General features: G+C 36.5%; 10 protein-coding genes across 17 annotated transcripts in view; 5 read left to right on the forward strand and 5 right to left on the reverse strand.

Annotated features, from left to right (window-relative positions):
- Positions 1–4,896: 4,896 nt before the first annotated feature.
- LOC116206649 (sugar transporter ERD6-like 16) lies at positions 4,897–8,855 on the forward strand. Its single transcript, XM_031539438.1, has 18 exons — positions 4,897–5,207; positions 5,477–5,539; positions 5,637–5,726; positions 5,833–5,892; positions 6,078–6,143; positions 6,247–6,312; positions 6,415–6,490; positions 6,644–6,708; positions 6,814–6,906; positions 7,004–7,084; positions 7,194–7,278; positions 7,360–7,406; positions 7,494–7,556; positions 7,639–7,698; positions 7,810–7,863; positions 7,955–8,014; positions 8,106–8,220; positions 8,309–8,855. The coding sequence occupies exons 1-18, from the start codon at positions 4,998–5,000 to the stop codon at positions 8,458–8,460; spliced, it is 1,506 nt and encodes a 501-aa protein (XP_031395298.1). The 5' UTR covers positions 4,897–4,997; the 3' UTR covers positions 8,461–8,855.
- Positions 8,856–10,318: 1,463 nt separating this feature from the next.
- Positions 10,319–11,601, forward strand: LOC116208551. Of its 7 annotated transcripts, none has more exons than XR_004157092.1 (3): positions 10,319–10,547; positions 10,660–10,857; positions 11,250–11,601. XR_004157092.1 is itself a non-coding variant. In XM_031542047.1 (3 exons), exons 1-2 carry the CDS (start codon positions 10,400–10,402, stop codon positions 10,791–10,793), a joined length of 282 nt encoding a protein of 93 aa, XP_031397907.1. In that variant the 5' UTR covers positions 10,319–10,399; the 3' UTR covers positions 10,794–10,820; positions 11,250–11,579. The 7 variants fall into 7 exon arrangements, 3 of the variants coding, with proteins under 3 accessions (XP_031397907.1, XP_031397908.1, XP_031397906.1); XR_004157093.1 differs by having other exon boundaries at positions 11,253–11,601; XR_004157095.1 differs by having other exon boundaries at positions 11,215–11,579.
- On the reverse strand, positions 11,587–13,372 carry LOC116208550 (large ribosomal RNA subunit accumulation protein YCED homolog 1, chloroplastic). 2 transcript variants are annotated; one of them, XM_031542044.1, is made up of 3 exons: positions 13,216–13,372; positions 12,281–12,918; positions 11,587–12,063 (listed from the first exon to the last, which is right to left on the reverse strand). In XM_031542044.1, exons 2-3 carry the CDS (start codon positions 12,835–12,837, stop codon positions 11,643–11,645), a joined length of 978 nt encoding a protein of 325 aa, XP_031397904.1. In that variant the 5' UTR covers positions 12,838–12,918; positions 13,216–13,372; the 3' UTR covers positions 11,587–11,642. The 2 variants fall into 2 exon arrangements, with proteins under 2 accessions (XP_031397904.1, XP_031397905.1); XM_031542045.1 differs by having other exon boundaries at positions 13,041–13,318.
- Positions 13,373–25,138: 11,766 nt separating this feature from the next.
- LOC116206707 lies at positions 25,139–30,463 on the forward strand. Its single transcript, XM_031539503.1, has 12 exons — positions 25,139–25,930; positions 26,290–26,469; positions 26,619–26,729; positions 26,951–27,286; positions 27,448–27,624; positions 27,728–28,003; positions 28,110–28,232; positions 28,316–28,513; positions 28,602–28,855; positions 28,942–29,146; positions 29,316–29,621; positions 29,868–30,463. Exons 1-12 carry the CDS (start codon positions 25,727–25,729, stop codon positions 30,177–30,179), a joined length of 2,682 nt encoding a protein of 893 aa, XP_031395363.1. The 5' UTR covers positions 25,139–25,726; the 3' UTR covers positions 30,180–30,463.
- A 2,842-nt stretch (positions 30,464–33,305) lies between these two features.
- LOC116207245 (proteinase inhibitor-like) lies at positions 33,306–34,144 on the reverse strand. Its single transcript, XM_031540146.1, has 2 exons — positions 34,005–34,144; positions 33,306–33,707 (listed from the first exon to the last, which is right to left on the reverse strand). The coding sequence occupies exons 1-2, from the start codon at positions 34,024–34,026 to the stop codon at positions 33,499–33,501; spliced, it is 231 nt and encodes a 76-aa protein (XP_031396006.1). The 5' UTR covers positions 34,027–34,144; the 3' UTR covers positions 33,306–33,498.
- Positions 34,145–49,620: 15,476 nt separating this feature from the next.
- Positions 49,621–51,447, reverse strand: LOC116206780 (histidine-containing phosphotransfer protein 1-like). Its single transcript, XM_031539584.1, has 6 exons — positions 51,214–51,447; positions 50,929–51,059; positions 50,751–50,819; positions 50,272–50,343; positions 50,048–50,120; positions 49,621–49,828 (listed from the first exon to the last, which is right to left on the reverse strand). Exons 1-6 carry the CDS (start codon positions 51,271–51,273, stop codon positions 49,775–49,777), a joined length of 459 nt encoding a protein of 152 aa, XP_031395444.1. The 5' UTR covers positions 51,274–51,447; the 3' UTR covers positions 49,621–49,774.
- A 3,672-nt stretch (positions 51,448–55,119) lies between these two features.
- Positions 55,120–56,951, reverse strand: LOC116206779 (histidine-containing phosphotransfer protein 1-like). Its single transcript, XM_031539583.1, has 6 exons — positions 56,771–56,951; positions 56,506–56,636; positions 56,332–56,400; positions 55,872–55,943; positions 55,646–55,718; positions 55,120–55,432 (listed from the first exon to the last, which is right to left on the reverse strand). Exons 1-6 carry the CDS (start codon positions 56,828–56,830, stop codon positions 55,379–55,381), a joined length of 459 nt encoding a protein of 152 aa, XP_031395443.1. The 5' UTR covers positions 56,831–56,951; the 3' UTR covers positions 55,120–55,378.
- Positions 56,952–60,733: 3,782 nt separating this feature from the next.
- LOC116208861 (probable prolyl 4-hydroxylase 4) lies at positions 60,734–64,607 on the forward strand. Its single transcript, XM_031542425.1, has 7 exons — positions 60,734–61,002; positions 61,075–61,132; positions 61,238–61,342; positions 62,330–62,387; positions 63,010–63,185; positions 63,553–63,622; positions 64,078–64,607. Exons 1-7 carry the CDS (start codon positions 60,770–60,772, stop codon positions 64,371–64,373), a joined length of 996 nt encoding a protein of 331 aa, XP_031398285.1. The 5' UTR covers positions 60,734–60,769; the 3' UTR covers positions 64,374–64,607.
- A 780-nt stretch (positions 64,608–65,387) lies between these two features.
- Positions 65,388–66,390, forward strand: LOC116208981 (major allergen Pru ar 1-like). Its single transcript, XM_031542557.1, has 3 exons — positions 65,388–65,421; positions 65,603–65,791; positions 65,928–66,390. Exons 1-3 carry the CDS (start codon positions 65,388–65,390, stop codon positions 66,236–66,238), a joined length of 534 nt encoding a protein of 177 aa, XP_031398417.1. The 3' UTR covers positions 66,239–66,390.
- A 2,465-nt stretch (positions 66,391–68,855) lies between these two features.
- Positions 68,856–69,151, reverse strand: part of LOC116208757 (B3 domain-containing protein At1g05920-like) — a 1,207-nt gene continuing 911 nt past the window's right edge. Inside the window, exon 1 of the mRNA XM_031542308.1 lies at positions 68,856–69,151. This exon is cut by the window's right edge and continues 911 nt beyond it. Within this exon, the coding sequence (XP_031398168.1) occupies positions 69,085–69,151 (67 nt within the window). The 3' untranslated portion in view covers positions 68,856–69,084.

Below are 69,151 nucleotides of genomic sequence, written 5' to 3' on the forward strand. Positions count from 1 at the left end.
TAGTTATTTATTTATTTTTCATGTTGGATTATAATTTCCAAACTTGCTCTCATATGCAACTTGTGATATATTTCTACTTACACGGTGCCCTTAAACATTTGCCCTCAATAACTGACTTTGAGTCGGGCTCATCTTCTGTGCTCAAGCCATGGAGAACTTACATGAGGCGCATTCTTGGCTGCACTTGAATATACTGAGCTTGACGTGGTGTGGGTACGCATGCGCACATGAGCACGCATACGCGTAACATGGGATATGATACCATATCGTATTTCTATTGGGCTCATATAGACTTGCATTCATTTTCACTTAAAAGCTCAAGCTGATAAGTGGTGGTATTCAAGTTTGATATAAACTCATGGTTATTATTTCTTTTCTTTTTTTCCATGTGAGATTATAATTTCTAACAAGATTGATTACCACAACCTACTGGCTCGAGTTTTTGGGTTGTAGATGAGCTTAATAGCTTATAGGCCCAGTGGATCATGTTGTTATTTTTAGTAATTGTTTTTATAAATCTACTAGTCGTGAGGCCTATGCATTGCACGGTTTTATAACGTGATATCTTTTTTTCTTTTTAACAATTTTATCATATATTAAATGCTTATTATAATGTTAGAAATCGTAATTTACAATCAACGAAAATATATTAGATTGAATATATATATATAACTTATGTTAATTTCTTGAGATAATTGGCCGGACAGTGATAGGAAATATTCCAGTCTGCAACAGATATTCTCGATAGACATAAAGGGAGTCGCGGGGAGCTTGGTGGTGCTGGTGAATTGGTTATGGGCTTGGCCAGTTTCCTACACATTCCAACTTCCTCATGAGCTTGAGTTCCTCCGGTACATCAAATAAGCCGAATGTTTCCCCACTTTAAACATGATCGAGGTGGACTCGAACCTAACATCGGTCCATTTGTTTAGGAACGCTGTATCTGTGCTCGGGATTCTCATTGCTGACAACATTGTTCATGGCAAAGGTCGTCCCGGAAACAAAGGGCAAGACGGAAGAGAAAATCCAGGCTTGCATCAATAAGAAATCGGAGAGAAAGCGCTAATGGGGACATTGAAATGAACATTTTTCTTGCTCTTATTCCATCCAAAATTAGAGTTCAAGTCCTTCCAGATTATCAGTCGTATATGTGGAGCATTTTTGTTCTACCTAAATTTAGAGTTAGATTCCTCTCGTCTTCAATGTTATTGGTCATAGAATTAATCCTTGTTCATACAAGGGCATCTCTGGTACAAAATGAGCCACTTCAAACGGGTTCATTGCTCCAGCCCAAAATACAATTAATCCAGCATGGGCTACATGAGCCCCCAAAAGTTTGCAGGATAAATTGATAAGTTGTGCATTCCCTGTCCACCAAGCAAAACTGTTGGTTTCTTGATCACGACCAGCTAATGCTAAAGTTCCATTAAAAGAGCGTTTCCACAGGATAGAACCTCTTCAGGGAATATTAAGGTTTTCATGAGGCTAATCTTGAGCCACCATCCAAGCACGAATACCGTTGTTTAAGAGAAAGTTTGTGTATCTTCTAGTTGTCTTCATTCGCAGATTTTCCAGTAAACATGAACGTTCCTTGCGGTTGGTAGATGTGATTTAGTTTTTTGCTCAGGTAGAATTTGAAAAATTGCAATGCCCGGATGAGTATCATACAATATGCAGCATCAAGCACTAAGCCACACATTTCCGGCTCTCGCATCGTAAATGCTCTATCATCATTTCAGCTGCAGTCACCTTATCGAAATTTTCAGCAAGTAGTATCTGCTAATGAAATGCAAAAGCTGAACTCTTCTGCTAAGGCTGAAAGATCTTCACCAGAGATGCATCAAGGAGATGGATGCATGATTGTGTAGGTTGCATGTGCTACCACTGGCATCACACGAGTTCGATATGTGGTACAAAGAGCCGGAAGTATTTGAGAAAGCCTGTCCCCTGGGCATAGTACCCAGCCGTCAATAATCTGGGCAGCTTATAACAAAAAGCAAGTGCCCTTTTTTATTGTTCGAATTTAAGGTCTGGATTGCCCTGTGAGAGGCTCCAATGCAGAAAGACATTACACTCTTCGCCAAGAGGATCTCAATCTTTATTGGATGTTTCGACAATTCCTTCTTTGTGCGTATGACTTAATCTCAAGATTTTTTTCCTTCTGAAAATTATACACGGCACGGATTTGTTTTTTGGAAAAGGTCGCGGTTAAGCTGTGGAAGGCACAAAAGAAGTGCGAGGATACTAGGCAATTACACCTTCCAAGTTCTCTCGACCATCGATTTTTGTTCCTTACGAAACTATTTCCTTCAGCGGAGACTTGTCTTCGTTTTCCAGAAAACCGTAGACGTATTAATTTTGGGTATATGCCATTTCAGATTGATCAGCACCTCAACAAACGTAGGAAGATTCATTGTTTTGGTTCGTCCAATGATGGTTACGTTTGCCTGCGTTGGTTCTGACTTAGACATTGTCTCATTCTTCAGTTGATACAGAGTCCTTGAACCCCTAATCATTGATGTCCGAATAATTTGAGGGTAGAAAATAAGATTTGGCTTGGCGGTCTTGAAAACACTGGTAGGAGGATCCTAAGTTAGTACCGTGTCATGACATTAGCCATTACATTGATACCGAGAAAGCTATAATCCAATTCGGGAAAAATAAAAATTACGTTATGATTCTTTGCATCCCGTATGATTTCAGAGAGTACCCATAACATATTTGTGCTGAGACTAGCTAGAGAGTTCTTGATTATGACTTCTCGTCCAGGCATCTTCCTCCTTGCTTAGGGTACACAAAGTACTCGTACTTTCGTATATTTTATCGGTCGGATGCCTACGGTGTGCCACAACCATTATTGTGCAGACGGACTGATCATGATAAGGTCTTAGGTTATATTATACGTTAATGAAAGATAACAGCTACTCTCATGAGATTTCTTGCATGATGATTCACGACCTTCGCAAGCAAAAAAAGGCCCAACCTTATATTTAGTGACAGACGCCTTTTTGTAGACGGCAAATCGAAACCGAGGGTAGCATCCAACCGGAACAGTCCGCTTAGGCAGGCACACCGTGTCGCGAATCTTGGTCCCACTGTGGCGAGTTTGTCCCACAACTAATCCCCTAAACAGCTAAGCCGCAAACTGTGGCATATGGGCAAATTACAGAAACAAAACCAAAAACTAAAACCAAAACAAGTTGCGATCATTGACTCTACCAAATCTAGAAAAGGGCAGGGCTGGGCTGAGTCACGCCCAGCTCAAATCGCATTTATTTATTCATTTCTTTTTCTTACACAAGCCAATGTTCTTTGTCCGCATCTTCATTACGTCTTCCTTGCCAATCCCCAGAGATAATATAATTTTTTGGGCACGTGGGATAAAAGACAGAACAAACCAAACGTGCCCGAAAAATTGTCCTGCTGCTTCCCATAGCTATGTCCCGCTATTGGTCTTTTGATTCTTTGGTAACTCTCCAAGGACATGATGGCATCAATCTTTCCCATGCTTTTGGATTAGCCAAAGATCAAGATTGCCCAGAGAAGATATATCACGAGCCAGATCAATGGTTACTCGGATCGAGATTCAATTTTCAATATATAGCAATACAAGAAAGAAATAGTGAGCAAGATCGAGAGATCGTGATAGCAAACAGATCAAGTTTAAACTTTTAGGCTGAGATGAAATCGTGCCCAAGAACAGGAATTGACGGACGGTGGTGATTTTACCAGGAAAAATAAGTGTCAAGAATCATTTAGAGGGATATACATTAATCAGTTGCCTAGCCAGCCGATAATATAAATGTCAATTTGCCATTGACTTAACTGACCCGTTTGGTGGGGCATGTCATGGGAAAGAAAGGACTGGTTTTCTTCCCTTAATGATAATTCAGGTGTAATGTTGATGAACTGTTCTCGAGCATCGGATTGATTTGTCCAGCTTCTAGCGTTTTCGCTCGAACAGACGAATCAAGTGAAGCATTTGTGATGTCTTGTCTATTTCAGCACATTACGGGAACATCGTTGGTTCAGTTGTCTTTTGACTAATTAGTAGCTGTGATCATATGAAAGTTGAAGCTTCTGGTGAATATTTCGATTTTCTTTTGACAGAAAAAGAATCTTAGGACAAAAAAAGGGCAAAGGTAAAAAAAGTATCTGCTTGGAAGATATTTTTCTATGTTGCAGGAAGAGAACTACATCTGTATGGAAGATCATGAGAATGGTTAGCAAATATCCAAAGCTTTCCTCTTTTTCTATGTTCTTGTCTCTAGGATGCTGTTTGCGTCTGTTTACTCTCTCATAAATGCATGTAAGCAGCACAATCAGATACTTATCGAAGTTGGTAACATCTTACAAATCCATGCGCATTTCATCTTCTGAGTTGATTTAGTCGGGACAGCCGTCGAGTGTGGCTAAAAGCCGGGAGACTGCTTATTTTGGCATTAAAAAACTAATTCACAAGTCACTGCCGGCTGCAGTCTGAATAGGACCACATGCACACTTTAATCACTTCCAAAAAAAATCAGCATTCTGTTCTGTTCTGTTATGTTCTTCTTCTTCTTCTCTGTCATTGAATTATTAATGAATCGGGATCCATCCGATAATTTCTGCGTCAGTGACAGCTACATCTCACATGCTAATAAAAAATCCGGTTAACGTAACTCTCACTAATGTACAATCATTACATCAAACTTGATCGAACATACAACAGACCTGACACGTAAGTTGATTCCGAGCCATGGATGGGGTCCAAAAGCCCACCTTATAGTGGGTGATTTCATCTTGTCATTGTTAATTACCTTAATCAATAATATGAGACAAAAATGATAAATAGCTAGCTGCCACTGTTGTGGCATTCTCTCTCCCTTCCCATATATATATACTCATGGAGTTGAACCGTTCCCTTGCTACAAGCCATCTTTAGCTTTCTCTCTTTTGTTTCTTTTTCTTTCTTTCATTATTAGGTTGATTAGGTTGTAGTGAATAAGAAGTAGGAAATGGCCATCGAACAGTACAAAGATCTCGAGAATGGCTGTGTCGGGGGTGAGGATGATCTGCAGAAGCCTCTCCTCGTTCCTCAGCAGGAGGAGGGCAAGAAGGTTGTGAGCGATGAAGACAGTGACGGTGATGAGAACAATGGGAACATTGCAATGGTCCTCCTCAGCACATTCGTCGCGGTCTGTGGCTCGTTCGAGTTCGGCTCATGCGTAAGTCCCCAGGGCCCTGCTATTAATAATTTTCGTTTCGTGATTTTTTTCCACATTATGTCTGAGAAAAGATTGCCCTTCCAATGGCCAGTGGCACTCCTTCATGGTTGGCTGCATTTTTAGTTGGATGACTTACTGGTTTTTCGGTTCATTAAAGTCTAAAATTGTTTTTCTGCCCTTTTTTTTTTGGCATTTGGTTAGGACCCAAAATTGGAATGGGAAAAAAAAAATCGGTTTTTGTTTTAGCTTAGAGTCATTATTTTTGGCAGGTTGGATACTCTGCTCCCACTCAATCTGCAATCAGGGAAGATCTAGGCCTCACTATTGCTCAGGTAAATGTGCTGCAACAATTTCCTATAGATTGATTTTCATTTAGCAGAACCATTTTTTAATGCACTCATTCATGTATTTCTCGGCATATTCATGCAGTACTCGATGTTCGGTTCGATACTGACGATTGGTGCAATGCTTGGTGCTGTCACTAGTGGCCGGATTGCAGATTTTGTTGGTCGAAAAGGGGTATTAAATATGAACCTTTACTTTTAGTCACCTTGTGTACAAATTTATCTTCAAGAATCAGTTATTTTTTAACTTTCACTGGTTTCCAACCTTCGTGTGGATTCAGGCGATGAGGTTATCAGCGACTTTCTGCATTGCTGGGTGGCTAGCAGTCTATTTCGCCAGTGTACGTGCCATTAAAGTTTTCATAAACTTTGAATTCTTTGAATGTTCAGATCAAGTTTGGGTAACTTATTGCAACATTCACTAATTAGAATTAAATACTAGACCATTTTTTGCTTATACCGGAGATTGAAAGCAGAAGCCACCGGGAAAGGAATATGAAACTGAAAGTTCTGTTTTCGTATGCAGGGAGCTCTGTCACTGGACATTGGAAGGTTCTCCACAGGATATGGAATTGGAGTTTTCTCTTACGTGGTAAATTTTTGGCACAATTTTCTCTTGCAGTATCATTTGACAAATCAATTTGCTGGTCCGAATGTCTGGTAAACTTTAGCCGATTGATCTTTGAACAAAACAGGTTCCCATATTTATTGCTGAAATCGCACCGAAAAATCTCCGAGGAGGGCTCACTACATTAAATCAGGTGCCAAAGATTCCGTGAAATATTTACAAATAGTTGAGTCTAGGAGTAGATTAACCACCATACATTTTCTTCTTCTCATATTCTTCTGGTGCTTTTGTGCAGCTCATGATTGTCTGTGGCGCTTCACTTGCATTCTTGATTGGAACCGTCATAAATTGGAGAGCACTGGCCCTTACAGGTAAAATTTAATCAAACTATGGGTCAGGAAAATTTTAATCAAGGTGTACGGTTAATGACCGAATGTTACATCTAAATCCTGTCCGTACCGGTTTAGCTTTGTTGCTTGTGCTTCAAGCAGTCTAACTGTAATAATTATGTCTAATGCGTGAAGGAATCGTTCCCTGCATTGTCCTGCTCGCGGGTTTAATCTTCGTGCCCGAGTCCCCGAGATGGCTCGTAAGCAAACTAACCATACTTCCAAACAAAAGCTTGAATATATATATATATATATATATATATATATACGGATAAGAAGTTTATCGAGAAACTGCTTTGCTTCAGGCGAAAGTCAGTCGAGAGAAAGAGTTCAGATTGGCATTACAGACACTTCGTGGCAAGGATGCTGATATTTCTCATGAAGCCGCTGAAATCGAAGTACAAAATAAATCAAATAACTCCTTTTGGTGATCCTTTAAATAGATTTTGTTTTCTGCTAATATTGATATATACCTTTTCTTTTTCCATCTAACAGGTTTATATCGAGACCCTGCAAAGTCTACCAAAAGCTAGGCTGCTTGATATGTTTCAAAGCAAGCACATCCGATCGGTCACTGTAAGTAAATTATCGTCCTCGGAATCTTTAATTGACGAGCCGATGGTTGTTTGTTTTCTTTTTCCCTTGCTTGTTTCAGATGTTTACGCGCTTGTTCCAAATGTTTCAGATTGGTGTTGGACTGATGGTGTTTCAACAATTTGGAGGAGTTAACGGGATTGGTTTCTATGCGAGCCAAACCTTTGCTTCAGCGGGTAAATTATGCCTCGTTCTAATTGCACAATATCTAGTGTCAGCTTCAACCTCATTAACTGAATTATCTCCATATGTTACAGGTACGTCTGCAGAAAAAATTGGAACGATTGCTTATGCTTGTGTTCAGGTACTTATTTTCTCGAAGATAAGCCTCAATGTTCTCATCTCACATGACACCTAACTCAATAACGGAATCATACCGTCCCATTGACAGGTTCCAATAACAGTTTTGGGAGCAGCTCTGATGGATAAATCGGGGCGAAGGCCCCTCTTAATGGTGCATACTGTTGTTCTTTTACGTTAACTTTGAAAGTATGATTACAGTGTTGCTGATAAAAGAGAGCCATTAATTCATGTAGGTTTCTGCGTTTGGGACATTCTTGGGCTCATTCCTGACTGGATTCTCATTCTTTATGAAGGTAACTACTGAACATGATTAGTCTGCTTCGATATACATCCTTTTCCTTCCAACTTCTGATATTTGCAACTTTTGTTATTGCTATACTCATTTACAACTTCCATTGAATTAGGCCAATGATCTGTTCACCGAATTCGTTCCACTACTCACAGTCGCTGGAGTTCTGGTAATTTACCTATCCGAGGCATTGCATTCACGGAAAGATTCGTTAATTTGTCCATTTCCTGTAATCTTATCTACTCTGCTCACGTGATCAGATCTTTATATCGGCATTTTCGATCGGGATGGGAGCAGTCCCGTGGGTGATAATGTCCGAGGTACATTTACAAAAACAAAACTCCATAACTTTTCCTGGTTCGGCTCCCGAGAAAATTAGTGAGAAGTAACCTAAATATCTTACTGCAACAGATATTCCCGATAGACATAAAGGGAGTCGCCGGGAGCTTGGTGGTGCTGGTGAACTGGTTAGGAGCCTGGGCTGTTTCCTACACATTCAACTTCCTCATGAGCTGGAGTTCCTCCGGTAAATCAAATAAGCTGAAGGTTTCTGCAGGTTAAACATGAATTTGGTGACGTCGAGCCTAATGTCAATCCGGTTGTTTGTCGTGCAGGAACGTTCTTTGTCTACTCAGGAATCTCATTGCTGACAATACTGTTCGTGGTGAAGGTTGTCCCAGAAACGAAGGGCAAGACACTGGAGGAGATTCAGGCTTGCATCAATAATAAGTCGGAGAGGAGAGGGCTAATACCGACATTGAAATGAACATTTTTTTCATTGTTCGAACAAAATTAAGGTTGCCACTTTAGTCTTCCAGATTGTCAGATCATCCATGGGATTGCTTAGAGTCGATCATCTATGGAGCTAAATCACTGAAATGCAACACCCGGCATGCAGATCTTACAGCTACAGTCAGTTGTTTCCGGTCCTAAGCAACCGTTGCAGCCTGAGGACCCCGCAGGAAGAAGTCGGGTTTCGGGAAGTGGATTGTATACGGTACTGTGATGAAGAAGATGCAGAATGTATTGGTCATCGTTGGATTCCAAATTTTCATTAGAATTTATGTAACAGAAATATGTTGTCGTGCAAAATAACATATGAGTCATCATTCGTTTACTGAAAAATTATCCAATTCAAAATAATTATTTCCCTTTTGGCCACTACTCAAAACAATAAATTGAGATAATTGTATTTTGCACCCTGTCCTTTGGGGCGTATTTGGGCTTATCCTATAACCTTCAAAAAGTTGCACGGTGCCCGTCATCAAAACCGGAATCAGGCACCTTTTCTGGCCAATAAAAGGGGTAAAAAGACATTTTAATGGACTACTTCTCCATTCTCTATCCAGAGGACTAATTTCGGGAACATCGTTCTCATTAGAGTCAAGTCGGACCTTCAATTAGGATGTTGTTAGTGTTTTTGGAAAACTTGTACACGGTACTAAATTTTAAAAATAACCGGAAGTTCAAAAGGATAAGGAATGATTGTAAAGACATGTCGAAATTCAAATTGTCATAAAATCGGAAACTTTACAATGAATTAACACTTAAAATAGTTCTAAGAAATCGAGTGCAAAATCACCCTTTTGTGATGGAGCTCAGTCTTCCAATCAAGGGGCTAGTATCCAACTATTGGCCGATTTTGAACATGGAGGTTTATGACAAATATATCTCAAATTACCCTACCAACCATCGACACCGAAACTTAAGAGATCTAAATCGAAGAAAGTTCGCTTTATTTAGCATGTGTTTGATGACTACTTAATCAAATAAGTGCTTAAAAATTAGTTATAACTTAATTATAATTGAAAAATGAATGAGAGAAAAGAGGAAAAGTGAAAAGATGACGGTTCAATTTACTTAATGATTGAGTCAAAAGTCACTTAACGATTAAGCCAATTTTTATTACTTACTCATTAAGTAGATTTTGACTCAGCAGATTAGACCCTCATCTTTCCTATTTTCCTCTTCTTTCCATTCATTTTCTATTATAGCTAACTTGTAATTAACTTTTAAGCACTTATCGATTAAGTAGTTATCAAACACACGTTTATACTTCAATCACAAGCCACGGTGGTTCTTTACGACTATTTTTTTTCTCAACTCATCTTCATAGTTTATTAAAATTATTGCTCAATATGTTATATTTTTATTTCAAGGTAATAATTTTAGTGTGCAGACTGATATCACAATATCCAACAAGATTTTATTAATCTAGTTCGAATTAAGTCATCCAACTAAGGAAGTAAAATTCTTTTAATATGGATTTTCTTTTCTTCATTCATAAAACTTCAATTCAATATCTTATTTAAGAAGAGTAAACGTTGAACTATTTAATGCCATCCATCTCAATTTTTTTGACATTGATGATCTTCATATATGACGTGGCGTTTGCAAGAACTCCGCGAGCAAGATCCAATGCTTCACGGCTCACCGCCACTGCTCGCTCACTCTTGCACGTACGCACGTCCTAATTGGACCTCATTCCATGAACCAGGCGCATCTGAGCCCACCGACAAACTCCTTCCCCATGTTGGCCCGCCTCTTCTAGTCATATATACGCCTGGTCCATCGAAGACCACGTGTTCCCTCGCGTCTATTACTCTCTTTATCATCCGTCCCGGTCACCAATAAATCGCACCGGAGAGCAGAAGTGGAAAAAGAAGGGGAAGGAGGAAATCCATCGCTCGCTCAAGCTCTCGACAATGGCGTCCCAAGCTGCTAGGGTTTCGTTCCGCGTAGTGGTGGCGCTCCTCGTGGTCCTCGTCCTCTTCTACGTCGGCCGCCCCCTCTACTGGAAGATCTCCGCCACCGTCCACGACATCCGCCACAACAAACAGACCGTCAAGCAAGGTAAGTGCTGCATTTCTCCACCGATCCCCGCAACATAATGCTCCAATAGCTAGCATTTCCTCCAAGCGGACTGGCAATTCCTGACGCATTTGGTGATCTCGTGGCGTTTCAGGCCTGTCGCAGATCGTTTACGAGGCGCAGAAATCCGTCGGCTGGTTCCACGACGAGTCGGACTCTGGCGTCATTGAAGACCGTAAAACTCGTGGTGCGGCCGCGGCGGCTCGGAGGCTCCTCCGCGATGGTTAATCCTTGTGGAAAAGTGCATCGATGATGGTTGGTATCTCGGCGTATGCTGCGAATAGCTGTAGAGGTAACTACATTGGTATTAGTTGAATGTGAATGGATGTTTAATAATCCGTATTAGAAGCTCTCTGTATGATCAGGAAATTCAATGCTAGGGTTTTGTTTGCTAGATCAGAACGATACATCTGGGGTTACAGTGTGGATGTGAATGGATGTTCCGATTATCTGAATACGAAGCCGTCTTCTGTATGATCAGGAAATTCAATGCTAGGGTTTTGTTGGTTAGATCAGAACGATACGTTCGGGGTTGTAGTGTGGCTGTTGTGGTGAAATGGATCAAATAAGATGCGGCGTATTTGGTTCTTGGTGTAATATCTGCATTTCTTTTTATTGATTAAATGCTACATTTCTGATGTCCTCCAAGTTAGATGATGATCCGAGAATTTCCTTTGGCTACAGAAGGAATCAGAAAGGGAACGAGCTGAAATCACTATGTTATTTGTGGAGGGGATCAATCGATGTTCAGCGGATAGCATTTTGATGATGGGACCATACCGTGGTCCGCGATTGTTGCTCATTCGAGAAAAGAACACCGGTTTTCTGCAATGGTAGGGTTTGCAATATGAAACTCAGGTTCCACCTTGGAATCGCAGTCGTGAGTTCCAAATAAAGATTCGACTCTCTTTATCGACAGAGTAGTTGGATTTTGGCATGATTGATTAGCCAAGAGATGTCCGGTACAGTTTTTGCCATGTTCATAGTGAATGTGATGTGAAATCTCTAATCAAATTTGACGTGATCATGCCAGCAACATAGTTTCTACTCGGATGATAACATGTTTGAGTTACATATTTACAGTTGTTGCATTTGCTTTTTCAAATTCCCGAGAGGGCCGAAACTTTTCTTCCTCGCATCTGACTTGCTACAACTGCACATACTCGTGTTCAAATTCGTCCCGCACTTCAGGCACAAGCCCTTACAACTGGGATCGCACACGGCATTTAGGGTGATCTCCAGGTGCACCAGGTCCCTTATGTTTTTTGATAAATCGATCTGTTTCTCTTCTGGAGGGAAGTAAAGCCAATCATCCATGTCGATTTCAGTCTCATCGGCATCTCCTTCCTCTACCTTGTCTATGAACCCAGGTGATGACTTAGACTTATCTTCCCCAGAGATTGTACCCAAGCTAAGTATCTTAGGTTCCTCGATGGGCTCGTTGGTCAATAAAATGGAGAAGTTGGAGAATACAGATTCAGCTGCCGGCTCTCCGCACCTAAGAACAAATATTTAGAGCCTAAAGCAGATTTGATAAGGAAAACAAGATTCGGTAAACAAAGCAATAATAGTGATGATCAGTGACAAGTCATTCCAATTTTATACTAACCGAATTTCAAAATAAGTAAAGATGAACTGAAGGTAATTTGAAGTGTAACAAAGCAAGCTCGGGACGATAAATTGTCACGAATTGAGAAAGCTGAGAAGGGAAATACCTGTTGCATCCAAGAGTGATGACAGTCCTAATAATACCATCGAGCCTCAACTTGTTTTTCCTCCTAGTCACGTCGACAGAGATCAGAACAGGCGTCCCGAGTGGGTAATCCTTCACAGATTTCGTGACACGCAAACCCAATGCAGAAGCCCTCAACTTGGATGTATCGGTCGAGAGCTTTTCTAGACCGAGTCTCTCCAGCGTCGTGCAGTACTCCACATGTGACACCGAAGAGTTTCTCCGGTAAATAATGGCTCCTCCCCATGGCGAGTCCAACTCTTCAGTTCCATCTAATTCCTGCTCCCCCCAGTCGATAGATAGTGCATTATCGGTATCTGGTTGAGAGCCGCTGGCTACTGCACTAGACTTGGATGCTGTCAAGCGTGTCGGTCTGAACACTCTGTGGGTTGTGTCTTTAACTAAACAGGGGGCACCGCTGCGGGTGGAAACGAAAAAGGTCCTCCCTGGTGATGCAAGTCTATGAGATTTCGATGTCGATGTTCCCAAATGATCAGAATGACATGGAGCCATGAAGGTTGGCGAGATCAGAAGTGACATTTCGACTAGAAGTGCAAACCGCAATGAGGAAAACCCCCCAAAAAAGAGCAGATTTTCCCAATACGACCTCCGAATCTATACCTGAAAACAGAAGGCCAAACAGGGATTCTAGCTGAGTCATCAACATGAAACATAGAAAGGACACAATCGAACGACGCTTCGACGAGAACAATTAGCTTCAAGCCGGATACGAAAAACTTAACCGAAGTAACGGCGAGTATGATAGAACTAAGCCCGGGAGAAGAAGAGAACGCAATGGTTATCAGTGCGGCGTTTTCACAAACATCTCACGTGCAGAATAAGCAGAACCCAGGAAAGACAAGTCTGAAGTAGTGCTGATGAAGAAGCAAGAAGCAGTGGTGAAGGGATAACTGAAACCTGTCGCAGAACGGGACGGCGTGCTTGGAGGAATGATGCGTGATGGAATGGTCGATGTTGTTCGCGCGAAGGCAGAACCACAGCTCATCCAAAGAACTGAGGAAAAACGGAGGGGGGGAGAGAGAGAGAGAGAGGTGATAAAACGACCGACCGAGTTGCCGCATGGGGGCTGGACTGGGCCGGTTGAGACCAAGGCCCATGGGCCGAACCACAATCTACCCGATGATTTATCCTCCTAACGAGGGAAGTGTGGTGTGCGGAGACTGGAGCCATGACTCGATAGGAAAAACCGATCGGGTCCCGGAAACAAAAGTTTCCATGAAGGAAATATTACGAGACACGACTTGCGAATATAACTCGGTTAGAGATTTAGGGTACTATATAGCTCGTGGATTTCGGGGAATAAAATGGAAACATCCATTATGAATTAAGAGAAAGCTAGGCTGGGTTATCGTGACTTACCGTTCAACTTCTTTCTCGTATAAGGCCATCACAAAGGTATGTACCGCATGAACAGGAAGCCCTGATCACATTATCGTTGAGCGGGTGCCGAATTTATCTAAAAATTTCTAATTTTCCTTTGGTTTTTTCCCCCCTTAATTGCTTTATGGAAATAGAAAAGGTTTTAGGTTCGTTGTGGTCGTGTCCTTGTATCAGTTATTACTATTAGGCGTGATGGTCTTAATGGCTATTAAAAAAAGAAAAAGGGTGTTCCACACACGAAGGACAGGACCACAATGAACAACTCATCTTCAAGAACCATCAGTGATCAATAACCTACATACATTCTAATAGTAAGTGGAATACAGAGATCTTACGAAACAGTATAGTTGATATTGAAAATTTGAAGTTAAAAAAAATGCATATTCACGTCAAATGATAAACATACTTTTTGAGAGCTCGCATCTACTGATAGCATAATTTTTTATAGCCGATCATAATTCATGTGGTAAGTCCTATTTATAACCTATCGTGTGGAATATCAATAAGCAAATATGAACATATTTTTATTTTAAAAGAAAATATGATTCATATTTATAAAAATATGATCAAATTTATTTATTTTAAATAAATCTGATTCATATCTATATAAAAAATTACGATATTTAATTTTAGAAAAGTAAATATAAGATTTTATGTAATTTACTTCTATTCGTATAGATGATAGATCTTTTGAAATCTTTTGAGATCAACTGGTGTTCGAATCAGTTTAGGATCGTACTTTGATTAATCCATAATCTGAGATGAGTCAAGGATAGGTTCCAGCCTCGATCGGCCGAAAGGATATTCACATGAATAAATTCCTAATGCTTGCAAGGACTCATGAAAGATTTGAAATAACTTTCGTGAATAATTATCCACTCAGCCAACAAAATGGAACCCCTCTTCAAGCTACTTCTAAAAAACTAAAACCACCCTAGATTCTCATCTGAATTTTATATATCCAACTATTATACGTTATTCTTCTTGCATTATCAGACAATTTCGGCCCGTCCAATTATCTATGGACTACATAATTTTGGGTACGAGAATGCAAGAATTATATTGGTCTTTGGAGATAATATTACAACAATGACTAGGATTATAATACGATGTGATTCATAACTAGCATTGATCACTAATTTGACATATATACATATACATATATAAATATATATAAATATATATATATATATATATATATATATCTTCATCAATATATTCAAAGTCTCAAATGGTGACTCTGTAAAATTAGGACCCTCTCCGACTTCTCTGATTGTCAAAACCTAAGCTTATCGGGTTCCAGCGAAGAGCACCACCCACACATTAACTAATTCGACATCTAGAAAAGTATATAGCCATACAATATTTTTCAACAAACCCTAAATAATCTGCACTTATATGCACGTTGTGGCTTATGCATATATAATTGTTCTATGAAGGGATCATTAGAAGAAAAGGCATTCACTTTAACCCATATTATCCTTTCAACAATTTTGAAAATATATACAAACGAGAATTTCCTTCGAAAGTGCAAGTGATGATAATGCAACTGATTTTCGTTGGGATTATATTCTTTTTTCCATAAATTAGGTTATAAGATATTAATTAATTATATTATCTTGTCATTTTCCTTCAAGAATTAGTGACGCACCTTCATATCTCTCGTGGTTGCTTACCGGGAAAAGTACTCCCCCTTTGCAATGAAATGAATGCAATCTTCTTCCCCGGGGATTTGGTCAAAGGAAAAATAGATCAAGAGTGGTCCACAAGCTTATAATGAGATAAATCATAATTGAAATAAAAGAACGCAAGAAGTTTCATAGATAAAAAAATGTCGAAATTCTAACTAGAGAATGATAGTCCGGACCCATTTATTTAGTATATCGTTTCCTTGTACTAATAATATCATCATTAATTCACAATACTCTTCCAATTCCGATTCTCGTTAGTGGACAACCGGTGCTTGTTTATCTCGTATATCTTTTCCTTTCAATATATGCTTGTGGAATGTGTTATATTAACTGACTGACCAGCTAAAATCCCGGCTTAGGTTATCAGTTCTACATGCATATGTATAAATAGAAAATTAAAACATCTTTCATAACCAATGCTTACGTGCTTCTGATTATCCAACCAAGTACAAAAAGAGGCCACTCTGTGCATGTTCCCATATGAACGATACAACCCTAAAGAGGATTTATTTATACCTATATATATAGTTCTATATATATATATATATCATGGTGTATATATCTTATATATACCCTCAGTGAGAAATGGCGCTATAGAACAATTTTGCCAGTACTTCAACTAAAGTAGAGAGAGGAAGATCAGCTAAAAAGGCAAAAGGGCAATAAAATATATATATATATATTTATTTATTTATTTATTTCACCCAAAAGAATATAATTATTATATTATTAATGCTTATTATATTAATTACTTTCATTTTGTCGGTGTACAGCCGTTTATTTTGTTACTAAAAGTTCTTTCTAAGCCTTTTCTTTCAAAATTTTTTATTAGGTGTTAAATTGTACGAAAATTTTCTATTCAAACTTTTGAATTCAGACATCCATTAAAAAAATTGGAGATTCTACCACAATTGGTAGGTAATTGTTACAGTTGTTTTATTTTTAACTATTATATCCTCTTATATAAAATATGGACGGTACATGTGTTTAATATTTTTTTACATTAGGTTTCACCCTTCTTACTTAAATTATCGATATTTTCGACTCCGCATCTTCTCGTCGAAGGTCGGTCTTACTCGTGAACTGATCCGATTCGATATTAAACCGAACCAAAACGCACCGGTGCAATCAAATTAAAAACAATTTAATTACTTAAAAAAATACGCATTTGTTCGGTCTCATACACCCAAATTGACGGAATGATTATCAATGGAACCCGGGTACCAGGTCGACCACTTAGCTCCTAACAATCCCTGCTCGAGTTTCTATAATTAATTAATAATAGAGGATCCATGAGTTTGCTCATCAAAATGCAACTGCATAACTCGTCATTTTAACAAACACAGTTCGCGAAAGATAACAATAGAAAAAAATCTAACACGCTGGGTGGACTAAACTCATCGTAGTGTTGGCTTCACATTTGAAATAAGAAATTTATAATGGAGTGATGTGGTTGCGAACATGTTCTTCATGGTGGGCATCGAATGAAGGGGGGGTTGGAAGGCTCGGGCAACGCAGCTGATGGTCGGGGTGAGGAATCGGCGATGGTGGCAGAGAGGTCAATTGTTGCAACATGTGAGGAATCGGTGATGGACCGAGTTGGAGCCAGGCAGGGAGGCAAACACCACGATCGTCAGAACTAGAGGGAAGGGGGAGGAGTCTGTGTCGAAGCGGGCTGGCGGCAGAGTGGGGAAGTGCGAACAATCGAAGGCGGTGTCGAGCGTTGACGAAATTAGGAACTCGACGATTGATTTGTGATGTTAATTTGGGGGATTTGTTCTTGTAAGAGGTCGAACAGATTTAGGGATTTTACGATTGAATTTTTCATTCGATTTGGGGGTTGGGGATTTGTCCTTTTATGAGGCCAAATAGATTAGATGGATTGATAAGAGGGATGAATCTTAATATAAAAAAAATATAAGACGCGTATACGGTCCAGATTTCATGTAGGGGATCTATTGACTGACAACCATAATTGTTATTTTTACTACCAACCCTGATAGTATCATCCATAAAAAATAGTTTGAATTGAGACTATATTTACTTGAGAATCATTTCAATTTCAAGTCATGATTTGATCACTTTCTCGGTTGGGTCAAAATAACAATAGATTGACGCATAATAGCCAACCACTTTAAGGCGATATATAAGCTCCTCGATATTTTACGTGAGTTTGTACATGCTCTTTTTTATTATTATTATTATTATTATTATTATTATTATATTATAGAGAGGTTTATGAATCTAGTCAAATAATAGGAAAAGAAATTCTAAGTGAGTACATAAATCCTTAATATAACCAGAGCCGTATTCAAAATGACCTCTTTTTTTTTTTTAGCTTGTGAAGTCATTATATTGAACCCAAAATGCCACAATAAACTCAACGGACGACTTTTAAGACCATCCCATCCCCAAGAGTCAAGAGAGAAGTAATTATATCGCCTCATCTACAGAAAATTAGAAGTGGAAATTTTGGAAAGTTGTTGGTATCATTACTCATTTATTTTGAGATATTGAATACAGTTTGACTTTATAATTAATTTATAAGGTAAGTGCACCACCCTATAAGTCCCCATTTGGGACGTGATTGGGCGTACTCGGGACCTGGCTACCATATAGATGTGGGCGCAGGCTCAATCCAATTAATAGTACAACGCAATTATATAAATATATATTTATATGCATAAACTAGTGAAGCGCCCTAGAGCAACCGAACCATCGTGTTTGATGAGCTAAATTTTTATTTGGATTACCCGGAGTATTGTACTTCTTTTATAAATAATAATGGGTTTTCAAAATGAAATATTGTATATGTTTAATTCATTAATAAATGAAGTGCAACTGATTCATGATATGGGGGAAAAAAAAAGACTAACTAGGCAGTGACAAAAGAGGGGGGGAACAAACGAATGTCAAGAGTTCGGATCGATAGGTTGGATTCGGATCTATTGTAGATATAATTAAGAATTTTTTAGAAATTACAAAGAATTTGAAAAATTAAAATGCAAGAATGATTTTTTTTTAAAGAGCATAGGTGGCGATGAATATTTCTTAATAATTAATATCTACTCCGGAAATTCACCAAAAAAAATTCACCCAAAAAGATATCTACTCCGGAAGAAAGAAAATTATAATATAGAGTATAGAATCATAGATTACCTATCTTTTTCTTTTTTGGGGTAAAAATAGATTACCTTAGTTTTATTGAGATAACCCCAATACCACGTATTATACAACCTAAGTGGTCTTCAGTAAACCTTAAAAAGTAAAAATATATCCATATATATTATGGTTAATTTTGTCCCCATATATATTTTTTTCTCTTTAACTAGAATGACTTATCCAAGGACAATATTATGAATAATGAAAAATAAAACCAGGACTTATATAGCTTTGTAATAATAGATATGCTATTGAATTTGAAGATCTCTCTAGCGTGACAATCTTACATATTAAATGAAGGGCTTCAATCTACCTGCAATATATGCCCATCTACTATCATAATTTGAAGGAACAGCACTCTCTCTAAGTCAGTTTTTGTGAACTTTCCCTCAACAGAACAAACCGATGCTATTCAGATGGTAACAGGAGAAGATCCATTCTGGGGGCAGTTTCCTCAGGAGCAGGTTGAAGAAACTTCAAAGGAGATTCCAAAGAACTTCCTAAAGTCAAGGCCTGATGCGAAAGATCAAGCAGTCCATTCGAGGCTATCAACAGTGGTTACAACTCGGGTCCGGCCGCATCGTCCTTTCCGTGACTCATTTATCACTGCGTCTAACCAAGGACCTATGGAAGTTGGGGCCTGTCCCCAGTCAATATTGGATCAAACAATAGGGGGCCGTAATACGGATCTCGATCCATACTGTAAGATCACAAATAATATTTCGAGTTATCATTTTCATTTTTGGTCAGAATAATGGAGATTTTTTTCATTTAAATTGAATCTTCCTCGGTCATCACAAGGCAGGCTGTATCTGATTGGCATGGGGATGGACCCAAATCACAGGAGTGGATATTCTCGAATCCATGATATTGCAGCTTTGTCGATTAATGGCCAATAGGTTGTCATAATCAGTGGGTCAGTTCTGCGGGGCGTTTGGTAGCAAGCTCTTGTCAGCGATGGCGCAGATTCCTAATTAACTATGTCCTAAAGAGAATCATATTATGTGTCCAAACGCCCCCAGTCATCAAGCTCTTAAAGTTCAACTTTGACCCAACTGCCACTAGAACAATAATCCCCTTTCTCTTTTCGGTATACACCACTTAATATCATTTAAAAGTTCAATAACTTCCGACTAATTCGAATTCGAATTAAATCGACTCATTAAAGAGTAAAACCTTTTCAATCGTGAATTTTTTCTAACCACAAAATTCAAATTCGAAACTTTATTTAAAAGAAAGAGATGTCGAATTATCTAAATCAACCCATATTGATTAATCCCCTATATACTATTTCGATGGTCCAGATTTGGTTAAATGCAATTTAATTCTTCTGCAGAATCCGTTGACATAAGCTAACTACAGTGGAGTCAAGCACGATCATGAAAAACACTTTTCACCGATTTAAATAAGATTATATGTGTATTGAAATCTTAAATAAAAGACGAAAATTCGTTATCATCTAAACCAACTTCTTGTTTCTGAACGCTTTCGTAAGTGCTTAGGGAATTATTAAATATTGCCAAAACCAGGAACAAAAAATAAATGCGACCTCCTTTTGCTTTGACCTTTGGCAGAAAAATGTACAAAAAGTTTTAAAAAATATCACGATTGATACAAAAAAATTTCACCAACAATATAAAAAGTTAAAAAAGCGTAACAATTCACTACATTCCGTCAATTTTGGCTTAACATTGTCAGTTTTTATCTACGTGCCGGATGATATGTCTCACCGCTTCCGATGTAACAACAAAAAATAATAAGGGTAAGTAACTTCGGTCTTCTCTAATACTCGCCATTTTACTGCATCATTCCTTTTCCTCAAGAATCCTTGACGTAATGCAACAACATAATTTTGAAAGGATCTTCTTTCAATTGGGTGAGACTTGTGAATAACTTTACAATATATAGTTTCCAGCTTGTGCAATTCTAATGAGCCGAGTATTAGTATCGATTTCAAGAAATAGTCTCGTGTTCTGTTGAGAATTCATTAGTAATTGATTCCAAGTTGATGATTGTTGTAAGTGGTTTTTATTTGATCTATACATGTTCTAATTAAGTTTGTTATGTTCTTTAGGGGTGTTTGTAAAAGTGCTTGAAAGACATGGATTGATCTGAAATTATATATTTCAAGCGAGAAATCTACTTTGGGAAATATTTGATGGGTGAGTTTAGATTAAGAATCAATATAAATATATAAAAGTCGAGACGCTCTTATGATAAAGTGCCATTACTCTACTTTTCTTAAGCCCTTAGCTCGTGGTTTATCGACTTTTGAACTACAACGATAATCTAACTCATGACAAGGAGATTCGTGTATTCGTCTTTTGATTTGCTCAAACAATTTAATTCTCAATCAGAAATTCATGAGTTGCATGCAAACTTAGGCAACGTATACATGCATATCTCATCATTTCTTGTGCTTATTAATTCTCGCATCTACAACTTTGTAAAGTGCATATATGTATAATGTGTATGTACCCACACATAATTCTAAGTTTTTGCTTTAGAAAGAGAATTAGGATTTTCATGGAAATGTAAGTCTAGATATATTCAAATTAGAGAAGAGATCTCGTCAATGCGTTAATAGATGGCATAAATGGGACATATTTGAAGGACAAAATCATCATCACAAGATCATGCAATCGGGGCCACAAACGCAGAAGAGGTGAAGTGAAGATTATCAATAATGGAATAGTAGAAGAAGAAGAAGAAGAAGGAGAAGAAAAAGAAGTAGCCAGAAAGAGAAGATCATATGCACTGTAAAAGCAATCCCTACAAGATACACTGTTGGTTGGATAAGTGACTTCTCCTTTGCAATCTGATTACCCCGAGCTCTCGGCTCCGTCCCCAGCATCGTCGCCACTTCACTCGACTCATGATTTACACACATCATATAATTTGAGAAACCGATGGAAAGGAAAATCTTTAAAAAAAAAAACTCTCAATGATTTTAAAAAGCTCCATAAACTTAGAATAAATTAAAATTTATTAATTTCTTCATATATTTGTGCGCAGGAATGCACCTAATATATATATATATATATATATATATATATAGTTGTAACCAATGCATTAAATAGGGGTAGAACAAAAAAGGTCAAAATAATATAGGGGTAAAGAGGTAAAAATTTTATTAATTCATATATTAATATACTATATATATTATAAAGAAAAATACTCAAAAGTATATGAAAAATATTTGAATCACTTATTATCATATCGTTAACAAATAAAAATAAGTTCATCATTTTAAGAAAATAACCAATGCATTAAATATAGGTAGAAAAAAGTCAAAATAATATAGGAGTAAAATAGTAAAACCCTTATTAATTCGTATTTTAATATACTATATATATATATATTATAAAGAGTATATTAAAAAATATACGAAAATATTTTAATTACTTATTATCATATCGTTAACAAATAAATTTATTCATAATTTTAAGAAAATAAGTAATCATTTATACTTATATAATCTTAAAATTAATTTTAAAAAATTTAAGCATTATAGCTACTATTATAAAAGCTTAATTGAATAAAACTTTCATCCAAGTGACTAGGTCATTTTATCTTTAAAAGTGTTAAAACTTATAAAACTTAATATATGGAATATCAATTATAATAAAGGTGCACAAGCAAATTATGAAATTTAAAAGTTTTGATAGACTCTAAGGTTTTTATTTTTCGTAAAATAAAACTAATGAAGTTATCTACAAGTATTCAAATTTTAGCTTAATTTTTCTTGAGAATTAATTTCATAATTGCAATGATGTATATATTACATGAAATCTTTATTTAAGAATTTTTTATTTATAATTAATATATATTCTTCTATTACAAGTTTGAATTTATTGCATAACTTTTTATATGCTAATATGAATTATAAATTGAAACTATTAAATTTTTATAATAAAATTTTCTTTATAAAATTCGGATAATACACGGGTCTAATAAATTAGTTATTTTTATAAGTAAGACTACATTGGGCAAAATCTCGAGGAAGAGTACAGCCAAACGGCCAAAACTGAAAACCGCAATGCAACTAGATATACTATGATATCACATGCTGATTTGCAAATGAGACAACAATAATAAAAGAAAAAAAGTGACCGAGAAAGGAAAATGAAAAGGATGAAGGCAGTGTTGCTGGTGAAGATTTCCACGTGGAAAGAGCATTATAATTGCAAAACTAGAGATTAGATAATGGGAAGGGGAACTGGTCCAATGACATCGTCTTGAATTTAGAATTAAGTGGTTTCGATTTTAATTCTCATATGTGGAACTATATATGCGCTTTTATTTTCTATTCTCTAATTTTTTTGGGTGAATAAAAAAAAAACTTGTTAGGTGATACTGGGGTCTCCGCGGCAAAGCAAAAACCTTTAATTCAGACAATGTTTAGCCTTTAATTATTTTTGGAAAAATCGAGCATGTTTAGCCTCTTTTTTTTTGGAAAAAGTAGAAAAACTCTTCTTGTAATTTATGATAGGGACAAAGTGCACCTTATATTTTTGTGATGGACAATTAGCCTCCTCGTAGTATACTTTATTAGCCATAGGAGGTTACGATGTTAGTTTTTTTCATTTTTAATCATCAATTTTTAACATTTTAATCATTTTGATTTTAAATCTTTTTTCTTTTATCATTCATATCCTCAACTTTTTATTTTTTTTCATTTAGTCTTAAAAAGAAAATCGACAGAGAAGGAGGGGTCGGGGCCTCCAATCAATGACCCGGACCACTCCACTGAGGTCACTGGCGTTTTTCGTGGGTACCGACAATCTCAATAGAGGGATTAGGGTCGCTGATTGGCGGCCCTAGCTCGCAAATTGATCGAAAACTCCGACTATGTTATCAGATTTTCATCGTTAACAAAAAAAACAAAAACAAAATTTCGAAATGTAAGAATATATTATCAAATTGTTGGGTTCAAGTTGGCCAAAAAAAATTGTTTGGTTAAGCCAAAAAAATGGTCAAATTGTCGTTGGCATGATCGAGACCATCCAAGTGTTAGTATTTTGATCCCACGGTCACCCCTTAGCAAGAAAGGCACAAGCAGAGTTCCATCAGCAGATCCCCAAGCAAAGATCTTGTCATCCAAGGGGTTAATCAAAAAATGCAACAACTATGCACCCAAAAAAAAAAAAAAGACAGTGCAACAACTTGCCCTATTCTTGGATTCTGTGCAATTTTCTGGTCTCTCACTTGTGCATCAAGTGTATCTCAATGGGGTCCTCTTGTCATGCTTTTGTAATTCGAATACTTTGCATCCCCTTTCCACGTGGTTAATGACGATGCTAATAACATACTGCTAATCATAGCGTAATTAACTAACTAGCTACGAGAAGCGGCTCGACAATGGAATTAGGATGTCTGCACTTCTACAAGAGTAGTTACATGCATATACAAGATGTAATGTGGGAAATATTACTGAAAATGCAAATTTAAAATTTATCAGGTCCGTACAGAGGGAGTCTCTGAAATTATGTTTTTAGAAGAAGAAAATTTAAATGGAATGATTATGTAATCACAAAGGGCATTTTGATAGTGCTATCCCCGATCCACATGAGTCGAACCTGAATAAAAAGTAGAGATCCTTTAGTAATATAAAATTATTGTGGGAATTATAGTGGCAAGTCAAAGCACACATATTGAATAAATAAGGAAAAAGGCCGAAAAAGGGGTCCAATTTCACACCTTTCACTAGTCTCCCAATGGGTATCCCATCCCAATATGAAATAATGGGGAAATTCTCGCAAGCCTTTATGGCTACATTAAGTCAATTCCATCAATTAAATTCCACGTGTCCCCAATCACAATGTTGGTTTACAATTTGACTATTAGTATATTTTTTGTTCCATGCCAATCTTTCAATGAAGACTTTTTTTTTTCAATTACAAAATAGATCGGTGAATATAATATAATGAAATAAAAAGTCTAATAACTAATAAATGTGTATAGATCGTTCCATAAACGAGTATTGGACCTGAAATCTATTGATTACCATGCGAAAACGTGCACCGCTGCATTACAGTCTTTTTGATTCAACGAAAATATATTTAAGCAAGCCTAACGTGTTCATAGCTAAACCTTACGTGTGGATGATTACGCATGAACTTTATTTGCAGTTTGGGACTCAAAATTCAATCGAAATACTTTTTGTGAACATGATAAAGTTAAGTCCGAATAAAACTATCTCAGTTAATAAGCTGAGTCACATTGTGATGTCCTTGAGAAAAGATAATTCGGTAGCTACCGGGCCTCAAAAATGGAAAAAAATGAAGAAACGGGTAAGTTCAATTTTCAAGCATGTCCACCTCTATCACGACACAAAGGAAGCAATACGATGTTCATATGCGAAACACAGACCTCGCAACGGTGATGCATTCAACCGTAATATCATCTTCGTATGTTGATCTCTTCGAACAATCATCGGACTCTGATATCACTGAGGAAAGCATTCTCATAACTCTATTTAGATGAGCAGAAACAGAAACTTCGTGCGGATTAGTTCACCCCAAATTCAAAGGCACGTATGATAGAATTTTTCATGGTCGAGTGAGCGGTGGTATGTAAGTTTTTTATCGGTACACGTCCCGAACATCATAGATTTCCGTGACGGACCAATCCTCCTCTCGTTAGGGACACAAGTAATCGTAGAAGACACACGCTTCCATACTCCATTGAGTCCGAGGATTCAAGAGATTGGAGGAGAGCAGAGCGGAGGGTGTTGATGGAATCGAACTGAATCTTCCTTCCTTTTGTCCACTTCCTGACGCAGTTAACACGCGGCAGGCAAAGGCCGCAGGGACAGCCTCTCTCCCGCCTCCGCCTCCTCCCCCCACCCCTTCTGCGAAATTTAAGAAGTCAGCCAGCCCCCACACTTTCACCTCATCACCATCACCACCACCACCACCACCACCACCACCACCTTTTCTTTTGTTTCCTCTCTCTCTCTCTCTCTCCGAGAGTCAAATCAGCATAATTGGTCCATTCCCTGAATCATCATGCTCCTTTCCAGCAGAGCATGCTCTGTTTTTCCGTTACAGGGACAAGGAACTTGGTCTCGTTCTCGGCCTGCCTGTTAGTTGATGAAACAGTCCTGAGTTTGCTGTGCCCGTCTCCGAGTCTTGATCGACGGCGAAAACACTTTCCGGGTTGTCAAGAAAAAAATGTTGCTTTGGAGGGAAATCAGGGCGGCCAATACAGCCGCTGTCGTGCTGCTTCTGTTGTCCGTTGGAGGTCTCGGACAGGGGCGGGACAGCTCTGTTGAGGCAAAGCCCCGGCGGATTCTCTTGGATACAGACGTCGACACCGATGATTTCTTCGCTCTTCTTTATCTCCTGAAGCTTAACAGATCAGAATTTGAACTGGAGGTAGTAGGAACATGTAACATCTGCTCTTCTTTCATGTGTTTGTTTTTCTTCCTTCTTCTTTTTTTTTTTTTTTCTTCCTCTGGTGGAACTTGTTTTCTTTCTTTTGTTTCCCTCCCTATTTTCCAAGTTCGACAGGCGATTTCATCCACCGAGTTCCCAACTCTTTTATTTCCGGTATTGTCGATTTCATCCGCGCTCTCGAACGATGATGAGTATCCAGTGACTTAGGATAATGGTGTTCCTTTGTTTCTCATATCATTTTTCTGTCGAGAACAGAGCAGCTGATTAGTCGTACTGTTCCGTTATCGATTCAAACATGGTGTTCTCTATGACTTACCTGTTTTGGAATGATGGTGCAGGCGGTAACTATTAACACGAATGCCTGGACAACTGCGGGCCACGCTGTGAACCAGATCTACGACATTCTCTTCATGATGGGTCGGGACGATGTTGCTGTCGGGGTCGGAGGCGACGGTGGAATAATGGAAGATGGCACCATCCTACCTAATGTCGGGGGCTACCTCCCTATTATTGAGCAGGTCCAGATAACTAGCCGAATTGAAATATATTTGTTTCGATCAGTTCTTCCTATGAGCGATCCTATCGATGGGAAAGTTACTGGACCAAGTATTGAGAATCTGGATTGAAGTATATTTTCCGTGCTTGTGAATGATTTTTTCTATTTTAGGGAATGACAACAGCAGGGTATTGCCGGTACAGGCAGGCGATCCCAGTCGGCCTTGGAGGGAGATTGGACATTGATTCCAACTATGGCCTCCGAAAATCATTTCTTCCCCAGGTAAAAGGGAAAAGAAAGATTCCATTCAATACTGCTTTCTATTGATAATAACCCTTACTCAATTCTTGGATCGGTTTGAGTTCAAGCAAATAGCAATTTCCGTATTCGTGTAATTCTGGAGAACTGCAGAAAGTGAGGATATCTATAAAGTGCATTTCCTAATCATCCTGAAACGATACAAACAGCACGCTCAAAGACTGATTGGTTGTTAATATATCCAGGGAAAGAGGAGATATTCTCCCCTCCGACAGCCCACGACTCAACAGGTGATGATCGAGAAAGTATCGGCAGGGCCCATCACCGTGATCGTCACTGGAGCTCACACGAACTTTGCCATTTTCCTGATGAGCCATCCTCATCTGAAGAAGAACATCGAGCATATTTATGTGATGGGGGGAGGAGTGAGATCGAAGAATCCAACCGGGTGCTGCCCTGCAAATGCCAGCTCGTCGTGCAAGCCTCAACAGTGTGGAGACCGTGGAAATGTTCACACGGATTACACCAGTAACCCGTATGCGGAGTTCAACATATTTGGAGACCCCTTTGCTGCATATCAGGTAAATAATTTGTAACTCAAAAGCTCTTAGCATGTCTTTGGATGACAGTATTTGGAGAAAGGGCAGGAGCTCTTCTGTTCGGTCTCAGTTTTCTGTTCTACATGTGAATAATTGAAAATGCTATGACTGGACAGTGAAAAAGTGTGGACCTGAACCTGCAGGTGATTCATTCGGGCATTCCGGTCACTCTAGTCCCACTCGATGCAACTAACACTATCCCCATTACCAAGCAGTTCTTCGATACCTTTGAACAAAGTCAGAGCACTTACGAGGCACAATATTGCTTCAAGTCCCTGAAGATCACGCGAGATACATGGTTTGATGACCAGTTCTACACGGTAATTAATCCGTTTAACTCAGAAATGACTATATACTGAGTCGATACCTTGTCATCAGCAGCAGCAATTGCGCGTAGTTTAAATTGAGCCTTGATTTTTGTAGAGCTACTTTATGTGGGATTCATTCACATCGGGTGTCGCAGTCTCAATGATGCGGAATGAGAAGATTGAGAATGAGTTTGCAGAAATGGAATACATGAATATAACTGTGATCACCTCGAACGAACCATACGGGGTCTCTGATGGGTCCAACCCATTTTTTGACGGGCGTAAAGTCCCCAAGTTCAACTTGACTAGAGGGTGGGTCCACAGCGGTCATGTCCAAATGGGTCTTCGGGACCCATTTTGCATTGTGGCGAATGGAAAAGGAAAATGCAAGGTAGTTATTGGAACTTAAGCTGAAACTCAATCATGGTCAGGATTGAACTTTTGGTTTCTTGTTATTAAACTTTTTGCAGTCTAATTCTCGTGACGAAATTGAATAGGATGGATATACAGCTGAGGTCACTGGCCCGGAGGCAGTACGTGTCCTCGTTGCCACAAAGGCAAAACCGAATCTGAAACCTGGTAGTCCTCTTAGCAGGGAGTTCCACAAGAGCTTCTTGAATGTAAGTCGACATTATTTAAGCTTACTTCATCTTTCTGAAAGTCTTCACTGGAAAACGTGACATTTCAATCGCTGCTATCACAGGCTTTGAACGATCCCGAACATTCTGCGAGATTTAGTCTTACGACACAATTTCCTTACTACAGAGAAGTCTTATATAAACCCGAATTAAGAGGCAAGAAACTCGGAAAGCCTGTAATATTTGACATGGACATGAGTGCTGGAGATTTTCTCACGCTGTTCTATCTCCTCAAAGTACCCACAGAAGAGATCAATCTTAAGGTAGATCAACAATGTCCTGACAGTTTCGCGAATTTTTTAGCGATTGCATGTTTTGAAGATTTCTTTTTCCTGCTAATTCGTTGAGCAGGCAATATTAGTGACTCCGACAGGATGGGCCAGTGCTGCAACCATTGATGTGATCTACGATCTGCTTCACATGATGGGCAGGGACGATATTCCAGTGGGCCTGGGCGACATGTTTGCGATGAATCAGTCCGACCCGATAATGCCTACCGTGGGAGACTGCAAGTATGCAAAGGCGATCCCCCACGGGAGCGGCGGTGTTTTGGATTCGGACACTCTTTATGGGTTGGCCCGTGATTTACCTCGGAGCCCGAGAAGGTAAGGTATTAAGAAGGGAACTGTATTAGAACCGAGTAAACGTACTTGGAGTTATTTTTTAATAAGAGTTCGGGTTTTCATGGCAGGTATACAGCAGAAAATTCTGTCAAGTATGGAGCTCCTAGAGATACCGATCACCCAGAACTTAGGCAGCCACTAGCTCTGGAAATTTGGGAGTCTACAGTGAACACGCTGGAGATGGGATCGAAGATCACTATATTGACCAACGGGCCATTGACTAACTTAGCAAAGATCATTCAGTCGAGCAAGAACGCAACCTCTGTGATTCAGGTTCAGTCTTTATGTTTGTTTTGGAGAACTGGGAAAAATTATTCCAGTTTCTGGTTTTCTATTCTCGAAAATACAAATAAGTTCAATCTGGTTTACAACACGTTTCATGGTCCACCAGAATCCTTTTGTTAAACTTGCTTCAATAATTCATTTGAGATATTTCCTTTAGGATGTCTACATTGTCGGAGGACACATACATCGAACTGCTATGGATGAAGGAAACGTGTTCACTATTCCCTCCAATAAATACGCCGAGTTTAATATGTTCCTTGATCCATTGGCTGCAAAGACGGTTCTGAGCTCCGAGCTTAACGTCACCCTCATTCCCCTCAGCATCCAACGCAGAGTAAGCTCATTTACAGAAATCCTGAAAGGACTTAACGGGGTGAGGAAGACTCCTGAGTTTAGGTTTGCCTACCGTTTGCTGTTGAGGCTCAATCGACTAATGCAGATTCACAAGAGATATCTGCACATGGTAAAGCTCACATAATCTTTCCACAACAAAAGAAATTGGATTGATGATTAAATGATTTTTTTCCCCAATGTCATTGAATCAGCATATAGGTTCTACATTCGGGTCCTGCCTGCGTATTTATTTGTCTCCGTTAAGCAATGGGTTCATATAGATCATCCGTGCACTTCCTCTTTGCTTAGCTTTTCAAGTGAATCGTTTTGGAACACTAAATGAAAACATTACCTAACAAGTGGTCTCTCTGTGCAGGACATCTTCTTGGGGGAAATCCTCGGCGCTATGGTCTTAGCGGCAGGCAACAAGTCCTCTCTGAAACCGACCTTCTCCTTCAAACCCATTAGAGTCATCGCCGAAGGTGTTGAATCAGAGGATGGATACACTTATATTGACAACAAGAATGGGAAACTCGTAACCATGTTGGAGTATTTAGATCCGAAATCTTCTTACCTCGCATTTTGGGGTCAACTGAGCTATGAAAAGCAGTCCGCAGTGATTGGGAGTTTTAAGGATCAGAAGAGGATGTGGAGTTTGCCTCCAAATCAAACGGAAACTTCATCTTAACTCATCAGTTTCCTACATTATTCAAGAGCCGGGATCATTATGTTTCATACCGAAGAATAATACTCTTCATAAATACATATCAGTGATACACATTGTGCAGACAGGAAATACGAGTTGAAGAAACAGGAACGATAGTCAAATTCTTCGAAGTAATTCTTTCTTTAGCCTAGGGAGATCAATGTGTACATAACTTTTGTAATGAACAGCGATGTCCCAAACAAGCTGTATCTATTCTCTTACAACCCTCTACTCATACCGAATTATCACCGCGACTGTTTTCATTCCATTATCTGCAATTATTGATGCCATATCGACTGCATATAAAAATTCGATTTTTGTTTCGGTAATCTCTCATTCTCTTTCAGGCCTTTCCTGTCAGCAAAACATACACTTTTCATTACTGCTGAAGAGACGAGACTGTTCTCTTAGTTACTTCTTCCTTTTCCAGTTGGTGACCTAAGAAAAGGATCAATTAAAAAAGAAAAAAAAAGAAGAAGAAGACTGAAAAAAGATAAGATTAGTGGACTGTCTGTTCACTTTTATAGTAAGATTCCCATCTCAAAACTACCATTATGAGTAGGATTCACTCTCTCAAGAAAATTTCTTACGAAGTAACACAATCGACATTTCTGATTGATCATCTACAAAGTCATTCTTGATAAAGAAACTCGAGGAACAACTTGAATTCAACGAATCTGGCCATCCTTCAAGAATCAAATCCTTTGGAATGGCGTCATGTCCCTTAAATCTCCTCCACAATCTGATAACAATAAACATCTGTTTTGACTCCCCCATTACTAAAATTTTAAAAAATTATTTTTTAAATAATTCACTGAGGGGAACATCCCTCGGTAAAATTAAACAAAAATTATTTTTTAAAATAATGTACCTAGAAAAAAATCCTTCGGCAATATTACCGAGGGATTTTCCCATCGGTAAATTAAAAAGTATAAATTTTTCTAATAAAAATTTTAAAAAATAAAATATCAAATGAGAAAATTAATATTTATTTTACAATAATAATTGTAGAGATATATCACATATAAATTATATTTCTTGAAGTGAATATTGTATAGTAAGTTAAATATAAAATTAATTGAATTTAGGATTGAAAGTGTTAAATATTTATAGCAAATATGAAATTAATGAATTTGAATGTTTGAAATTTTGAGATTTTGAAAAAATATATATAGATATTAGTTTATAAATATAATGTTTACGCTTGGAGCGTGTAAACAATATAATTAAGATTATGTTTAATTTCAGAGTGCAAGTCATAAATAGATGCATTTTATAGTTATTTACCATTTTAATGTTGTACATGAAAATTAAAAAAAAATGAATGAAATAAATAGCATTATAAATATAACTTCAAAATAAATAGTAGTGGAAAGCATGTTTGAACTCGTACGGGAGAGTGATAAAATTCTCGATTATGTCATATTAAAATCTAATTAAATCGGTCAAATAAACTATGTGGTTATTTTCGATTAAATATCATATGCATTATATAGATAAATAATGTTGAATTTATTATTAAATGTATATATTATCAATGCGAATTTGTTAATATTACAAGTTTTTTTATTTTCTAAAAATGAAAATATAAACACAAGTAATACAAATATAATTAAGTGTAGAGAATTGACAAGAATAATGCTTGTAACTCAATGGTTAAGGAGATGGCATGAGGGGCGAGCTGATGAGGGGTGGGAGGCCTGGGGTTAGAGAGTATGCAAGAAAAATATGAGAGAGGCGGAAGAGGGATAGCAGGCGTAATTTTTATCGAGGGATTACTGAGAGATTCGACTCTCGGTAATCCCTTAATTTTTGGTAGTGTGAGGTCGCCAGCAAACTATGAAGTTGCCACGGCCCACGGGATGGGGTTGAGCATTGCTCTAGTTATTATTATAGAAATTCGATTTTGTTGGATATGTCAAAAAAATTTGCTTCTCAATTTTATATAATTCCATTTTCACCCTTCCATTTTTATTTTATATTCTCGATTTCTTTATGCAAATTGGTCATTAACGGCACGGATGGATCTGCGATGAGAGGCCAACGTGGAAGTTGATGTGTCCCACAGAGACATGAAAAATCCATAAACGCGTGATCTGTGTCCAAAAATATTATTTTTATTCAGAGTTTAGCGCAATAGAGCATATTTAAGCTAGGGAGCCAAACTCCAACTCAATAGTATTTGGCTCTATAAGCCAGCTGGCCTAATCGAGCTTTACTATTTTTTTACGGTAGATAATTGTACTTTGTTATTGTACACATACACGGGCGCTCGCGCGCACACGCACACACACATATATATATATATATATATGTATATGTACACATATGCGCTGTGTGAGTCTACAAGTTTATAGTTATTAGTTTTTTCTCGAGCCCTAAATGACATCATTTTCATCGAGCTTGTACAAGCTCGAGCTCATCTAAGCTTATATACGAGCTCGAGCTCAAGAAGAGTTGAGTCAAAGCTCTTTTGCTTCACATGGCCGAGCCTTGTCGAATTCAAGCTCAAGCCTCCAATTTGTATAACGAGCCGAGCTCGAGCTCAATTGTTTAGGCTTGACTGAGCTTGACACATGATAAAATGATCAAGCTGATGAGCTTGATCCTTCCAAATTTTGGGCTCGGCTAGGCTCGTTTATACCTTTACCTACCAAGGGAATGTAAGTGAAAAAGATCGAGAAGAAAAATCATCTTTGAAAGCAAATCATTTGGGATCCTAATTCACCAAATTTTACTTAATTAGAATGATGACATCTTGGAGATATGTAAAATATTTTCCTTCAACAGTTTCCTTGTATTTCTCTCATTGTACACACTATACGTTCTCTTCAATCCTCATTCATTCTGAAAACATTAAAGTGGAAACAATACGAAAATTGCTCTTGCCACTTATCTCGAACGTGCCGGTGGGGAGGCCATTGCCCCTCTCCCTTACTCGTTATTTTTTTATTTTATTTTATTGGAAATTTTTTTACACAAGTCACTCGTTGGTTTTCAAGATTGGCCGAAAATTCCTTCAAGGCCAAATTGACAATTTACTTATTTATTTTTTATTTTGAATTATATTTATATTTATTTGTATAATAATAAGATATGCTTCACATGTAAGGCAAATCATTCTTCTTTTAGTATACTTGAAATATATGAAGAGGAGACGTAAACAAAATATTATAACTAGATTAAGACAGATCCAGAAGTTAAACAACCTTTATTTCATCACATTCAAGAGCGTTGGGCTCCCCTAATTAACGTACTGAGGAGCTCTCATTTATATTATTTAATTTAGTAGGACGATTGTTTATCCAATAGTAGGGACACTGGTGACAATGCAGTGGTCATCGACGGAGACACGGACACGACTGCCGACGTAGTCGGCAGTACCGACGACGACGTGGCCGGTGACAGACGGGGGGATTATCACCACAAACACATTTGGATTCTCACTGATTATTGTTGTCGCTGCGTCCCCCCCATTTTTCCCTACCAGCTCCGGCCACGAGCTCTTCCCTGTCAAAATTTCATTAATGATCCTGTTATTGTGATCAAATAAAGTAGCAAAGAAACAAGCTTTTCACCTGATGGTCAAGCACAATAACAAAGTTGTATATCCCATTTTCAACTTTTTAGTTACAATTTGGAAACCCGGGGCAAGAAGTTGTTCAATAAAATATAATCTACATAAGGCCAAGTGACGTCTCGATACGTACTTTGTTAATGATATGTGAAACTCTTAAGTTGTCTAACAATATAAAACAAGATATCAGTTCATATTTCCAAGTAATTATACCCTGCAAAACAACTCACCAGGAACGTTGATGCTTGCCATAATTCAAACTCTAAAATGTGTGCTGCTGCTCTCTCTCCTTTCTCTATGTGTCTTATAAATGGGATGGATGTGTTGAGCATCTCTTGGTATGAACGTCTGGTATTTATAGGTGGGGGCTCAGGGAGGAGAGGGTTCAATAATTGAAAATGAAGAAAAGTCACCCCGCAGATTAATTCAAACGGTTCGGCACTTTTTCCTTAATTAAAGTCTCGAATTCGAATATCCTGAATGGAAAAAAATCTAGTGGGGAGAGTTTTACCTTTTGAGGGCTAATGTAACTCGAACTGGATTAGTTGGGGTTTATTAGTTTCTAGATACCAAAATGCACATCAAGAAATGAAAAAAAAATCGGAGATTGCGGACGCAAAAACATATTTTTCATGTTCCCATAAAAAAAAAATTTCATGGCCACGAGATATTTTCGTCGCTAAGAGCTAGAGCAATATCTAAAACACCCAATCGAGAATTCGAACACTTGTGACCTCCACTTTACAAACTGCATGCACGTTGCAAAATTGAAAAGATCTTTTGCAATGACTTATAAGACTAGCTAATTAGATGTTGGTTTCTCCTTCGTTTCTAAGCCTTATCATCATGCCTTTTTTTGGGTAAACTAACATCATGTCGTATAATTTACAATGTTCCACGTTATTCCAATTTTTATAGAATAAAATCAATTAATTATTAGAACCCTTCCACCACCACATAGGCAGCCTTCCTCCTAAGTCCCTTAACATTCTTCTTCTTCTATTTGAAAAGTTAATAAAGTTTCTCATGATCTACTGTCACTCCCAACAGGACGAAACGTTAGAGGCATTATATATTAAATCAATCGTATCTAGCACCATTACTATGTACATGTTTATATACGGGTGATGTATATCTTGATATACGAATATCTTCTACATGCTATATACATGGCTGAATAACTAATTAACTTTGGTAGTGATTGTGGAAATAAATCAATGAGAAGGGTTTGGTGCAATCACTGATTGTGCTAGTTAGAACTAATAATATAAAAGAGAAGCCCAAGTTGTAACCGTTTATGAAGTCAACTAAGGTTTACCTTATTGCAAAAGAAATAAAAAATCAAGCTTATACAATTTTAATTTATTAATTTCACGCAGGGTGCGGGCTCCATGTCTAGTGTACTCGAAATAGAGGAAGAACAATTGCAAACGGAACATAATATATAACCAGATTAATTTATATCGAAATGGAAGTGACATTTATTTTCATCACATGCAGGAGAGAGCTCCTATACCTATAGTATCTTAATTAGTAACACGATTCATTAGCAATCATAGGGACCCTGGTGATGATGCCATAGTCACCGACAAAGACACAGACACGGCCCCGTCGGATGTCCATGGTGATACGGCTGCCCTCCTTGATGTGAACGCCTCCATATTTGGGTTCTCACTCGTCATTGTAGCCGATGCAGCCTCCCTGCTGGCCGTTTTTCCCTACTTGCTCTGGCCACGAGCTCTTCTCTGCATGCTAAAATTTTGATGAATCATTACTAGCTAATACAAGTCAATTGAAAGAGTAAAGAAATTAGCCCATCTTATTACTACTTAGAGACAAGATAATTTACAAAATGGGGCCAAAAAATTGTTCGAACCACTATGGTACTTACTTTTTTGGTGGGAAAGAATTTTTTATACACAGCAATAATATAAGATGAGAAACCAGATCAGTTGTAAATGGTTATGACTAGAGGTGCTAATGAGAACTAGAACTTACAATCAAGATGGAAGTACAGTGATTACAAGCTTATTCTCATGTGATTTGGTAATCTCAAGGTTTTGGGTTTCAATCCTCTCTACCCATTTATGTCAAAACATTTGCTAGAAGCGTACTACTCGCTTGGACTTGAGGAACACCGACTTTTGTAAACTATGCTAGGCCTTTAGTGGTGCTACGCTGATGCGACCAGTGCTTACACTAGTTGTTTAGTTCGTCTGATATGTTCCGTTGAGCACGAAAGTCTGAATATTGCGTAGAGAGGACAAAAAAAAATGCCACCATTATTACCCACCATTTTATTAAGCAAAAATGAGAATTAGAACTTGGGAGTTTAACGTTTACAAACTCAAATTGACTATTTCCAAGTGGAAGTTGTGGGACTTGAATGACAATCATGTTTACTAAGTTAACATGTGTTATTATTTTCCTTATTCTTGATACAGAAAAAATAAAAGTGTTTCAAACGAACGGTTATATAGTGAAACATATATTTAATTATTATAAAATTAAGTAATTCAACAAAGAACTTTTCAGTTTGTCAAAATTCCCGTTTTATCCTTTAAATGTATCTAGACTCTTTTTCTTGATGAATAAATGCATGTGCACTCATTGCTTGTTTACACTTGCACACTTTCAACATGTGACTTGAGCTCTGATTAGTATGCTGCTGTCAGACGATACATATATCTCGCACCGTATTTATTTTGTGCGCTGTAGCCATTTATATAGTGGTCCAACCCTGTCCTCTTTTCCAATTTAATAAAATTAAAGGCACTGAGAATGACATTATGCTTGATCCGGACTAAGAGATCCTTATTTCTATTCTTACTGATGGGACTTTCTGTATTCCTACATCGTTCTGTCTATCTATCTCACTCTTGAGTCCTGAAACCAAAAAAAGTTAAAAAATAATAATAAAAGCAGTAGGAAATATGAAAGTAAAAAACAAAAACAAAGTAGATACTAAATAATAGGAGTCCGTGATCACCATGCGTGGTCCCATTTGACAAAAAACAAAGTACACAATAATGAAAACGGGAGCCAAGTGATCATCTGCATCCGTGGTCCCGTTTTGATATTTCAAACTTGTCCGACTATTTGATATGTGAAACTGATAAAACGCAATTTTCCATGTGCACGATTTTGGCTTCGTACAGGATTTTGCTGAACATTGTATATACTCTTTGAGCCATCCTCAAATTGTTATTATAGCTATCTCATAATGTTACGGAATCATCCCCACTAAATATGAAAAATATATATATATATATATATATATACAATCTATAACTATTATAAAATGAAGAATCTCAATAACTTGTTTGTCAATATTTCTCGTGATTCTATTTTACTGTTTTGATTTATTTTAATAGATATTAATTTCCATCGCCAGTCTTGCGATGCATCTAGACCATTTCTTTCATCATACCTAGATAAATTTTACTTCACGTGTTTAGAACGGTACCATTTATCCCTTAAAATAATATATGTTCGGAGTTAAATTTTTGTGCTTCTTACCACAAAATTGAAATTGGTCCAAGTATAACGAACTTGTATAATACTTTGAACGAACAAAAGTGTATTTGGTACAGATATGCCCTTTAAAATGAGAACATATATTGAAACAGATTTTCTATAGTATATCTTAATAGTGCATTTTGACATTCAATATAGCTAATACCTCATATGCCAGAAATCATTATTTTAAAATAATCCCAAAAGTTCAAGCACTAGGTTATTCGATATTGCTTATTTCATGACTGAAAAATATTTTATTGTATTCCAGGAGAGGCATTGTCTAGACTCAATAGTAAATTATGTCGGGTCCAATAACTCTAAAGAACGTGTTCTTTTGCGCCAAGAAAATTCCTAGGTTTTGTTCCATCTCCCATACACATCTAGCCTCCACATATTTATGTTGGTACTTTATTTGCTCTATATTTTCCTCTCCATTTTTCAACATATATTCATTTACGATATTTGAATGAAGTATTAATTAATAAATAAAACGGTCTGAATTTTTTATTTATAAAAAGGTATTTCCGAACTACGATTAAATAATCTACACGGTCTACTTGAACGCACTGCAAGTTTACAGGACAGGTCAGTTCTTCCACATAGGTTGTGCAACTGTATCAACAGGGAATACTCTCTTACATGATCTTGTGGTGACTTGAACTTGGGTCTTCAACAAGGATGTCTTGCCCTTTAATTATCAGACCAATCCTATTTAGTTAATGGTATGAAATTCATATTCAAAAAATAAAACTGAGACATGGGAGGGAATATACAATATTTTGCCGTTGAAATCTAGGCATTATATATAACAAGAGCTTTCACTCACGCTATACATGGCCCATAAATTAAGCAACATTATATTATACTTTTTCAAGTAAATAAAATTATATTAAAATGCAATGAAAAAGAAAACTAAAATTGAATGGGAGGTGAGGTGGAAGAAACGGAAGAGGAAAGGAGAGGGAAAGAGGCTGAGGGACATGTGGCGCGAAGAGATGAGAGGAGAAAGTTGTGGGGAGTAATGGGTATAACATTTAACATTTATTTTTCTTCTTTTTAATATGATTACAGTTGTTGAGAGAAATTTGGTAATATCACAGCTAAAATACTTACCAAGGAAAACCAAAAGTTTTCATTTTTTATTTTTGGTGAATGATTCTATATGATTTTTTTTTTGCTCATTTAATTTTTTGAGTTATAAAATACTCATAATGTGCAAATAAGATTATATTTCATCTGTAAAGTATTTTGATTTATACTAGTACTAGAGAGCAATTCACACTATGAGCGGTGCTAAACGCAATTTCAATTCGTAAAACTGTATAGGTATATATTGCTGCATAAATTACATTTCATCTCTTAAATATGAATATATTGTTTAATATATATATAGATTTTGTATAATTCATAAACCCATATATGCACCATATATTATGTGTGAAAATTTATGAAATTTAATCACGAATAAAATATAACTAAGTATATTCAAAATTAAAAAGAAAAATAAGAGGCTGGGGTGAGTGAACGTTATTAGATTGAGTAAGAGAGGGAAGAGGAAGAGATATTATAGGAGAACTAGTCAATCCGCCTACGGTTTGTGGGGAATTGTTACTTATGACAGATTCTAATATATTCTGTCATTTAATTTGATTGTATTAATTAAATTATAATTATATGGAATTTACTTCAATTGATATCTCTCAAGTTAACATTGAATATACAATATTTAATAAATACAATGTATTGAATTATCTTTATTAAAATACTTAAGTAACTAAAATTTATATATTTTCTAAATATTTTTCATATAATCTAATTACTAACTTTACTTTCATTAATATTAAGATAAATAACTAAATTTCTAATTTATAAAAAAAATTGAATTTTTAACATCAAATTGTAAAAGTCACATTGATTTCTAGATCTCACATAGTCTAAATAATGAAAAATTACTTATATAATTTTAATTTATGAACTTAAATAATATTTATCCACTTAGAATTTAAATTTAAATTATTTAATTTTTAAATAATGACACTTTTAATTTCAAGATGAATGTTATTAACTATTTTAAAACTCTTTTTACATTTTGGAGCAAGTAATTAATTCTGACAAAATTATTTTGAGATTTAACTTAAAGCTGTAAATTATTTCACTACAAGATACTAAGTTAAAGTTTGATATATTTTTACATATATAAGTTAGCAACGTATATGACTTTAAATAATTCCAAAATTCGTGATTTTTCAATAGTTAGTCTCTTTTTAATTATAATATGAATATTTTTTATTTTAAACTTAAATTTATTATTATTTTGCTCTAATACACTCATCTAAAACCCATGATTTTTGAATGCTTAGTTTCTTTTTTTATTGTAGTATTGAACATTCATGTTTATTTTGAGTTTTAACTTTAATTTGCAAATCATTTTACTATAGTATACTAAGTTAAAATTGAATATATATTTACATACATAAGATAGCAAAGTATATAGCGTTAAATTATTTTGAAATCATGATTTTCAATTAATTAGTTTCTTTTTAATTATAATATAAAATATATTTTGTTTATTTTGAGTTTCAACTTAAATTTATAAATTACTTCACTGTAATATACTAAATTAAAATATGATATAATTTTACATACATAAGATAATAAAATATATAATGTTAAGTTATTTCAAAATCACAAGTTTTAATTAATTAGTTTCCTTTTAATTATAATATTAAATTTTTTTTATTTATTCTCAGTTTTATCTTAAAATTTTAAATTATTTCACTCTAATAAACTCAATTAAAATTCAATATATCATTTACCAACATAAGATTGTAATTATTTTAGATTTACTCTAATATACTAAGAAAAATTTGATGTATTTTTACATACATAAGATGGTAAAGTATATTATTTTAAATTATTTCAGAATTCATGATTTTTTAATAATTGGTATCTTTTTAATTATAATATTCAACATTTATGCCAAAATTATATCATTCACAAGTTTTTAGTTTAGAGCTCCCCCCTTCTGTGTAGCTCAGCGATCTCACGGCACATTCACCCATATGTACCACTGTCCTTAATGGCTAGTCTTTTTTACCTATGCGTTGCACAACTAATTTTTCTACGGAGATTTTTGGATTTTTTCGCAAGTGGAGAATTTTTTTTAAAATTAATTATTGTTTCATTTTCAATAATGTACTTTCCATAAACTATGCAAGATTTCAAAGTGCAGATAATTATATCATCATTTTATGCACATTAATTTATTTGTTATATATAATATAAATTTTATTTGCTAAAATAAAATTTTCAACATAAATTTAAAATCATAGGAGATTTGTATTGCAATAGTCTAATAATATATATATATAACTTTGTTCTTAGAAATTTTAGTTCCTTCAGAGTTTGTGCAGTTAACATATCACTTGGAACTTAATTTTTTATAAATAAAATTTTTCAGATTGAGGGAAAATATACTTAAATAAATTAATTCAAGTACAGTTTCTTTTCTAATTTAGTTATTTTTAAATAAATTTAATATAAATTAGATGTAGAAGTATATATTATTTAGGTATTGACCTTTCTAACCCTATATCATTGAATATCATTTCTATTCCTATTTATTTCATAGATATTGACCTTTTACAATCCTATGTCAATAAATATTTATCTCTCTAACATTATTTATTCCATGGGATACAACTTTATAAATATATATACATATATATATATATATAGATTGTGAGCATATCACAATTTGGTGAGTTCCACAAGTGTGAGAAGCAAATGTTGACATTTGGTCCGCCCATGAGGAACCCTACCCAACACATTCGACTCTCTCTTATGGATTAGTGTTGAATTGATCGCCAGTTACTTGCCGATTACAAGAGAATTGATCTCCTTGTAACTCCCGCAATTATCTCTTGTAATTAATCACAATTACTTAGGTTAATGGTTGCACGTATTATGTCAGCCCAAGTCTGATATATACAAGGATACTAGTTTTTTATCCCGTCCATTGCACGAGTTCGTTCCCATATATTCCTATACCATTGCTTATTGTAATTATTCACAATTTGAAACACAAATTTTATGATTCAAAATAATAAAATTTTTAATTATAAATAATCATTTCAAATATTTATTTTAACAGTTTTTTATTGAAGAAAAGATTGAGTTATAATTATTATTATGTTTGCCACAGAGCAAGTTAATTATTATAATAACTGAAACTATTTATTTATACATAAAAAAAATTGAAACTATTTAATTCAATGGATATGCATCATCATATTTATATTAATTATCAATATAGATTAACATATATTACGTTTACTAATAAAAATAAAACTTCATCTCACTGGTTCATTAAACAATATATATCAGATTCTTATTTTATATATTTTTTATTTTATTTATGAGTTTAAACTCATAGCACTATATCATATATAATATTTTTTTCATTTATAAGACCATAACTTTTTTGAAAATTATATTTTTATTTATGAGCTTAAACCATTTATATATCATTTTTATAACAATTATTCTGAATTTTGGAAAACAAATTAGCTTCTTAAAACTATAAAATACTTTCAGACGATATTTGGATAATATATATTTTGCAACAAACAATCCCAATTAGTAAGTATTATATTATATATTAACTTAATAGTAAGTATATTAGATATATTTGTTGTAGATGATATCCTCATGATAAGTTCATACATATAGACTTCATACCCATTTTAAGTAGCTAAATTTTGTGACATCCTTGTTTAATTTTTATATTGTCATAAGTTCATAAATGATAAGAACAATTTTAATTTTATAATAGAAACTAGGTTAAAATCCAATTAAATAAATGAAATTCGCATGATTAAATCAACTCTCTTAATTTTTAAAATTTTGTTCACTATTGAGATATCATTTATTAATATAGAAGTCAATTTCAATTATATGACCATAAATTTGAAGAATTAGTGATTTGTTATCATCTCTGAGAAAATTAAGACTAATTATTTTTTACTGTTCTATCATTGTATTATAGGTAGATTCATCTTTCACACACTTATTTAATTTATATAATAATTATATATATATATTAAAGATAATTTGCTTTCTAAGAATCATAAAAAAAAAAAATAGGTCCATAGAATTAATGAGTTGTTATCATTTTTTGGGAAATTTTATGTGAAAAATTAATCATGCATTAATGTTCTATCTTTGTATTATACACGGATTCATCTTTTCATATATTTATTCCATTTATATACTAATTATATATTTTAAAAATAATTTGCATCTAAAGAATCATAAAATTATAAAAAAAAATAGATAAAAATTTCACTCATAGCTTTTGATGAAGTTGGACTAATTAATTTATTCAACATTTTTTTATTTTTCTATTAAGAATTTGATTTATACATTTTTATACTCAATTTCATATATATATATATATATATTTTTTTTTTTCACATGCCAATAGTTTATGGTATATTCCTACATATAATCAATTGATTATTTTTCAATATAAGTCATATAACAATATCATATTAAATATTTTATCGTATATAATTATAGATTGACCATTTTAAATCTGCTTACCATGACCCTAAAGGTGGAGTGAATGAGAAAAGCTTGTTCCTCCGGAAAAGTGATCCTCCGACTCCTTCGAATGTCTCTGCTGCAAGAAATGCCCATGTTGTTTATGATAATTACAAATTTGCCATTGCTCTCTGCTTTCGCAGGCTCCGAATCGGAGAATTTGGCATCCCTCTTTTACTGTATATTATATATGTATAAATGGATATGGATTTATGCATGTACAAACGTATGTATTGTGTACTGTGCTTCACAAGAGAACGAGAAAGAGAATCATTCGAGTGTGTGCTCCCATTAGAGATCGTCTGAGAGAGGTTCTTGTGCTGGAGAACGTATTTGGTTCTCGCTCCTTAAGCAGAGACAATCCACCGCTGATGCCGTTTGGGTTTATTCTTGGAAGAGACTTGGTACGTGATCAACTCCGCTAGAGATTTCTTGGAGAACCGGGCTCAAAAGCTTCAAAAGTTATTAGAATTTACCCTTGGCTTATTTTATGTCGGAGATTTATATGCGGGTCATGTTTCCTGACACATTTTTTTTTTTTTTTTACAGTCTCACTCACTTGGTGGTTTTCAAGGTTCTGTGAGCCACATTAGCCTCCTGTCAACCTTCCATTACAATTCCTAACAGAGTCCACTTGGACCATTTTGAATCACAGAATTGGAAATGTTACTTCGATTGATGGCAAAAGAATTACCTGGGAACAATGTAATCACTCAAAAATCATTTAGGAACGAAATTGATAATTTATTTATATATTTTCTACTTCGAAAATATTCATATTTGTAAAATATTGAGATGTGCTCCCCCTGCAGAGTACGTGATTCGTAGTATATTTACAATACTCGAAGAGCTAACGTAAACAAAACGTATAAGACAGATTTGCAGTAAACAGCATTTATTTCATTTCATAACATTCAGAGAGATGGGCTTCCCTAATTAACATATTGAGGAATGAGGAGTTCATTCATATTATTCAACACGATTGTTTACCCAATATTTGGGACTCTGGTGACAATGCAGGAGTCATCAACGAAGACAAGGACACAACTGCTTATGTAGTTGCTGGTGATGGCGGTGACAGACCGGGGGATTGTCTCGACATACTCATTTGGATTCTCACTGATTATTGTTGTCACCGCAGCCCCCCATTTTTCCCTACCAGCTTCGGCCACGAGCTCTTCCCTGTCAAAATTTCATCAATGGATCATTGTTATTGTAATCAAATAAAGGACCAAAGAGAGAAACTTCTCACCTGATGGTCAAGCACAACAACAAAGTAGTACAACCCATTTACAACTTCAGGGACCAGATAATTTAGAAATCCGTGGGGCCGGAAGTTGTTCAACACAGTATAATCTTACATCCCACAAATTATGGCCTTGATAAGGCCGAGCAATGTCGTGATACCATTACGGTATGTACTGTGTTGATGTCAAATTTTTAAATCGTAATATGAGACGTGATATTAGATCACATTTCCGGATAAATATACCTAGCTAAAGAACTCACCGGGAACGTTGATACTTGCATAATTCAAACTCGGTCTGACGCTCTCTCTCTCTCTCTCTCTCTTATTTTTTTTCTATGCCTCTTTGATGCGGCAAAAAAAATGAGAAATCGGTACTTCAAAAAAAATAGGTTCTGACGATCCTGTCTCAAGGAAAACGGCCTCCAGAACACAACTCACGGCTTAGGCAGTGAAAAGACAAGATTTAAGCTGAATTCCTTCGTTTATGGTCTCAAACAGACAATTTTATGTATTTTGGGCGTTTTTATAATTTTTAGGGAATAGTTTATTTTAGAAAATATTTTATTTCCTTCGTTATAATTTTTTTTTATTTTTTTATTTAAGCGATGCAAGTCTAGGGCTAAAGACAGTTTTTTTTTTATCAATAAAGTTTTGGACCTACCATACTCTTTCACCCATTCTTGGATTTGATTCGAGTTTGATGCCGGTTTCCTAGGAATTCGAATAATCAATAGGAGATTGAAGGTCGTAGTTCCGGTATTCTGCGTAATTAACGAATCTGTGACAGTTGCTCGCGTGTACGCTGCGTCAATCTTTTAAATGGAGTGGATGTGTTAAGCAACTCTTGGCATGAATGGGGGCTTGGGAGGAGAGGGTTCAATAATTGAAAATGAAGAAAAGTCACTATTGTCAATTACTTCAAATGGTTCGGCGCCTTAATCCTCTTAAGCAAGGTCTTCGATTCAAATCTTGTTCGAATGAAGAAAATTTACGTTGCGAGAGCTAACTTTATCTCTTAATAAGCCGACACGATTCGAATTATATTTGTTGACGTATATTGGACTTATGGATACCACGATGCACTTCCAAATCCGGCCACAGATCCGGCCACGAGCTCTTCCCTGCTAAAATTTTAACGGATCATTTCTAGCTAATACAATCAATTAAAAGAGGAAAGAAATTATTACAACTCAATACAACTCAGACCTTTGATGGTGAAACTTATATAACACATTTTCCATGTGCTCCATTTTGCCTTCGTGCACAATTTTGCTGGAGATTGTACATACTTCTACGAGCCATCCTCGACTTGTTGTGTTAAAGCTACCTCGTGATGTTACGGAATTATCCCTACTAAATATAAAAAAATTCTATATATTTACCATCTGTAACTATTATGAAATTACGAATCTCAAAAACGTGTTTGTCAATATTTCTTGTAATTGCATTTTACTCTTTTGATTTATTTTAATAAATTTTAATTTTCATCCCCAGTCTAGCTTGCAATGCATCTAGACCATTTTTCTCATAATACGTAACAAGATAAATTTTATTTCACATATTTAAAACATTTATTCCTTAAAATGGTATATATTCGGAGTTAAATTTTGTGCTTCTTACCTCAAAATTGAAATTGGTCATTATAAATTTTTTAGTCCTTTGAATGAACGTAAAAGTGTATTTGGTATATAGATATGACCTGTACGAACATAATTTTGATCGACACATCTCTTAGTAGTGCATTTTAACATTCAATAGATACATTAACTCATATGTCAAAAATCATTATTTCAAAATAATCACAAAAGTTCAAGCAATAAGTTAGTCGATATTGCTTACTTCATGACCCATTAAGATTTTATTGTATTCTGGGAACAGGCGTTGACTAGACTCAATACTAAATTTCATGTTGGGTCAAATAACTCTAAAGAATGTGTTTTTTGGCGCCACAGAAAATTCCTAGGTTTGGTTCTATGTCCCATATACATCTAGCCTAGACCTATTTATGTCGATATATTTTTTCTATATTCTCTTCCTCAATTTTTCACATGTGTTCATTTATGATAATTGAATTAAGTATTAATTAATAAATAAAATGGTATGAAATTACTTTTATTTTTATAACAATGTGTTCGGGTTTCGGTTGAATAATCTCCAATGCCCACATAAACAACACCCCCCCCAACGGAACATATCAGTCCGTTCACACAGGTCGTGCAAGTGGCCTAATAGAGAGTATTCTCCTTTATAATTTTGGGGTGACTCGAATTTGGGCATCAAGGAAGTCTTATTTCTGCACTACTAGACCAACTCTATTGGGTTAATAGGATAAAATTAATGTTCAAAACAAATAAAACTAAGATATGTAAGGGGAAATCTAGTAGTTTGCCATTGAAAAGCTATACATTCTATATAACTAGAGCTTTCGTGCGCGCTACGCAGAGTCGATAAATTAAGCAAAAATATATAATTATATAATTATACTTTTTCAAGTAAAACAAATTATATTACAATTGTGCGCACCTGAATTTCGTCTAGTCGGGGCACGCATGCGTGCGCCTAAATGCAACGCGACTTGGGAGTGTCCACCTTCCTGGGGACGCGCGACGGACGCAAGTGAGAAGGAGTCGCCACTACCTGTTTACGACCCGAAGGTCGAGGGCCGGTGAGTCGCCCGGGTTTAGGGGTATGGATACACCTAGTATGCTAAGACAATGGTCTTGTACGGAATCGGAAATTCCGAATTCGGGGGTTTTATTACGTGTGGGCCTATATCCCACACGCCCTTTCGATACTCTAGCTTGCTAGGCTTGCCATTTTATTTATTTACCGCATGATTTAGGCTTGCACTCGACTCGCCCGTTTCGACACCGTAAATTTGAAGAGACACTTGAACCGTCCACTCTCTGATTGGAATTATTACACGAATAAATATACATCATAAACCCTTACATTGTTCTCTCAAATGAATAAAAAACAAGCTACAATGACTAAATCCCGGTCGGTTCGCATTCGGCCACTATTTCACTCATGCTCACCGTATGGTTTTGGAAAAGACTGAAAATTAAATTAAATACGCACTCGGTGTATGAGGGCATTGGACCCCGTGATCGAAGGTTATTGGCATTGGACCCAGTGTGAACCGAGTCCTAAAGGATCGGGCTCGATCCGCATAACAAACAAGTGCAAAAATGTAACAAGCAAGCTCAAATAAACAAACAATGGGGTTTCTTGTTATCGCCGAATTTACGTGAATTAACTGATTATTAACTGGGGTATATTGGCATACAAATCCTACCTTAAAACAAACAAAAGAGATGATGTATAGGGTATGTAGCATTCGGCATTATTTTAACGGACCCGACAGACATGATGTCTGTAGTCAAGTCCTGAATGTGTGGGTTATTTTTAAATTATTTTGTATCGTGACAATATGGCTTTTACATATTAAGAATATTTTCACCTAAAACCCAAAACCTGACCCTCTACTTGACTATTTGCCCATGTTTGATTAAGCTGAGTTTGTGATTAATTTGTTTTATCATATTTTGACCAATTCTATGCACAAACCTACGTTAAGATTACGGTAGGACAAGAACCGATAGTCACGCCTTTGAATCGGTAAATATGTGTGTATGAAAATCCAGATTACGTTGCACGTATCTCGGTGCTTTTGAAATTGTGAATTTGAAAAGGGCGTGACTAACAGTTCTTGAACTGTTGACGTAATTACAGATTGTTAATCGGTTCGTACAATTTATTAAAGGAGTCAAGTGATTTAATTTAGCCAAATTTTAAGTCCCGATTATCCCGTATGTAGAATTTTATGTTAATTAAAAAAATTTGCCGAATACTTTAATCTACGGATTTCGAGTCGTCGAAAATAGCCATTAGCTGACCGCCCCGGTAAACTCTAATTTCCAACCGTCTTGAAATTTAAAATTTTGATTTTAGGCCGAGTTTGCATGATTAAACCAATTCATGTGAGGTTTCGGTTAATCAAGGAAATAAAGCACTTAAACACGAATCAAGAGCATGTTATCACGTCAAGCACAACAAACGTGCATATTTCACGCAATCGGTGCCGCCATGATCATGATAAACACATATAAACATACACAAACATAATATTAATGGAATCGATAAAACGGCGCCGATTCATGGAAGCGGGAAAACGTAAAAGAACACACATTATCATGTTGTATACATATAATTACAGGAATAATATATTTAAATGGGGAACATACGTTGTCGGTCGGTGATTCAAGTAGGAAAGGGTTGGATATTTTTAGAAAATGTTCAGGGGGCTGAATTGAACGATTTTAAAAGAGCAGGGACTAATTTGCAAATTCGGATAAAGTCTCGGGGACCGATTTTAAAATTCTGAAAAAATTGGGGACTGTATAAAATTACTGAAAATGTCCCAGGACTTGTTTGAAACGAATTTGAAAATATGGACTGATCTGAAAACAAAATAAATGGCCCCAGGACTAAACTGAAACAACTTGGAAAGTTCCTTGGGATGCTTGAAAAATTCTGGGAATTCAAGGACTGATTGGAAAGCGGTGAAATGACTGGGACTTGATTGAAAATAATTTTGAAATTCGGGGCAGATATGAAAGGAGTGAAAAATGGCCCCGGGACTAAACTGAAACAACTTGGAAAGTTCCTTGGGATGCTTAAAAAATTCTGGGAATTCAAGGACAGATCGGAAAGCAGCCAAATGACCGGGACTTGATTGAAACGAAATTTTGAAATTCGGGGCAGATCTGAAAAGGGTGAAAAATGGCACCGGGACTAAACTGAAACAACTTGAAAAGTTCTTCCGGATACTTTAAAAAGTTCTGTAAATTCAAGGACTGATTGGCAAGCAGTAAAATGACTGGGACTTGATTGAAAAGAAATTTTGAAATTCGGGTAGATCTGAAAAGAGTGAAAAATGGCCCCGGGACTAAACTGAAACAACGTGCAAAGTTCTTCGGGATTCTTTAAAAAATTCTGAAAAATTCAAGGACCGGTTGGAAAATGGTAAAAATGGCTGGCCTTGACGGAGAAGAATTTTAGAGTTCAGGGAAGATCTAAAAATAAAAAAAATAAAAATAAAATACGTCCTCTGGACTGAAATGCGACAAAACTAAAAGTTCGTAAAATCGAGTTCGGGACAAATCAGATCACCCACACAACCCAAGAACGCTCATTGCACATCATATCCATCAAGAAAGCATTAATATTCAGGAATGGATCCCTAATCATGCCACTAAGTCGAGAATTTACCTTGTTTGAAAAGAATGAGGGCAGTTATGTAAATAGAGGAAATTTCAGACGAATTGGGCTGCTGATAGATTGGCCGAATTGGGCCGTACTGGGCCGATGGGCTAGACTGGGCCGATGTGGACGGACTGGGCCGAAATGGGCTGTTGACTGGACTCCTTTTGTTGTACGGATTCAAAAACAGTTGCAGAGATTATACGATAAAAGACAACACTGCTTCAACGGCATTTTGCGAGATCAGAAAACTTGGAAGTAGATCAAACTACTAACTATTCTAAAGTACGAAACTGTAAAAGGACAATCCTAGACAAAGTATTGCAAAACAGTCTGGTCTATTTTGCTCAATTAATGCTGCTTTTACAAATCCATGATTGGGATTGACCCGCCAGCTGCCACAATTTGCTTCTCTATCTGCAATGATCATGAATTTCGGAAAAGAAGTTGAATCAACCATAAAGAAAAAGATCACACGAATGTTATCGAATATAAACAAAAGTGCTATTGATGGTCAGGATTGAATCCCGTCCGGACCATAGCTAAGTGTTCCTACTTGAATGTAAACGGAAGAACTGAAAGTGGAAGTCGATGAATTGGGAAAGATTCTGAGAAGGTTTCCAATTAAACACACACCTGGAGAAGGCCATTGAGTTTGCTCCTCACCAGATTGAACTCCTCTCGCATTTGTTCCAGGCACTTCAGGCATCTGCAACCCAAAATCGAGACCACCCCTAATCAGAAACACATAAAAGTCTATGAACTAAAACCCACATTGCTTTTTCCAATAGTATCTCTTCTTTTGGTCGGAAACAGTGTTGCATTGACTGAAATAGAGAAAGATTTGCACTTATACTTACGCTTGACGGTTCTTTTCATTGCAGAATCTGCTGAAGTCGATGCAAGTCTTCTTTAATCTCTGTGCACCAATACTGTCCAACGGATTTTCTGATATATAAAAAGCTAAGCAAGACGCACAAAAAAGAACTTTTGTAACCTCGAAATAAATTTCACATTCTCTCGGAGAAATTATAAATTTCTCTTCGACGGTCTCCCTGCCTTCACTTTATAATCCAAAGACTGCAACTTTATAAATATTGAAATTTCACCCCAAAAAGAAGGCCATGCCTATCTAGTCAAAACTGAAGAGACAAGAATCACACAGACGATGTTTTCCTAGAAAAGTAACCAAAAAGCATGTATCTTTTCACTGGTTTGCATATAACATCCTTAATTTCCCATAATGTGAACTGAAGAAGGTAATGTTTTTAGCAAGGATAAGCTGATTTTTCAGGAGGGAACAAGGGAAAAGGAGAGAGAAAATAGCCAAAAACCTTACCTTGCGCTGCTGCCCTTCAACTGGTGAACACAGGAGTCTACTTCCTTAAAATCCACATTCTGCTGGTTACTGCCGAAACCGACCACAGTGCAACCACCAAAACAAAGGGCAAACATGTCAGAGAAAAAGCTCGATGGCGAAGGGAACAGAGAAGAAGGGGAAAGACGGGATTTTGTACAGAGCCTCGGAGAGTTCCTTGATGAGATCCTTGGAATCAGTGAAGAAGAGAGTGAGCACTTCGGCCACGAAGTTGGGGCTGCTCTCATCTTGCAGCCGTTGAAGCTGTCCGAACTGAGAATCCAGAATCTCCTGGAGATAATAAACCCAAAATCCAAGAAGAACAGGAGTTGCCCCCAATACAAAGCATGAGAAGAGGATGATCAGCACGGCCAACACGAGTTCAAACGCAGGAAAGCAACGAAACCCAAGTGAAATTCAAGGCTCCTGCGGGCGTGGAATCTACCTGACTGCGCAATGAGTTCATGTAATCCATCAGACTCTGCTGCAACTCACCCACCTCCATTGTTGTTGTTTGTCTCTGTGTATGTGCGTGTCTGTTTCCCTAGGGCGGTGAGACAAACAGACAGACGAGAGCCGCAAAAAAGTGTTGGGCTTTCGGGTGTGGCAGTCTCAATGATGCGGAACGGAACAGAACAGAACAGAGAGGAAGATGGAGAACGAGTTTGCATAAATAGGAACGCGGGAAGCCCATCCGATCTGTACGGGGGAGGAGAGAGAAACTTGGGGACCGGTTTTATCGTTTCCCAACCTGTAAAACCTCTTTTTTTTTCTTTTCCTTTTTCTCTTTTACTAATAACTAGGCGCGACCTGATCTTACATAAAATTGAAGAATTAAAAAATTTTACAAAAGCTTTTGTGTGAAAAAAAAAAACAAAACAAAACAAAAAGTCGAAGGACTCAAATTCATGCAGTAAATGAAGAACGCGTGTCTAGTAGTAGCAATATAATCTCAAAGCCGGATTGGTCACAATTTATGTGACTGCATCTTCTATATAGTGCATTATAACATATGAACAAAATATAATATAGATATAGGTAACACATCATGTCTACATCTATAAAAAAAAAATCTGTAATCAAGGATTTTTTATAGAAATAAAATAAATAAAAAAAATTAACATAAAAAAAAAAGTTCGAGGCCAAAAATGGAGAAAGATTGCCCCCGCCGATCATTTACCCTCGATCAATTAAACACCCCCGCCCCCAAAACCCAAAAAAAAAAAAAAAAAAAAAAAAACCACCCCGATTTGAGAGACTTCGCGCGGGGAAAAGGGGAAGCAGGCGATCCCTTTAGCGATCCTCGCCTTAATTTTCTTTTCTTTTTTTTTAGTTCTATATTATTTTTATTTTGTTTAATTTGTTTGAAGTCCCTGAAAATGCAATTCTTGCAAAACTGCCACAAAAAAGTCGTCATGTCAACATTTCATCCATTTTTTGACGAAGTGTTGTCTGGTGCAAGAAAAACAAATTTTTGTGACATATAAAGAAATTATTTCAATTTGTATTGCAGCGTGAAAAAGATTAAAAAAATTGTGTTATAAATTATTGAAAAAATGACAGGATGTTATTAAATATATAATACTAATGGTAACTTAATTTCATGAATAAGATAAGGGAAAAACCTATTACATAAGTTATAAAGAGGCAAAAATATTGAGAAATTCATGCTCATCAATTCAAAAGGAGATTATGCATCAGAAATCAAAAAGAAAAATTTCAACCAAGTTACATTGTGGTGTTATATAGTGTCTTATGTTAACCACATGTATGAACTTGAGAACTAAAGAATTTTATCCCTTCCTTTTTGCTCGGTAAAATTTTACAAAATATTATGTGTGAGAAAAATAAAAAGTTGAAGAACTCACATTCAAATCTAATGATAGACGTATTAAAATAAGCTCGTGTGCGCACGAAAAACTGAAGAAACTTGCCTCTAGTTGTGGCGATATTTTTTAGAGTCAAATCTATCACATTTTATGTGTGGTACATCTACTATTTATATATAGATAAATAGAATTAAGGGACCTGCAAGACAAGGGGAGCAATTACCTATGATTTCATCAAAATTACAAGGAGTTGTTGCGTCATATACTCACCACCAATACATTGCAAATTTTTCATTCCCATAAAAGAGCAATCGAATGTTAACTGACTGATCATAGATACGAATTTTACTTAAGACGTTCTTAAGTAATATCATCTTGACTCTTGACTCTCAAAGTCATTCGCAGTGGCAAAGAACGAGCTCCTGAGAGGGCTTTGTAGGAGTGGTTTTTGTGCTTTTATTCTATAATAACTCTCACTATGCCCTGAATTTGAAAAGAATATTCTTTTTTTAAAAGACACTAATATGAATTATTCAAGGACTAAAAGTAATTTTTTGAACTTATTCGAAAATTATTATGATTACTTTTGCTGCTTATGAATAAAGTTATGTTAAATTAGAAATTATGCACACCTTTCTCATTTCGTGATCCTTTGTGAAATAAGTATTATGGAAGTATAAAATTATCTATTTTATAATTAAAAAACTATTTAAAATCAAATAATTTTGAACATTATATAATTATCTCTCCTTTTTTGACAATTTTCTCCCTCTCCACGCATATTTTGTCCTCATACATGTACATCTCTCTTTATTCTCTCTCACACACAGTTGTTGTTATCAGAACAGGACCCAACGTTGAACTAGTTAGAGCATGGGTTCATGGGTTTAACCGGTTCAATAAATCAAACCACACGTTTAATTAAAAGTTAAATAAATAATTTTATTTATTTATTCCTCTCTCTCTCCAACCCACACATTCTCTCCTCACATATCTCTCCTTGTCTCTCTTATCAGATGACTGTTTTCCCCCCTAATTTTTCATCGTTTGCTAAGAAATTGATATATTAAACTTCTCTTTGGCAAGTAAAATTGACTTATTTAGAGCATGTTATGAATATATTAATATGTAGATATAAATATATGTTTAAAAATAAAAATAAAAAAATGTACACACTAACAAATTGAAAATCTCCTTAGTTTGTGAGAAACATTGTATAAAACAATAATTTCTAATCCATCCTTTCGTTGGGGAGAGTAGGGTGGTTTTCTATACTTGCAGGGATCCACCCTTCTCTTTCTGATGTGCGCCACCTTATATCTGGAAGTCGAATGAATTTGATTAAATCTAGATTGTAGTGGAGTCAGTCCACTAAAAGAATTAGATTAAACCTTGATTGACACGAAATTAGTCCACTAAATGATAAATCTCATCCGATTGTGAATTTCTCCTAATCACAAGACTCACATCTAAAATTTTGCTTAAGTGAAACGAGTGCCGAATTACCTAACATCAAATCATATTAGTAAAGAGTCTATTCAATTTGCCATTAATTTAAGTAATTTCTTTTTTATCTGTGGCATTAGAAATGTTCTTATCATTTTCGATGAAAAACAAAATTATATTAGCCTATTGAGTAAGATTAATTTTCGTTTGGGTATGACTATGACCACTAGATGGTTTTAATGAAATTCAAAATTGAAATTTAAGTAAATTTCATCCATTTAAAATTAGTGGGCAGTTAAGTCCTATTATATAGTGATAATGATTTTCCAATGAGATACTCTATATTTGTTACTACACGAACTACTTTGATAAACCAAAAAATGGAAGAGAAATTTTTCCACCCATCACATCGCGCGGGTAGATTCCTATTATAGATAAAATTATGCTTTCAAGTTGTATAATGCAATACAACATCCTAATAATTGTCTTAAATAATAATTAACCCCGCATGATGCGTATATGTAACGGCTGCTTAGTATAGTGTTTAGCATCAGTAGAAAGAAACTGCAGGAACAACATGAATTGGACGAATATGGCCATTGGCAGCCTTTCAAGAATCAATTCCTTTGGAATGACTTCAGGTCCTTTAAGTTTCCTCCAAAAACTGAGAACAACAAGCATATGTTCTGACTCCCTCCCATCACCAAAATCAACCTTAGCTTTAGTATGAATCCTATAAAAGTAACTTGATCGCGGGGAAGCATGGATGCATTACACCGAGTTATGCTATAACTCTGCATTTGAATTCTAACCCGAACAGGAAAACACAGTAAACTTCAATGAGCAAGTCATGTATGGACTGAACCCCGGGAGCCGTAACTGAAACGAGCGACGGAGATATCGAGCTTGAAGCAAGAGTTCATCTTCACCAGGACAGAGTCTTTTGGGAATTGAAACATTTTGCAGCGGGTTATGTCACTCCTGAATAATGGAAGAGACGCGATGCAGTTGCCTTTTTGCTGTATGAGTTCCCAAGTTTTAAAACCGTGGCAGAGAATAAATGATAAAATGACAACTACAGCAACGGGCCATCCCGAGTAGAGAAAATATGGAAGATCAAATCATCTAATAACTCTCAAGCACGAACAAGTAAATCATCTAGTAACTCTCAAGCATGCAAACCGTGAAAAGCACAATCCTGGTACACGATACCATCATAACTGAAATTAAACATTAGACATAAAGATTGAACCCCTAGATGGTTGACAAAAATTCTCAACAGAGATTTTCTTAACAGTCGGTCCCTTTTTGGTTGCTGCACAATTAATGCTTCTTCTAAAACTCCATGATTGGGATTGACCCACCAGCTGCCACAATTTGCTTCTCCACCTGCAATCATCAACAATTTTAGAAAAGAAGTTGAATCAACCATAGAGGCAATGATCACAAGAATGATACCGAATGTAAACAAAAGCGTTATCGATGGTCTGGATTAAATGTCATCCGGTCCAACAGCTATTCCTATTCGAAGAGAAAGAATTGAAAATGAAAGACGATGAATCGGGGCTAAGATTCTGAGACGGTTTCCAATTGGACACCCACCTGGAGAAGGACATCGAGCTTGCTCCTCAGCAGCAAGTACTCCTGTTGCATTTCTTGCAGACACATCAGGCATCTGCGAGCAGAAAATCAAGACCTCTTCACCATCAGAAAAATATAAGAATCCATGAACTGACACCAACACTTCTTTTTATGGTATCGCTTCTTCTGGCTGGAAAAGCTTGATCCATTGATTGAAATTGAGTAAGGCTTCGTATGCAAAACTTACGCTTGAAGGTTCTGTTCATCACAGAATTTGCGGAAGCTGATGCAGGTATTCTTTAATCTCTGTGCACCGATGCTGTCAAACCAGCAGTTATCAAATTTTGAGATATACAAGAAGCTAAGCAAGACCCAGCAAAAACAATGCAACCTTGAAATAATTTCGCATACTTTCATGGCAATTACTAACTTCTATTCACAATGAAAGAGGAAAATCTGTCCTATTTGATGGACTCACTATCTTCTCTTTTTCAAATCCAAACGCTGAAACTTTACAGACATTAAACTGAACAGACAAGAGTCTTACAAGACAAATCCAATGTTTTTTCTTAAAAAAAAACACACACACACACACACACACACAAAGGATTCGACTTTCACTGGTTTCCAAGTAAAAGCCTAAATTTCCTAAATCTGGACTGACAAAGGGAATATTTTTAGTAATGATCAGCTGTAAAAAGCCTTACCTTGCACTGCTGCCCTTCAACTGGTGAACACAGGAGTCCACTTTTTTGAAGTCCACATTCTGCTGACCACTACACATATTAAGCATAAAGCTAAAAAGTCAGACAAGAACAAAAAGAACGCTACTGAGGACGGTAAAGGGGAACGGGAAAGAAGAGAAAGATGGGATTTTGTACAGAGCGTTGGAGAGATCGTTGATGAGATTCTCGGAATCCGTGAAGAAGAGATTAACCACTTCGGCCACGAAATCGGGGTTGCTCTCATCTTGCAACTGCTGAAGCTGCGCAAACTGAGAATCCAAAATCCCCTGAAGATGACAAAACCCAATCCAACAAGACCAAGAATCGCCCCCACCCAACAATGTGTGAATCAGAACCAGTAATTGTACAGTCAACGCAGATCAAACACGAAGAAGCAAGGAGAACCAAGTGAAATCTTTACCTCTTTGAGCAAGGAGTTCATGTAATCCAGCAGCCTCTTCTGCATCTGACCCACGTCCATCGTCGTTTGTTTGTGTTTGGGTGTGGGTTTGTTTGTTTGTTTGTTTCGCCGGGACCAGTGAGACCAAATGGACGACAGACGCCACTGGATGCGGGATTTCTGCTGGGTGCTGGGGTTGTCGAGTCGATCTTGACAGACAAACGAGGAGAATTTTTCTGTCCTTTCCTTAAAGGGATGGTGGCCGTTGGATCAGTTCAACTGATCCTGGCCGTCCACTTCCCTTTCCCTTTGCTTTCTTCTAATTTTATTTAAGTTCCTTACACTTTGTTTGGTTTCAGAGTTAAAATCACAAAAGTTTTAATTTTAACTTTAATTTAACATATTACACAACAAAAATACACATTTTTCAAGTCAAAAATTTTAATTTTAACTTCAACTCAACACACTACACAACAAAAACACTTATTTTCTAAGTCAAATTTATAATCTCATCTCATTTATATTTTTCCACAATCAAAATCAAAGTTACTTTTAACTTCGAAATCAAACGCACCGTTAATTTTCTTCTAATTTCTAGTGCTGCCCCAACCCAGGCTACTGATTTGATTGGGATGGATTTAGAAGAAAAAGAAAGTTGAGGGACTTGAAGACAAGGGGAGCAATCACTTATTAGAATCTCATCAAAATTACAGAGTTATCTATTTGCTTTTTTACTAAGATAACATTTGATAAATTAAATGATTAAAAATTAAATACTTAATTAGTTAAGAAATAAATGTATATAAAAAGAGTGGAGGAATGACAAAAATAAGAAGACATTGTGTAGATATTAAAAAGCATAAATAAGCGAAAAATAACTTATTTCATTGAGGTAATATTTGATTACTCAAATTAAATTTTTAGCACTTAATTAAATTTAATTTGTTTGATAATACAAAAAAATGACTTGACTAATGATTCGGCCGAAAATGTACTTAATGATTAAGTGGGAACCTAAATTTATTTATTTATTTATTTTGGGTAGGTGGATTGAGTTTTTAAATAGCAGCGACGGTTGGCTTAGGCTAACTGATCCCGACTATCACTACCACTCTCGAGGTCACTAGCAACCTCATCTTCATGATGCCAATGACCTTTGTGTTTGCCGCTAATCTCACCTTAGACGGTGGTGGCTGGGATCGAAGCCCATCCATTGCTTATCTCCATCGACCTCAGATTTGCTCCTTTGCTCCTTTTTTTATTTCAAGATTAAAGAAGAATTACAAAAAGGATAGGGGCGAAAATATAAAAGAAGAAAAGTCTGGTGGCATTACATAAATGTAGAATGAAAAAATTCATTGTTTTAGCCCTTAATTTTTTTTTCCATAAAAAAAGTCTACCTAATGAATCTACGAGCATCGTATAAGCGGCATAACAAAGATAATATTTATCTGCATTAGAAAAATATGAAAGTCAATTAAAGAGCACCTTTTTAAAATTTGCAGAAAAAACATTGCGAAAAATCAGAAAAAAAAATATACATGTCACTTGGAAGGGGAAAAGGAAAATTGTTCAAAGGATCTCGCATAGATTCCATTAGCACCCTTGAATCATGCGCTACTCCCTCCCATCCAGCCCAAATAAAAGTGAAGATCATATCAAAATCACAGATAGCGAGGATATTTTGATAGCACGATACTTCTATGGATTCTTTTATAAATTTCAGAATAATATTTAATTTTTTTATTTTCTACTTTTCTTTGAAATTTTATATTGTGTTGGAAATTTTACTTGTTATTTTTATCAAATTTTAAAAGTTTTTTTAGTAAATATTTAATTGTTACTTAGTGAGGAGAAGAAAAAAAAGAGAGAGAATAACGAATCTCATGTATGTGTCCCCTTTACATTCAATGATCATATACGCGATTAATATTTTGAGAGGACACGTGTCATCTACCGGGGAATGGAATAGGATATAGGGATAAAAATTGGGGACATAAGATTTGCATCCCATCGAAAATTAAGAACTCCAATAGTATTTTCTATTTGGAAAATTCTTCTTACTCAGTCAATTGTAATTACCATGATTGTGAAAAAATGATGCGCAATTGCGCTCTTAAACATATCGAACACAGGCAACCTTAATATCAACCTCCAATCACAAATCAAAAGTACAACTTAATTCCTTGTCTTACGCATCAACTCTTTATTGGAAGTTTTTAAGTTATTTTAAAAAGCATCATGCAAGTACAATCATATTTTCTATAATAATTTTCGTACAATTTTCGCTTTCGATCATGTGAATTTTAGTGCTCGCATGTTTCTTAGTGTTAATACTAATCCTAGATGCAAAATAATATATAGATACACGGCTAAATTATATGAAAAGTCCTAAGTTTTGCCCGAAATCTTAGTTTGACTAGAGTTGCTTTTGTCACAAAAAAGATCACTAATTTTTTTCGAAAGAAAAAGATCACTAATTTTCATTTCGTTAATAGCTTCGCTGTACGACTTGGTTAACATTTTTCATCCATTTGCCAACGCGGACTTAATGGACATCAACATATACTCACAACTACCCACGTGGCATTAGTGTTGCATGCCACCGCATAAAAAATGCAAGAAAGTATGAAAAATAAAGAAAACCAAAGAAGTATAGAAAATTCAAAAAAATTATAGATTTTTTTTAAATTGAAAAAATTAAAGGGACATACGACAAAATAGGAACAATAAGAAAGAAAATAAATTGATGAAAATTCAAAAAAATTTAGAAAAAAAATCAAAATTAAAATCAAAATAAGAAAAAATTGTATCAATAAGAAAATTAAAAAATTAAAAAAATAAAATTACTAGAAAAGTAAATAGGAAATATAGTTTCTAGATTGATAGAATATTGATTTTTCCTCCTAAAACCAAACCATTCATGAAAAGGTGCAAACAAATAAATTTAGCCAATCGACTTTACCCAGACAAATCACTATTGAGATAGTTCATTAAAAAAATAAATTATAATTATTATCATTACAAAGTACTTCTAGAATTAATGCACAAGAACATAACTACAGAAAAAAAGGACCAACATAATGCACGAGTTTAAGGACTAATAATAAGTCATATCACACGAATAACATCAACATGTGCTTGAATTTTCAAACTCCACTCCTCTATTGTTACCGCCTTCACCACCTCTTCAACCATCGCCGATTCATCGACGGTAAAGCTTCACCTTCAACACCAACAAACACCTTCTCTAACCAATCTTGAGGTCGCGAAACATGGTCATATCTCACCATGGTCAAATCTAGCCTAGAGGCGAGGATCTAGGCTAGAAAATCTCATGGATCTCAAAGAGGTGCAAGCGCCTCCAAGCCAATTCCTAAGTCACCAAGGACTCGAGATCCCTCTGATGGGTGTCTCTCTGAGCTCGAGACTCTCACAACCCCGGGCTTGTCCAACCAGGGTTCAAGACCCCCCGGCTGGGGTAGCTTGAGGCTATAACGAACTTATTCTAGGGTTGTCAGCCTAGGGCTAGCGAGCCATGAGGATGACTAAGCTTGCTTTCTTCTTTTTTATTTTCCACCCTTTAAAAAAAAATTATAGAGATTCAAAATAATAAGGATATTTTGATATTTTAATGTTTAATCATGTCGTTGCGTCTTAGTATTTCTTTTTCCAATCAATCAATATAGAAACTTTAGTTCTCAATTTTCCATTCAATCCAACTAAACAAACAAAAATTTATCAGGATTACAACCTTGTTTGCTCGCAATTCCATATCGTACTAGTTACATCATGTTAATCATATTCTGTACTAATTCTATTCTAGTGAACCAACAAGCGCAACGTGCGTAAGCATTGTCCCAATTTATATTGCTTTGTCGTGAATATTATATAAATAGATAATTTTGCTGAGTGAAATTTATTTTTATTCATTTAGTATGTATTTAAGTTAATCTAAATTTAATTTAACTTTTCCCAGATGCGGACTAATGATTTTATAATACGAAACGGAGATCCAAAATGTCAAAACAGTTCCCCGGAAAATCAATATCCAGTCGGTCATCATCCTCTTCAACTTCAACGCCGATCACCGTCGGAGAGCCCATCATCGCCATGAAACTGCCTCCGTTCCTACAATCCCTCTTCCTTCTCTCGATCTGCTCAGTCCTCCTCCAATGCCTCAGCTCACAAGCCGCTTCCGCCACCTCCATCATCTCCCCTGCTAAGGTCAGGCAGGTCTCCTGGAATCCTAGGTAAGGCCGAGTTCGTCCCCCTGCCTTCTGCTTGTCAAGTCCCTTTGGATGCTGAATTCGATAATTTTGTAGGGCGTTCGTGTACCAAGGCTTCCTCACGGAGTTGGAGTGCGACCACTTGATCTCTCTCGTAAGTTTCTGAATTGAAATTTGATTGAATCTTCTCGCGTTTGAGCTGTGTCTGATCCGGAGTTGATTGGAAGTGTCTAAAATTGTGTGGTTTTTGGTGTTTTAGGCGAAGTCGGAGCTGAAGAGATCTGCTGTGGCGGACAATCTGTCCGGGCAGAGCAAGCTCAGTGAAGTTCGGACGAGCTCCGGGATGTTTATCCCAAAGGCCAAGGTTTCTCCAGTTTCTGTGCTCTGTTCGTATCTCTTTAAATATGATAATGAGTTTAGACTTTCATCTGCTCGAATTAGGTTTGAGTTTTGCATCAGTGCAATACCATGTGCATAATTATACGGGGTAAGTAGCAATTTTTTATCGTGATCATATCAGGTTTGTGATATCTATGTTTATAGTACTCATCACCAAATGATTGACTACGTGATAATATTGCGCTGGATGTTAGCTGCAGAATGAACGGATCAGAAGTGAATGCTGCTAGCATTTTTATAACCCTTTGATTCAGCGAATCTGCTTAGATTGCTAACTTATCGTGCCACCCCTGTTTGGGAAATTGATGAATGTCATCGGAAAGATAGAAGTTCAACGGTTCTTTGGTTTTATTTCATACTCAGTTCTTCTAGAGTTGGTTTCTCGTTGAACCTTATTTATTGCTATTTCTAGACTAGAAAAAATGCTGCTGACCCACTTTCCTAAAAGTAGTGCCCCTTCTAGAGCTGCTCAATTACCACTACGGGGTGGTAGATAATGGCAACAAAATACAGGATGCCCACTACGGCGAAAGTTAACTAGATCCAACTTATCCTCGGCAATGTATAGAATATGCCGTAGCAGTTCCATCATAAATTCCACTTCTCTAATGCCTTCCGTCTTGTTTTCTGGACCTGAAAAAACAAATTACTTAGCTAGTAGAGCACATTAACTCGTTGTCCTGTGGCAAGAAATAAAGATGAGTCGTATCACGTAAAGTTTTGTCGCGTATTACTCGTGTTGTTCCTTGCCTTTTGCAAATTTGAACTGATATTGTTTCCCACTATTAGAAATACTTCTCTGCATTTGGTTACTTCTCTGTGATTTTGATTTCTTCAATGATGACCTTCTAGAAGGTGTCATTCTCTATTCATATCTGTTAAGATGCTTTATAGCTGAGCGATTATTTTGCTTGGTTTTATCTGTAATGTTTCTTTTTTGGAAACCTCTCAGGATCCTATTGTTGCTGGAATAGAAGAGAAGATATCTACATGGACCTTTCTTCCAAAAGGTATGATTTGCTTGAGCATGTTCCCATTATATATGGAACATTACACTGAAGTTGGATCTTTATTAAACAATATATATATATATATAAGAAATAAAGTTCTCTATGAGCAGTTCTTTCTTCTAGCATTACTGGGATATGCTGTTTCTTACCATTAATGCTCAAGGGCCTTTTTTTGTCCTTTTGTTGTTGATTTATGTAGGAACCTCGTACTGCTGTTTACTCATGCAATGCTCTATTAGGATTTGCATAGTGCTGGTGAATCTAACTAGAAATATTAATCTTCTTCCTTTCGTTGTGGAGTGTAAAATTGGATATTCTTGGATCATAAGACAAACAATCAATTTCTCCAGGTTATTACATTCAGATTCTAAGGGCATACAGAATTATCTTGATAGAATCAGAATGTGTTATCATTTTGAATTGAGCTTGAGAAATTTTTTTCTTATTTGTCTTTTGAATCTATTTGTCAAATCATAATCTGTAAAGCTGTGTTTATCCCTCGAATGAGCTGAGTTTGGAAAAGCAAGACTTGTAGGTGTTTTAGATGTGAGCACATGTTAACTGACTTTCCGTCTTTGTTTGGAATGAAATCCTAGTAATATTATGTGATCATAATCTTCAGAAAACGGAGAAGATATTCAGGTGTTGAGATATGAATATGGCCAGAAGTATGATCCGCACTATGATTACTTCACCGACAAGGTAAATATTGCTCGTGGTGGACACCGCTTGGCAACTGTGCTCATGTATCTTACTGATGTCGAGAAAGGTGGGGAAACAGTTTTTCCAAATGCAGAGGTTAGTTTAGTCTCATCTCATGTCATCTGTGCAGCTAATCTGTTTGATGATCATCAACTTTTCTGGGCTAGGAAATCTTTTTGTTTCCTATCGAGTATTACTGAAGTATATGGTGGGCCAACTTAACAGCTGGGGATATATTAACATTATCCTACATTTGTTGGCAGTTCCGGGCATACTGCCCCGTTATTTCTGGGTTTCTTCATTTGACTGAAACAAACTGCTGTAAAGACTAGTAAATAATGCAAAATCTCAGTGTGTTGACCTGAATAATTGATAGTTTTCATATGATCAAAGTCTCTTGTCGTCTATAATGGCCTCCGTACTCAATACAGTGGGTAATAGCTCCACATTTCTCCTTTAACAGGAACCTCCACGACGAAGAGCCTCAACCACAGATGAGGATCTATCGGATTGCGCAAAGAAGGGTGTTGCAGGTAATAACTCATTGGCCCCTTAGGGTGATTCTCAAACTTCATAAAAGTTACTCCTGTTCATTCTTCTAAACCTGGACTGGACCAAACCAGCTGGTTCCATAAGCCTGTCTGTCTTATAAACATGAATAAACATTGAAGATAAAAAAAAAAAAGAGCTGCTTCTCGACATATCAATTCAATCTTACTTGATTAGTAGCATCTGTGTAACTTTCAGTCCGGTGGTTGTGTTGCATTTTTGCATATTAGGAATTAGAATTTGGTAGTTTAGTAGAGTTCTCTGGGATTGCATACTTGAACAAGGATAGCAAGAAAAGATTGAACGGAAGCTTGTGCAGTGGCTATATCAACTGAGTGTTTGAGACAATATAGCAAAAGAGATCTGTTGAACAACTTAATGACAGGGCCAAAAGCAATGCTCTTAACTTGTTCATCTTTAACATTTGTTGGAATAACAGTGAAACCGCGAAGAGGTGATGCCCTCCTCTTCTTCAGCCTCCTCCCGGAAGCCGTGCCTGACCCGAACAGCCTCCATGCGGGCTGCCCTGTCATCGAAGGTGAGAAGTGGTCAGCCACCAAGTGGATCCATGTTGATTCCTTTGACAAGATCGTGGGGGCAGGCGAGAACTGCACTGATCTGAACGACAGTTGTGAGAGGTGGGCAGCCCTAGGAGAGTGCACCAAGAACTCAGAGTACATGGTTGGGAGTGCTGAGCTTCCCGGGTACTGCAGGAGAAGTTGTAAGGTCTGCTAGAAAACAGAATTGGCTTCCACATTATTTTGTTCGCTTTTTATGTACTTATAAAAGGATCAGTTCATCTTGTACTTGTTACATCGACAGAGAGAGGGGGAGAGAGTGTGTGTCGTGCGGGCTTGTAGCTTTTGTGGCCTTTTCGACGTTGAATAATATAATCTCAATCCTTTCACCTAGTCAGTTTGTAACTACAGTCTTCACTTGTTATACGAACATCCCGAATTGAGATTCTCAGTGCCTGTGGTGCAGTGACTAATGAATTGAAGTCCTAGATGCCAATTTTACTATACATACATCTTAAGCTTATGATTCAGAATAACTTATCATTACACGTGAGGCCTTGGCTGCGTGAAATCGACCTCGATGTAGCTCGGGCTCAAATTTTGGGAATTGAATTGAACAATTGAAAATTATATCAAAAGAGAAATTTGGAGACTGAGGTATCACATCCGAGGCAATTGAAAGCAAAACCGACTTATTATTAATTGTGACTGCACAATTCATGGAGTCAAAATCTAATCCCAAAACCCAGCTAAATTCTCGGCAATTAGACACCCCAAAACCCCAATTAATAACTCAAGTACCGTATGGAGTACTTGAAGTGTTTTTTGCACCTAAATCAAAATTTTGTTCATTAACAGGAAGCATCAACGGATATCTTAATTATGAACATCTAGAAAAGGAATGTTGAAGTCGATGCTGAAAACTATAATGGTTTCTCCTATATAAACCTGTGTGGCCTTGCCATTTATGACTCCTCCAAGCTTAAACACTAGCTGTAGAAGCAACTAGCACTTTTGTTTCTCGATTGACTCTGTTTGGGAAGTAAATAATAATTTTTCAACTCTCCTTAATTTAACTTGCTATCAGACAAAGGAGGCCAATATTTTGAAGAAGAAGGGACCCGCCAGTTGCTTGTTTGAGTTGTGTTAATTTTTTTTTTTGTTCTTGCTGTCGGTGGCAACTGAAATTATGACAAGGTAAAAATAAAGCAAGCTATCTTTAACTTCAATTATGGATCCCATAAGAAAGATAGAGAAGGGCACTGGTGGGTCCCTCTCTCTTCCAAAAAATATATTGAGACAAGCCAAACCAAGGCAATTGGTGGGTCCTCCCTCTTCAAAATATTGGCTGCATTTGTCCGGTAACAAGTTAAATTAAGCAAGAGTTAAAATATTTTTTACTTTCCAAACAGGAAGTTTGCCTTGGTTTGGCTTGTCTAACTTGAGGTGAAAATGGCCGTAATCAGCTTCACCCAGGAGTTCACACTTCCATCACTCCATCGAGGATATTCAAAGCATTGATCCTCGACTCACACAACCTCATCCCCGGAATCGCTCCAGAGGGCATCAAGAGCATTGAGTTTGTTGAGGCAGATGGGGGTATTGGAAGCATCAAGGAGACCAACTTTGCTTATGGTAAAGATTTAGGCAACATTTTCACATTTCTTTTCCTTAGGGAAAACACTACCACATTTGTAAAATATATTGTTGCTCGATATTTAGTGTGAGAAATCTAACGAGCACCTGCTCTTCTGCATGTTCTCTGTAGCAGGTCGACACTTGAAGTGGCTGAAGAACAGGGTCGAGGCAATTGATGCAGGGAAGCTTGTCTGCAAGTACACTCTGATCGAGAGCGATATAGCATTCGACAAGATTGATTCGGTGGTTAACGAGGTAAAGTTCATAGCATCCAGTGATGGTGGGGGGTGTCTGCACTACGTGAAGGCCCGTGTGGAGCTGAAAGAGGAGGACATTAAGCAAGGCAAAGACAAAGCCATGGGGACTGTACAAAGTTGCCGAGGAATACCTGCTCGCCAATCCCGACGCCTATGCTCAAATGAGAGTGGTTCGGAGTTTGGTTAAAGTGAGAGCTCGTGTATTGTCTAATTTACAATTCCCTTTTCTTTTTTTCTTGAGTGGGTTTTTTCTTCAGATTAGGCTCTAATTGTTTTTGGCAAAACGGATCAATAAAACATATTCTTGTCATTTTACAGCAAGGATGTCAATGACTGTCACTTCCTCTTCTAAAGAACAGAAACATATTTACGAAATAATATTTTTTGTTTGCCGTAAATTTTCAGTCAAGTGATCAATATTCTCCGATAAGATGAGTAATGTTCTTATCAGAAATGACTAACTTCGTAATTCTTGAGGTTCAGATTACATCAGTTGTCTTTAATGAGACTATTGATTCATCCTCATAAAGAATCTCTTCGACCGGAATAGTGACAGGATCACACACTTCTCATTTCTCGCGTAGATGCTGCTCCTTCTCCCATGTTTCAGCCCACAAAGTTGAATTGTTTTCAACTTGGAACAACATTGTGCAGTTCATGTGAAACTGTAAATGAACTGCTCGGTCAATTCCTCTTTTAGATAGATATCTTTACTCATTACCCCTCCTCCTCTTGGCCAAAATAACTTTGCAGCAATTCCTTTGCATAATTTGGGAATCACAATCATTTGTTATTGGCACTAACGGGCACAAGGGGGCAGTCTATTTCCAGGTTCACTAGTATAAGAAAGAGAGCTCTCTGCAGGCAGTTTTTTCATCTAACATTACCAGAATATGCTGTTTTTCCACCATTAGTGCTCAAGGGAAAGTCTTTATATGATTTTAGCCTCATGAAATATCAACCCTTACCCCACCCTTCTCATGAAACACCAGCTAGTTAACCTGAATAGCCGGTCTTTTTTATATGATTTTAGTCTCTCGTCGTCTGTTGAGTCATTTGTTGCAAGATAATGGTCACCTTACTGCAGTAACAACTAGTAGATAATGCGAAATTCCGCCTTTTCTCAATTGATTAAGTAATATATAGCTCCACAATTATCCTTTAACTGAAGCCTGCATGATGGAGAGACTCAACCACATCATAAAAATGACTCATTTGCCTCTTGCAATCATTCCAAACTTCTTATAAATTACTCTATCATGTTAATTCTTTCGAAACCCGGAGTGGATCAGACTGGCTGGTTCCATAAGCCTCTCTGGTCTAGAGAATTCTTGGCCTTAGAAACATGGGGCAGACTAAACCTTGAATGAACAGAATAACTGGTAAAGGCTAGATGGTTCATTTTGAGTGGTTAAACCACCAGCAGCCTTCATGCAGCAATTTCTTTTTCTACAAGAGGATATATTTTGAAGATAGGAAGAAGTGAGCAGCTTCTCGACATGTCAAGTCATTCTAATTTGATAGTATCGTGTAACTTTCGATATGGCAACTTTTTTTTTTTTTACCGCAAACACCCATCTTTATTCATTGCATCCACAGTCAAATACAGAGAAATCATTTACAAATAGCCACCCAGACCTTTTGCGGAAGCATTCCAACTCAAGTACGAAATCAATGTCAAGTAAGTATCGCTACTTACATCTTTACACAGCAAAACGTACACCCAATCTGCACAATTGCTGGCTCTTCTTTTGCTTATGAAACTCAGCTGCACATCCCGCAAATTGCTCTTGAATTTCCTGTATATCATCCATAAAGACTTGATCTTCCAAGGGACTTTTGAATTCTCCTTTTCCATACGATCAAACGAGATCTTTGAGTCAGTTTCCAAGACAACTGAGTTTCATCCCTTCTCCATAGCAAGCTTAAGACCACTTTTAACAGCCGTAGCTTTTTCTCCTAAAACAGAATCAACCCATATTCGCATCCGTGTCCTGCGATCAGGTTTCCAGTGTCGTCTCTGGCCACAACTCCCAACACCTGCAGCAAATGAATCTTTGTCCCGGGCAGCATCACAATTGATTTCCACCTTACTTCCTTCTGGCGGGCCCCCTTTCTTCTGCTTTGCGTAGTTTGCTTCCAAACCTTGTAGATTCTTATATGTTCTGTCCTTCAAGAGTCCCAAAGCTGACTATGTTGCATTTGCATATTAGGAATTAGAATCTGGAAGTTTCACGTAGTTCTCTAGGAGGAAGCTTGTGCAGTTGCTACGTCAACTGAATGTTTGACACGGGGCCAAAAGCAATGCTCTTAACTCATTCATCTTTAACGTCTTCGGAATAACAGTAGGAGAAGTTGTTAGATCTGCTAGAAAACAGGAATGATCAGTTCATTTTGTCCTTGTTACATCGAGAGAGTGTTGTGCGGGCTTGGAGCTTTTGTAGCCTTGTTGACACTGAATGATATATATTTCTGTCCTTTCTGCTGGTCAGTTTGTCACTAAAGTCCTCACTTGTTATACGAACATCCGAACTGAGATTTTGCAGTGACTGATGAAATGAAATTTGATATGCCAATTTTTCGATACATACACGTTCAAAGAAGGTCGTTTCTGGTTATGATTCAGAGAAACATATCATTACACCTGAGGCTTTGGCTGTGTGACATCGACCTCGACGTCGGTTAGGCTCACATTGAAAATTGTAATGACGGATACGAATATGGAAATAAAACAGAGAGAGAAGAACATAAACTGAGCAATTATGGAAACTGAGACATCGTATCCCACACACATACGAGAAAACTGAAAGCGAAACTGACTTAGCATAAATCGTGACTGTACAATTCATGGAGTCGAGATAAATCCCAAAACTCAAACAGAATTCTCGACAATTAGACACCCAAATTAACTTCGGTGACACACATCACAAAAGGTTCATAATGAAATCAGTTGATTTCATGGAATAATCGGAAAACAGTAACCGTGGAAGAAAATTCTGCATTTATCGAACCAATCAGAGCAGTATGCAGCCGTCATACGTGGGTCACAGTACTGGAGGGAGAAGACGGCTCAGTGCTTCCCTCGGACGCTCCGATGATG

Source organism: Punica granatum, chromosome 5, assembly GCF_007655135.1.
Source record: "Punica granatum isolate Tunisia-2019 chromosome 5, ASM765513v2, whole genome shotgun sequence".
Lineage (NCBI taxonomy): Eukaryota > Viridiplantae > Streptophyta > Magnoliopsida > Myrtales > Lythraceae > Punica > Punica granatum.

Excerpts from the sequence above, each read along its gene's own strand:
- LOC116206649 (XM_031539438.1), top strand. The coding sequence starts at position 4,998 with ATGGCCATCGAACAGTACAAAGATCTCGAGAATGGCTGTGTCGGGGGT. Across the intron at positions 7,407-7,493 it reads TTGCTTATGCTTGTGTTCAG|GTTCCAATAACAGTTTTGGG; the intron begins GTACTTATTTTC and ends TCCCATTGACAG. Across the intron at positions 7,557-7,638 it reads GGCGAAGGCCCCTCTTAATG|GTTTCTGCGTTTGGGACATT; the intron begins GTGCATACTGTT and ends TAATTCATGTAG.
- LOC116208551 (XM_031542047.1), top strand. The coding sequence starts at position 10,400 with ATGGCGTCCCAAGCTGCTAGGGTTTCGTTCCGCGTAGTGGTGGCGCTC. Across the intron at positions 10,548-10,659 it reads CAAACAGACCGTCAAGCAAG|GCCTGTCGCAGATCGTTTAC; the intron begins GTAAGTGCTGCA and ends GTGGCGTTTCAG.
- LOC116208550 (XM_031542044.1), bottom strand. The coding sequence starts at position 12,837 with ATGTCACTTCTGATCTCGCCAACCTTCATGGCTCCATGTCATTCTGAT. Across the intron at positions 12,064-12,280 it reads ATCACTCTTGGATGCAACAG|GTGCGGAGAGCCGGCAGCTG; the intron begins GTATTTCCCTTC and ends ATTTGTTCTTAG.
- LOC116206707 (XM_031539503.1), top strand. The coding sequence starts at position 25,727 with ATGTTGCTTTGGAGGGAAATCAGGGCGGCCAATACAGCCGCTGTCGTG. Across the intron at positions 28,514-28,601 it reads CAGAAGAGATCAATCTTAAG|GCAATATTAGTGACTCCGAC; the intron begins GTAGATCAACAA and ends TTCGTTGAGCAG. Across the intron at positions 28,856-28,941 it reads TTACCTCGGAGCCCGAGAAG|GTATACAGCAGAAAATTCTG; the intron begins GTAAGGTATTAA and ends TTTTCATGGCAG.
- LOC116207245 (XM_031540146.1), bottom strand. The coding sequence starts at position 34,026 with ATGGCAAGCATCAACGTTCCTG. Across the intron at positions 33,708-34,004 it reads GGCAAGCATCAACGTTCCTG|GGAAGAGCTCGTGGCCGGAG; the intron begins GTGAGTTGTTTT and ends AAATTTTGACAG.
- LOC116206780 (XM_031539584.1), bottom strand. The coding sequence starts at position 51,273 with ATGGAGGTGGGTGAGTTGCAGCAGAGTCTGATGGATTACATGAACTCA. Across the intron at positions 51,060-51,213 it reads TGAACTCATTGCGCAGTCAG|GAGATTCTGGATTCTCAGTT; the intron begins GTAGATTCCACG and ends TATTATCTCCAG. Across the intron at positions 50,344-50,750 it reads TTGAAGGGCAGCAGCGCAAG|TATTGGTGCACAGAGATTAA; the intron begins GTAAGGTTTTTG and ends TCCGTTGGACAG.
- LOC116206779 (XM_031539583.1), bottom strand. The coding sequence starts at position 56,830 with ATGGACGTGGGTCAGATGCAGAAGAGGCTGCTGGATTACATGAACTCC. Across the intron at positions 56,401-56,505 it reads AACGATCTCTCCAACGCTCT|TGGTCAGCAGAATGTGGACT; the intron begins GTACAAAATCCC and ends TAATATGTGTAG. Across the intron at positions 55,944-56,331 it reads TTGAAGGGCAGCAGTGCAAG|CATCGGTGCACAGAGATTAA; the intron begins GTAAGGCTTTTT and ends CTGGTTTGACAG.
- LOC116208861 (XM_031542425.1), top strand. The coding sequence starts at position 60,770 with ATGTCAAAACAGTTCCCCGGAAAATCAATATCCAGTCGGTCATCATCC. Across the intron at positions 61,133-61,237 it reads GCGACCACTTGATCTCTCTC|GCGAAGTCGGAGCTGAAGAG; the intron begins GTAAGTTTCTGA and ends TTGGTGTTTTAG. Across the intron at positions 63,186-63,552 it reads CAGTTTTTCCAAATGCAGAG|GAACCTCCACGACGAAGAGC; the intron begins GTTAGTTTAGTC and ends CTCCTTTAACAG.
- LOC116208981 (XM_031542557.1), top strand. The coding sequence starts at position 65,388 with ATGGATCCCATAAGAAAGATAGAGAAGGGCACTG. Across the intron at positions 65,422-65,602 it reads AAAGATAGAGAAGGGCACTG|GTGAAAATGGCCGTAATCAG; the intron begins GTGGGTCCCTCT and ends GTCTAACTTGAG. Across the intron at positions 65,792-65,927 it reads GGAGACCAACTTTGCTTATG|GTCGACACTTGAAGTGGCTG; the intron begins GTAAAGATTTAG and ends TCTCTGTAGCAG.